This window comes from Rosa chinensis, chromosome 3, assembly GCF_002994745.2.
Source record: "Rosa chinensis cultivar Old Blush chromosome 3, RchiOBHm-V2, whole genome shotgun sequence".
In the NCBI taxonomy this organism is placed as follows: Eukaryota; Viridiplantae; Streptophyta; class Magnoliopsida; order Rosales; family Rosaceae; genus Rosa; species Rosa chinensis.
In genome coordinates, this window is record NC_037090.1 from 12,506,898 (window position 1) to 12,577,678 (window position 70,781).

At 40.1% G+C, this 70,781-nt stretch overlaps 4 protein-coding genes, 1 long non-coding RNA gene and 1 pseudogene across 9 annotated transcripts; 5 read left to right on the forward strand and 1 right to left on the reverse strand.

Moving 5' to 3' along the window:
* Window positions 1-4,236: 4,236 nt before the first annotated feature.
* Window positions 4,237-7,454, forward strand: LOC112195122 (L-type lectin-domain containing receptor kinase IV.1). The gene is made up of 2 exons (XM_024335479.2): window positions 4,237-6,154; window positions 6,540-7,454. The coding sequence occupies exons 1-2, from the start codon at window positions 4,905-4,907 to the stop codon at window positions 7,312-7,314; spliced, it is 2,025 nt and encodes a 674-aa protein (XP_024191247.1). The 5' UTR covers window positions 4,237-4,904; the 3' UTR covers window positions 7,315-7,454.
* A 428-nt stretch (window positions 7,455-7,882) lies between these two features.
* Window positions 7,883-39,799, forward strand: LOC112194134. Its single transcript, XM_040516957.1, has 6 exons — window positions 7,883-8,406; window positions 9,410-9,483; window positions 9,583-9,637; window positions 38,902-38,964; window positions 39,065-39,192; window positions 39,724-39,799. The coding sequence occupies exons 1-6, from the start codon at window positions 8,008-8,010 to the stop codon at window positions 39,797-39,799; spliced, it is 795 nt and encodes a 264-aa protein (XP_040372891.1). The 5' UTR covers window positions 7,883-8,007.
* On the forward strand, window positions 13,310-15,899 carry LOC112195121 (annotated as a pseudogene).
* LOC112195127 lies at window positions 16,067-20,068 on the reverse strand. 5 transcript variants are annotated; one of them, XR_005808310.1, is made up of 6 exons: window positions 19,768-20,065; window positions 18,122-18,175; window positions 17,853-18,030; window positions 17,056-17,732; window positions 16,539-16,881; window positions 16,067-16,372 (listed from the first exon to the last, which is right to left on the reverse strand). It is a non-coding gene; the product is annotated as an uncharacterized LOC112195127 (long non-coding RNA). The 5 variants fall into 5 exon arrangements; XR_005808308.1 differs by having other exon boundaries at window positions 16,539-17,732; window positions 19,768-19,814; window positions 19,953-20,042; XR_002934359.2 differs by having other exon boundaries at window positions 16,539-17,732; window positions 17,849-18,030; window positions 19,768-20,068.
* An 11,824-nt stretch (window positions 39,800-51,623) lies between the features above and the next one.
* LOC112195123 (L-type lectin-domain containing receptor kinase IV.1) lies at window positions 51,624-54,694 on the forward strand. The gene is made up of 2 exons (XM_024335481.2): window positions 51,624-53,066; window positions 53,502-54,694. The coding sequence occupies exons 1-2, from the start codon at window positions 51,835-51,837 to the stop codon at window positions 54,292-54,294; spliced, it is 2,025 nt and encodes a 674-aa protein (XP_024191249.1). The 5' UTR covers window positions 51,624-51,834; the 3' UTR covers window positions 54,295-54,694.
* Window positions 54,695-67,711: 13,017 nt separating this feature from the next.
* Window positions 67,712-68,456, forward strand: LOC121052267 (secreted RxLR effector protein 161-like). The gene is made up of 3 exons (XM_040516958.1): window positions 67,712-67,982; window positions 68,075-68,310; window positions 68,427-68,456. The coding sequence occupies exons 1-3, from the start codon at window positions 67,712-67,714 to the stop codon at window positions 68,454-68,456; spliced, it is 537 nt and encodes a 178-aa protein (XP_040372892.1).
* Window positions 68,457-70,781: the final 2,325 nt, after the last annotated feature.

The window sequence follows — 70,781 nt, forward strand, 5'->3', positions numbered from 1 at the left end:
CACATGATTAATTATTTAAATATTTTTATTTTTATTATTATTATTATTATTTGCAAATATAATGGATTGACTTAGATTTAAGTCATAAATCATAAGAGGGTTTATTTTGTTTTCCCTCATCAATATGCGTTCAACATATATATCATACATTTTTATGTCACATGATCTTAATCATATTTTTAATTCTTATTAAATATATGAATGCTTTAATGAGTATGTAGTGAAATTGAAAAATGAAAATAGAAAAGGAAAATAATAACGAATACGATCTAATATTATTGAATTGGAAAGTCTACATAAAATAAATATAATATTTTTTTGGTATAATTATTGTCCTTAATAGTCATTTTATAGTACGTTATATATGTTATTTAATAATTCATAATAGAGTGAGGTCAAGTGAGCAAATTTGGAGGTCCCAATAGAAACAGTCTGATAACTTTTGACATTTTAACTCCACCAACAAGGTGCCAATAAGTTTACCACGGATTAAAAGAGGAAGTATGGAACACATAATGTTTATTACGTAGTAATTGGTCAACCAATTAACAATTGGATAACTCGTAATTTGTAAGGTTTATGGCATAGCAGAAGGTTGCAACTGGCAAACAATACAACTATACAAGTTGAGTTTGCTAGGTGAATATGATGGCATCGAGCAGGACCTGAGGTTTCGGGGGCTTGAGGCGAGTCATATAATGAAGCTCGTGACGTTCATATATATAAAGCTCCATATATTTATAATGATTATTTAGTTTTCTAAGACTCATTATAAGAATAATTAAAAATTATATAGCGTAACAAAGTAACTCAATCAAAATATTTGCAAAACTTTAAATTTACACAAAATACCATTCTTTTCTTTTTCTTTTTAATTTTTTTTATCAAATACAACAACTAGTCTATTATGAGTCGAACTCACGACCTCTCACTTATAAATGAGAGACTTATGTTACTAAACCAAATGATACTGGGCACACCGAATACCATTCTAATTAAAGACAGAATAATAAGAGAAAATTATTGTTAGAAATAGGTACTATAAGTGATAGATCAATTCAAGAAACAGAACGTTGTTTGCAACCATATATATATATATATATATATATATATATATATATTTACGACTAGGATTGAAAGTAGTTAGCAATCCTAAAATATTAAAGTAAAATTAAAGGCAGATTGAAATACGACAAAGGATTGCAGTGAAGTTGCAATCCTAAAATTAAAAGGAACGAAAACAATACGTAAAGAACAAATGAAAGTATATCAAGAAAGGAGAAATCGAATTCACTGACTTGAATCTTTGAGAGAGGCTTGCTTTGGTGCAATGTCCTAAGATAGAAATACGTCCCTACACACTTGCTGTAGATCTTCTAAGACGTCTGCCCTGCAGGATTCAACTCTCAATCTAAGGTTAGCAGTGTTGCCTTGGATTCTATCGCGAACGTCAATCTGTGTTTTCTCTCAGAAGATTTTATGGAAGATATGTGAGTCTCAAAAACGATGTTTTTAAGAATTGGCCTTTTATGAGTCTTTTATAGAGTTCAGATTGAACTGGTATGAGAAGTTACAACTGTTCGATTTGAATTTCAAAATCGAATAAATGTGTCCTTTGTAATTGTAACTGCTCTCATATCTATCTGAAACAAAGAAAGACGTCAAAAGACGTTTGTTTGGACAAGACGACTGTTCGGGACCGAGATCCAAGGACCAGTCTTTGATCACCACAATGTAATTTGCACATTAGGAGTGATGTAGTTGGCGCATCCTAATTTAGGACTGCAACAATGTATCTATCCTAATATCTGATCACCACAATGTAATTTGCATATTAGGAGTGATGTAGTTGGCGCACCCTAATTTAGGATTGCAACAATGTATCGATCCTAATATGTGCAAATGAACAAAGTACCAACAAATTGCATATCCAACTCAAGATGTTAACAACGAGATTATATGTATGTAATATAGCAATACTTGCTGAGTTGGTACAAATGCTTGAAAAGTTTAGACTTCAAGACTTCAATTGCTGAGAAAAGTTCATATACTTGCTTATGGTCTGTCTGAAAGATGAGGTTGTTCAGTTTAAAACTACTAGTTGAGTTGGGTTTGTCCTTTACTTGTACATTTGTTGTTTAATTATCTCATTCAATGGAATCTGATATATGTGGTAGTACCGTAGTGCATCATTAGTTCTATCTATCAGAGTTTATATATAGAAACCTACAAATTTTGGGGACCATAGAATTGGGGGCCCTAGGCGGGAGCCTATTCAGCCTACCCCCAAGGCCGGCTCTTACTCAAGTGTGAGGTTAGGATGTGAGAGCTTTGGCTCGTCCTTTTGATTTCGTACATTTCAATTAGTGCCCTCGAATCTAAGACGGTAATAGTGTTGCTGATAGTTATAGAGCCCTAGAATTTAAGACGGTAATACACACCCTCCAGATTTTGGCATTGAATAAGTATGAGAGTTTTAACTTTGAGTGTTTCTATTGAGACCTTCAAACATACTCTCTTGACCTCATTTTATTATGAATTATTAAATGACATATATGACCTACTATAAAATGATTATTTAGGACAATAATTATACCAAAAAAATATTATATTGATTTTCTCTAGACTTTCCAATTTAATAATATTAGATTGCATTCTTTATTGTTTTTTTTTTTAGAATAAGAATCCTTTAATGAAAATAACCAAGATTACATAATATGGAAATGACCGGTGGTGGACAAGAACTTCCCACTCTTCTCCCTAAAAACCGAACTAGTTACGGGTTCGTCATCAAGAATGACATCCATGAGCCAAAAGAGCCCAACCCTTAACCACCTATTTCGCCCAACCTCACAGGCTACAGATAACCCTGAGAAACTCGATAACACCCTATAGACAACCGCCAGAGAAACCAGCGTCCTCTTCCACACCGCGTCTCAATAAAACCAGACCACGTGCAAGGATCGCTTGTTAGCACATTGACTATAAGATAAAACCGAAATTAAACCAACTCGTCCCCAGGAAAGACACCACATCCATGGCACATCAATTTGACCCAACCCTAGCAAAAAACGAGTAGGGACCAACTATTGACCAAAGTAACCTAACCAACAACCTAACTAAAAACAAGACTCTAACCAAAAGAATATAGTCACCGCCACAGTACTCCTTACCCTTGTCGTTAGGTGACCCACCGGTAGGCCACCACCGTAGCCCCATGTCTTCAAGCTCCCCAAGTCGAAGGTGCATGAACCATACAGCAAACCACAACAAATCTATCACCAAGAAATTGATGAAAGACTCACCATGCCTTACCTCTGCCATGCCCACCACCTTGAAAACCTAGATCCACCACATCTGCCATCTCCGTCTAGCGACCCACCGTAGATTAGAAGTCAGCGCCATACGATCCATGGTATACCGCCGCCATGATCTGACCTCTGACCACTTTCTCCACGCCGACCGCCACCCATCCGTCCTCCACACCGACGACGCCACCTGAGAGAAGCGAAGAAAAGTACCCAACCTTGACCAGCAAAACGAAGAGCAGAGTAGGACCCCTGAGATCCCAAGACCCCGTCCGGCAACACCTGCCACTCGTCGATGAAGTAGGGAGCCACGACCGATGCGGGGGCGCCGCCGAACAGGCTGACAACTTTCGTTAACTCTCTCCAACCCTAGTTCTGTCCTGCCTCCATGATAGAAAATGCGACCGAGGAATATATGAGATCAGATGATCGAAGAGGCAGAGGGAGAGAGAAGTGAGAGCAGGATTAGGGTTACATTCTTTATTGTTTTCCTAATGTATTTTCATTTTCCAATTTCACTACTTACTCATTAAAGCATTTATATATATATATATATATATATATATTTATATATATATAATAAGAATTAAAACTATGATTAAGATCATGTGACATAAAAATGTATAATATACATGTTGAAAGCATATTGGTGAGAGAAAACAAAATAAATCATATTATGACCTAAATCTAATTCTATCAATTATATTTGCAAATAAAAAAGTGCTAGCAATTAAAAAAAAATCTAAATAATTAATCATGTGATACAAAAAATTAGAGAAAATAAAATAAACATTAAGAAATAATTATTAATTTTCATTTTTTTTTTACACAGCTAAAACAAAAAAGCTTTTAAAAAAACGACAGAATAGTTCATGTCACTGGCCTCCCTCCAAAGCCATCTACTGATGGCTCTCCAACGCCAATCTTGTGTGGCGACCACCAAACCTAGTCCCAGCATCATTTTTGCTCCTAGTAAAAGTGTATCGAATATTGTGGGCGAGAGGAATAGATGGGCTGATCTGAGAAAACCATCTAATGGGGCGCGAGAATTCTGCGAGCTCGACTCAAACTAAATCATTGTCTCCATGACCGATTTCGGAAGGCGAGTACGGGTTCAATGCGAAGCCCGAGGAGAGGGAGGTCGTGATGTGGGCCGAGGGCCAGGCCCATTATGAGATTGGTGATGAGGTATTTGGATGGGGGGAGCTAGGTTGAGATTTAGGAGGAGCTGAGAGCGCCTAGTGGGTCGCATGTAGCCGGGTTTGATGACTTTGTGAGCTCGTTTGTGTCGTCTTCTTCGTTTGATAGGATGAGCTGCTACTGTGATAGAGAAATGGAGGCTAGTTTTGCTTCTCTTTCTACTTCTCCTCTCTATCTTCAACTAGATGGAATTCAAATTTTTTATTTCTTTCTCCGTTTTGGTGTTTGTCGTTTCTTTTATTATGAGGTTTTGTTGATGAAATACTGTTCGAGTGAAAGTTGTGAATACACTCTTCTCGGATATCGGCTAGACGCGTTGACTTTACTTCTTAGATCCATAAATACCCAAGAAGGAAGGAAGGAAGGTCCAGAAACTTGACAGACGCCTAGCCAGCCATGTTTGTCAAGCTTTCTGTTCTACTTCTACTAGTATTACTTGTCAGTCTGGTACCAGCAGAAGCCCAAGACCTCAATTTCATCTACAATTCTGGTTTCAATGGCCATTCTGGTCTTAATCTCAGTGTAGACGGCATAGCAGAGATCACACCAAACGGTCTCTTGAAGCTTACAAACCACACCAAAGAGAGAAATGATAGAAGTGGTCATGCCTTCTACCCTAACCCAGTAACCTTCAAGAACTCAGAGAACGACACCGCCTTCTCCTTCTCCACCAACTTTGTCTTTGCCATCCAATCAGAGTACACTACTTTCAGCGGCCATGGAATCGTCTTTGTCATCTCTCCGACGAGGGGCCTCCCCGGAGCTCTGGCGAACCAGTACCTGGGCCTGTTCAACATCTCCAACAATGGGAATTTCACCAATCATGTTTTTGCTGTGGAGCTTGACACGATCCTGAACGCGGAATTCAGTGACATCAATGATAACCATGTTGGGATAGACATCAATGGCTTGCAGTCTGTCGAAGCTGCTCCAGCTGGTTATTATGATGGTCGGTACTTCAAGAACCTGAGTCTTATCAGTCGACAAGAAATGAGAGTTTGGGTTGAATATGATGGTACCAACAAGCAAATTGAAGTTACTATGGCTCCAATTGCTGTTGCAACTAAACCCCTAACTCCACTTCTGTCTTTGACATATGACCTTTCCCCAATTCTCAACAGAACCATGTATGTTGGCTTTTCGTCTTCAACTGGTCCGTTCCTCACATCCCATTATGTAGTGGGTTGGAGCTTTAGGATGAATGGCCAAGCTCAAGACCTTATAGCTTCCAAACTTCCCAAGTTGCCTAGCATTGCAGGTGAAAAGAGGTCCATGCTTTTCACCTTTGGTGTGCCTCTGATTTCCGTGAGTTTGGTTTTGCTACTGGTTTCTGGGGTGCTTTATGTCATAAATAGGAAGAGGAAGTTTGCAGAACTGCTTGAAGATTGGGAGCTAGAATATGGTCCTCAGAGGTTTAAGTACAAAGAATTGTATATAGCCACCAAAGGGTTTAAGGAAAAGGAGCTTTTGGGAACTGGGGGATTTGGTAAAGTTTATAGAGGTTTATTACCCTCCTCTAAAATTGAGATTGCAGTGAAGAGGGTATCACATGAATCAGGACAGGGGATGAAGGAATTTGTAGCAGAAATTGTTAGTATTGGCCGGCTTCGTCACCGGAATATAGTACAGCTGTTGGGATATTGCAGGTATGGTCTTCAAATTTTGATAAATATATTCACCAAATTTCTCTAGTTCTTTGTTTTACTCCAATACATTTTAGTATTTTTTTTTCATACAACTCTTTTGATATTTATATTTCTGATGTTAAACTCCAGTGTTAAATAGCAATGATATATATTGTTTACTTATCCTCTAAAATCTTCAAGTCATGTTATCACAACCTTAGTCCGGAGTTTTCACGAGATGTGATCAAATTATGTATATTTAGATATGTTTGTCTCTCCATGTGCGAATTTGGGCCATATATGATAAAGTGTTAATTTGCATTCCTTGACAGTTTAAACATTTTGAGACAAGCATTTGTATACAAATATTTCCTTTAACACGGATGTTTAATGCCTTTGCTTGCAGGCGAAAAGGGGAGCTGCTTTTGGTCTATGACTACATGCCTAATGGAAGCTTGGACAAATACCTCTTTGATCAACCTGAGGTGACCCTTAATTGGAGCCAGAGGTTTAAAGTCATCAAAGGTGTGGCTTCAGGGCTGCTCTATCTTCATGAAGAATGGGAACAGGTTGTGATTCATAGAGATGTGAAGGCCAGTAATGTATTGCTAGATGGGGAATTGAATGGAAGGCTAGGAGATTTCGGGCTTGCAAGATTATACAACCATGGAACAGACCCTCAAACTACTCATATGGTTGGAACACTCGGGTACCTAGCTCCAGAGTACGCAAGAACAGGTCGGGCCACCACGAGGACCGACGTGTTTGCTTTTGGGACATTTTTGCTCGAAGTTGCTTGCGGAAAAAGACCAATTAAGCCACAGGGTCCAGAAGATGTGATTTTGGTTGATTGGGTGTTTTCTTGTTGGAATAGGAGTAACATCCTTGAGGCAAGAGATCAGAGCATTGGTAATGATTTTGTAGCCGAGGAAGTGGAGTTGGTGTTGAAGCTTGGGCTTTTGTGCTCTCATTCGGAGCCTGCGGCAAGGCCAAGCATGCGACAAGTCGTTCAGTACTTGGCTGGTGATGTTGCTTTGCCGGAACTGTCACTCCTCGGGCTTTCTTCTAGTCACCGTGAAGGTTCTGATGACTATGCTATGTCGTATCAGTCTTCTTTAGGCAATAAGTTCTCCCATTCATCATATGTTCCAGAGTCAGCACTACTTTCAGGTGGTCGTTGATTCCAAGCAATAAGTATATATTCGTTCACAAACTTGGAATCAAAAGCCATAGTACTTGCATATGTAAACACCTCTGAAAGTTTATTATTTCTTTTAGCCTTTTATAAGTAATGGGAAACCAATTGAAAATCTTCGCCGCATCTTCTCAACATTCATGTATCACCGCCGTCTTTCTTTCCCACTGAATTTCACAGAAAAGCGGTACTCTTGCTGAAATCTGGACTATTTGGTACAGTGTCTATTTCCCTAATTTGTATCCCTTTCTAAAGTTGGAATGCTTGTAATCTGTTCTTGCAAAAGTGTTCATCTCATGAAGAGTTTCCTAATCTGTATTGTAGCTTACTCATATCGGGCTAATAAACCCTATATAAACCCCATATATACCCCATATCATAGCTAATGTATATTCAGCTAACTTTATACTCCTTTATGAGTTTATGGATCCTAGCTAACGAATTTTGATTTTCTTTGCTGCGTGCATCCGCATCAATTATATCATCATACTCCTTGTTCAGAATATCATTCTGTTCAAGCTCTCTCTTAAACCAATTTGTTGTGTGCTTGCAACCTGCTTCTGAAAATGTTCAATCTTCTTGTCTTCATTAGTTTAATTCTGTTACCTGGCTCCATCACTGTGGATGATGTGGCGGTTAGTATCGATAACGGAATCAGTGTGGACTATGAGAATTCACTATGAGAAATCTTGTCTTCATTGTGTGTCGAGTACTTGCTATTGTTTGTGTGGTGTACACAATACTCTTGCTTTGTCCCAAGTGCAGACGGGAACTTACCGGCCGCAAGCTCAGAGTGATGCTGATTAAAATTAGAAGAGTGGTCAGAAAATACTACTACTACTACTCTGATTCAAAGGCAGATGAGAGGTGGTCTAATGGTCTCCCACAAGAAATCTTGCTATTGATTTTACAAAGTCTATGCATATCGGATTACCTTGGGGAACCAAGGATGTGTTTGTTGGCGAGCTGCTGTGGAGATGGGTGTTGCTACCAAGAGTTGCCTTCCTCATATTCTATATGTGCATCACTTTTGAAGGTTCAAACTCCCCCGCCCGTCACACTTTTAAGCGTCGGCCAGGTTTCTCTCTTTCTCCCTGGCTTTTGGAATTCCTATATTTCTTGATGTCTTTGTGAAATTGGAATCCCTGTGATTTTGATCAAATTGGTAATGATTATCTATTCTGGGAAATGGGGAATTGAATTGTAGCACTGCTGGTATGTTATTGTAGCATTAAGTTAATGATTCTGTTATTCTGTTTCGAGTTTGCAAAAAGATGAAACTTGGAGAGTAAATGTTCAGATACAAGGGTGTGATCTTGAGAATGGTTATCTGTGTGGAACCATGGAAGCACTTAATGTTCCCATGGCTGACACACCAGTAAGAAACTCTTTTCCTTGCTGTTTGTTGGTCCTCATGTCAATGTTTTAGCATGAGATTTGCTTCAATATATTCATTAACAACAGTCAATTCGTTAAGCAGCTGCGGAGTGTGTTATGGAACTGGTGTATACGACATCTGTTGAGATAGTGGTCTAGGAAGGCTTTATGTAAGGAGATTTGTAGTGCATTGGTGTTTCCATTTCCATAGCGCTGTGATTGTCTGGACTCTATCTTGCAATAGAATTATATGAGATGGCCAACCTCTTACTAGGTGCTGCAGCCGATTTAGTTTGCCTGATTTTGAATTTTTCAGTCTTTCACTCACTGTCCCTTTGCCTCTTCGTATCCATTTAATTGCTGAAAACTGTGTGTCTCATAGCATCGTTAGGTTTTCTTTATATTTCCTCTGGGTTTGGAATTAAGTTGGACAACATGCTTAAATATGCATACAAGTCACTCTTGCATATTAATACGAGGTACCACTTTTTTGTTGGATATTGCTATCTAGTTGTTTGTTTCTCCACCCCCAACCTCTTCGACATAAAGTGAATTGAACTTTATTCTGTTTTATCTTTTATTTCTCTATTTTATGCATTATCATCAATGTATTGACTAATGTTATCTCGATTCAAAAGAAACTGTTGTATCTTCATCATAGGAAGCCTTCATTGAGCATTTACTTTCTTTTCATTGTGTGGTAGGTCGTCACCTTTTGGGAAAGGGAGATTGTTGACACCAAGAATTATACTTTCTTCACTGAGAAGTGGGAAGCAACGTGTGGCTTTTTGTTCTTTTATCTACAATTGAGAAAGGACGCATATTTAGCTAGTTGTGATGGTGAATAACAATAAAATGTTTGTGTAACTTGTGACAGACAAGATGATGATATAAGGCACTGGACCAAATTTCCTTCTTTTTCTGCTCTATTGGTAAGCTAAGGAGTCTTAATTAATGTTGTCTCCTAGCTAATTCCACATTTTACAGAGCCAAGTGGAAGTTGGTGGCAAATCATTAGATCTCAGCAACTATCCATACATATTCATGGTAAGTTGGTAACTGGTCTAAATGCTTTATTATCACCTGTCAATCAGCAAAAATCAAACGTCAAATGAAATTGAGTTCTTTGATTTGCTGGTGCAGAGATGGAAGGAGCAATACTTTGTGAATGTTGGCACAGACTGGTTTGACTGTAGCCGGCTTTTACCATGTGTGTTTCTCATGTAGGCTCCATCAACGGCTTCTATTATGATCCTAATAGCAGGTAGCTTTCCTTCATTTTGTTGTTGGTCTATGAATATGACGTATTGTAACTCTTTGCTTTGTTCAAAATATAGAATGCTATTGATTTCTTCTATTTATGATGGGGATGTGCTTATGCTTAGGAAGTAAACTATCACTTTTAATACCATTCACTGTTTTCTGGTTTTACTTTTTCACCACACTAGATTGTATACAACCTGCAGCCCGTTCCAGAAGCTTGAGCTGAAATACACAAATGAGGGAAGATTAGGATTCAGTTTTTTGTCCTACGAACTGCAATAGTATTTGTCATACATATACTCTCTGTTGTACAAGCATGGTAGACGTTAACAATCTGTAGATTCGTTTGTGTTAGTAATGGTGCTTCATGGGCTGTGTGTTGATTACCATATACTAGTGCTTCGAGGTGATATGAAATCATGCATTTGATCGTGAATTTTTGATTGAGTGAGAAATAGTGAAATACAGGGAAGTTTAGTTCTCTCTATGATTCTTGGCATCATCTTCAGTATGTTTAGCATTTAATTTTCTCCAGTACCTACTAGGTACAGCCATAGTAGGCGGTAGTTGGGGAATGTCAAAGTCCAGAATACTGCAAGTAAAGAGAATTGGGCTTAGCCCGTGCTGCTACTATGCGTGTAAAACTACTACAGTAAGGAATACTATCGTCTTATAGGGTCTACCAGGCAGTGGTTCAAGGTTCAAGGTTCAAGGATGAACAACTCAAATCAGTAATTTCTTCTTTTTTCTTTAGCAAGCAAGGGCTTATGAATATATGCCTTAGAAAGAGAGAGAGAAATTCTTTTCATCTTCTTTTGGTCAAAAAATCGATTCGCATAAGAGTATCAGGTAATTGATTTGATACTCTTATGCGAATCAATTTTTCGACATGAATCTTCCCCTTTCAACAAACATCCGATGGAGATTTGCACGTCATGTCTAAGGTCTTGAGCCAAGCCGACATTCAGGCTTCGTCTCATGCCCATCCGACCGATTTCTTAAGGTTCATAACTTGAGATCTCTCCACTCTGTTTATTATTTAGATTTGGGTTATCATGTCCTTGTTGAGAAATGAGCTGTCTTTCCTTGAATTCAATTCATGATTTTTAAATTTATGTTATTTTTAGATTTTATATGGTCTGGGTTTTTACTCTTCGTTTTTCAATTGTTTACAGTGTGATGCTGCATATTTTGTTATTCACTTGCTTAGTGTGTGTGTGTGAGGTTCTTCTATTGAGGGATCACTTTTTTTGTCATTTTAAAGGATTGATTATTTGATCAACTTTTCGATCACTTATCTCCACTGTTTAGTTATTAGGCCTATTTGAATAGATCAATTATGCAAATTTTCAGCCAAATTGATAATCGTTAAGACATTCAAAACTGTGATTTATAATTATAAACATGAACGGTTCAGGTTTGATAGATTTTGTTCGTCTATACCTTAACAGTCACCTATTTGACAGAAAATTTGCAGAAGTGATCTATTGATGGAGTCCTATGAAGTGAACGGTAGCATTGTCGATATGTAATTGAAATGTGGGTTCCACACTTCCACAGTGGATCCCTCAAAATGACCCCAAAAAATGATCCCTTAATGGAAGAGCTCTCTCTCTACACACACACACACACACATTTACAAGTCAATATCTTCAGGAAAAGGAGAAAATGGAGTATTTCCTGGTGAGAGAGATGGAAGTGACGCAAGCAATGCCCTGTGACATTGATTGATAATAAGATTAGAGTAGAAATTTTGACAAGTTTAATCAATGAATCGAATAAATAGATTCAAAATTGTAATTACGTAGAAGACTCAAAAGATCTGATCCCATATTCCTATATTAATCCTATTTTGTTCAAACAGTCATTGCGGTCTACATCACTAACATAATGTTATCCAACGTTTGGAAATTATTCTATGCACCGACGGTGCAAGTGACCCAACCCTTATAAAATAATCTCAACTATTGATATTTATTATCAACTTTATTTTTAATAGACAAAAAGTGTATTTAATGCAATCTAACTATTTATTTGTATTGGTGCAAGTGCAAGGCGGTGCTCTGAATACTCCCTCTTCAGCATTCTAATAATCTGACATAGAATTGAGAAATAAACCAATCAAAGTTATATATTCAACTACCTAACTGAAAAAACTAGAAAAATAAAAGACAATAGTGGTGCCAATCTTTTATGGAAATTAAGATAATTATATATTTAGCTAAAGCACTTCGCATGTGTGTGAATCACAAAAAAAAAAAAAAAAATTCCTCAACTAGGTCGGTTCTTCAATCATTCTTTGGAAGCTAATTTCATGGGGAATGCATTTGATAAAAGATTAGTTTCAGTTTACCTCCCTGAGGTTTGGGGGTTATGACACCCCCTCGACTCTCAATTTTGAATTTTTACCCTCCAAGCTTTTCAATTTCAGTCAGTCATGTCCAATTTCTCAGATTCCGTCTAAATTGGATGTTAATTCTAACGATCTAACCAACTTTGAAGCCTTTTAAGGACACATATGAGTTTTTTTTTGTCTTGAAATGACCATTTTAGCCCTTAAAGTGGGTTAGATCGTCAGAATTAACATCCAATTTGGATGGAATCTGAGAAATTGGATATGACTGACTGAAATTGAAAAGTTTGAGGGGTAAAAATTTAAAATTGAGAGTCGATGAGGTGACATGATGACACCCTCAAAACCCAAGGGGGTAAACTGAAATTAATCATTTGATAAATTACTAGGACTATCTCCGGCAAACCCAAATAATTGAGTTCATTTCATTTCTTTAAATGTATTCAACCTTGAATTGCTTAACTTTAGTTAGTTTATTTATTTATTTATTTTTTAGAAGAACTTTAGTTTGTTTTGTAATTTTAGTTCTTCAAACTTCGGCAGTGAATGTTGACCATAAATGTATGAAAAAATGACCAGGAGACGGTTCTCCATATAAGACCTTTCCTTACTGATTTAAAGACTAAGACCAAGGGAGGACCCCATAGTCCCTATTTTCAGTCAGAATACCATGTGACACTGCCAAGTAGCAGTACAAACAAATGGCATCACTTAAATTTGATGAGGACCATACATAGATAAAAAACAGAAAGAAAAATTAAATTAAAAGCAAAAAAAAAACATAAAATTATGTTATAATTTCCCGTTTGCGTAGAATAGCAGGCGCTGGACCGACTATATCACAGAACCTTCTCCATGAAAACAACGTCTTTAACCCACTCTTAAGTCTCTAACAATGATGGTCCAAATTGTAATTACCCAATATACTCTTCTCGGATATCGGCTGGATGCGTTGACTTTCCTTATGTTTTTGCCGGGTTTATATCCATAAACACCCAAAATGGAAGGTCCAGACTTCACAGACGCCTAGCCAGCCATGTTTGTCAAGCTTTCTGTTCTACTAGTACTACTTGTCAGTCTGGTACCAGCAGAAGCCCAAGACCTCAATGTCATCTACAATTCTGGTTTCAATGGCCGTTCTGGTCTTAATCTCAGTCTAGACGGCGTAGCAGAGATCACACCAAAAGGTCTCCTGAAGCTTACAAACGACACCAGACAGAAAAGTGGCCATGCCTTCTACCCTAACCCAGTAACCTTCAAGAACTCAGAGAACGACACCGCCTTCTCCTTCTCCACCAACTTTGTGTTTGCCATCCGATCACTGTACGGTACTCTCAGCGGCAATGGAATCGCCTTTGTCATCGCTCCGACGAGGGGCCTCCCCGGAGCTCTGCCGAACCAGTACCTGAGCCTGTTCAATCCCTCCAACAATGGGAATTTCACCAATCATGTTTTTGCTGTGGAGCTTGACACGGTCAAGAACGCGGAATTCAGTGACATCAATGATAACCATGTTGGGATAGACATCAATGGCTTGCACTCTGTCCAAGCTGCTCCAGCTGGTTATTTTGTTGGTCAGTACTTCAAGAACCTGACTCTTAACAATGGTAAAGAAATGAGAGTCTGGGTTGAATATGATGGTACCAACAAGCAAATTGAAGTTACTATGGCTCCAATTGCTGTTGCAACTAAACCCCCAATTCCACTTTTGTCTTTGAAATATGACCTTTCCCCAATTCTCAACAAAACCATGTATGTCGGCTTTTCTTCTTCAACTGGTACGTTTCTCACATCCCATTATGTAGTGGGTTGGAGCTTTAGGATGAATGGCCAAGCTCAAGACCTTATAGCTTCCAAACTTCCCAAGTTGCCTAGCATTGCAGGTAAAAAGAGGTCCATGCTTTTCACCTTTGGTGTGCCTCTGATTTCCGTGAGTTTGGTTTTGCTAGTGGTTTCTGGGGTGCTTTATGTCATAAGAAGGAAGAGGAAGTTTGCAGAAGTGCTTGAAGATTGGGAGCTAGAGTATGGTCCTCAGAGGTTTAAGTACAAAGAACTGTATATAGCCACCAAAGGGTTTAGGGAAAAGGAGCTTTTGGGAAATGGGGGATTTGGTAAAGTGTATAGAGGTTTATTACCCTCCTCTGAAGTTGAGATTGCAGTGAAGAGGGTATCACATGAATCGAGACAGGGGATGAAGGAATTTGTAGCAGAAATTGTTAGTATTGGCCGGCTTCGTCACCGGAATATAGTACAGCTGTTGGGATATTGCAGGTATGGTCTTCAAATTTTGATAAATATATTTACCAAATTTCTCTAGTTCTCTGTTTTACTCCAGTACATTTTAGTAATTTTTTTTTTCATACAACTCTCTTAATATTTATATTTCTGATGTTTAAACTCCTGTGTTAAATAGCAATGATATATATTGTTTACTTATCCTCTAAATTCTTCAAGTTTTGGAGTACAAAGATTGCTTAACATGTTATCACAACCTTATTTGCATAAAGTCTGGAGTTTTCACATCTCTCATGTAATCAAATTATGTATATTTTGATATGTTTGTCTCTCCATCTGCAAATTTTGGCCATAAATGATAAATTGTTAATTTGATATAACATTGTTAGCTGACGGTTCAAACATTTCGAGACACAATAAGCGTTTGTGTGCAAATATTTCCTTTAAGACAGATGTTTAATGCCTTGCTTGCAGGCGAAAGGGGGAGCTGCTTTTGGTCTATGACTACATGCCTAATGGAAGCTTGGACAAATACCTCTATGATCAACCTGAAGTGACCCTTAATTGGAGCCAAAGGTTTAAAGTCATCAAAGGTGTGGCTTCAGGGCTGTTCTATCTTCATGAAGAATGGGAACAGGTTGTGATTCATAGAGATGTGAAGGCCAGTAATGTGTTGCTAGATGGGGAAATGAATGGAAGGCTAGGAGATTTCGGGCTTGCAAGATTATACGACCATGGAACAGACCCTCAAACTACTCATATAGTTGGAACACTCGGGTACCTGGCCCCAGAGCACACAAGAACAGGTCGGGCCACCACGAGCACTGACGTGTTTGCTTTTGGAGCATTTTTGCTCGAAGTTGCTTGCGGAAAAAGGCCAATTAAGACACAGGGTCCAGAAGATGTGATTTTGGTTGATTGGGTATTTTCTTGTTGGAATAGGAGTAACATCCTTGAGGCAAGAGATCAGAGCTTTGGTACGGATTTTGTAGCTGAGGAAGTGGAGTTGGTGTTGAAGCTTGGGCTTTTGTGCTCTCATTCAGAGCCAGCGGCAAGGCCAAGCATGCGACAAGTCGTTCTGTACTTGGCCGGTGATGTTGCTTTACCAGAAGTGTCACTTCTCGGGCTTTCTTCTAGTGGCTTAATGGTTGGACACCATGAAGGTTTTGATGACTATGCTATGTCGTATCAGTCTTCTTTAGGCAGTAAGTTCTCCCATTCATCATGTGTTGCAGAGTCGGCACTACTTTCGGGTGGTCGTTGATTCCAAGCAATTAGTATTATAGTATACATTCGTTCAAAAACTTGGAATCAAAAGCCATACTACTTGAAAGTTTATCTTATCTTATAGCTTTCATAAGTAATGGGAAACCAATTGAATACTAGCAAGATAGCCGGCGCGATGCCGCGGGTTTGTTAGCTTGCCCCGGCACTTCTAATCCAACATTAAATTTTCATGACCGATATTAGTTGTCAAAAAAGAATGTTTCACTTTTGAAGAATTCATTCAATCTGTGAACTACGAACTTTTAATCTCAGATCTTAAAATAGTAAGTCGGCTATATGTACAATGAAATAGGAAACCCCAGAAGAAAAAAGAAAAAAAAAAAAGGAAAAAAGATAGTGTAGAAGCCAAGAGTCCTACTAAACTAATGAACTCATTCTACTGGAAATGTATATAAAAGTAACTGTCCTTATTAAGAGCAAATTTCTTCCTCATACCAGCAGCTCTTCACGATGGCTTTTTCTCTTCACTCCATTTCCATTTACTCCCTTCCCATTTCCATTCATATTAGCATTGCCATTGGAATAAGAACTGTCACCAATCACGACAAAAAAGATCAGTATCTTTTAGTTTGCTCAAACATTCAGGTGACCAAAATTAGCAGTATGGTTGCACAACCAATTCTCTTGTTGCATCTATCCTATATTGATGAGAATACCAGAATTTGTATTGAAGAAATTAATTAATAGATACTGACCTGAACTTCAGTTGCATTGAAGCAGTCCCCATATGAAGGTTTACAGAAAGCATTGGTTACATCAGCACTACCCTCCTCTTATGCTGGACGCATGCATTTCCAGCCTCACTCTTGTTGTTCTCATCCACAGAAGCTCTCTGTGGATTTGCTCGCAAAGCCAGCTTCTGACTCTGCTTTGTGGGTTGTGCGCATAATTTTAATGGGTAAACCTGACTGGATGTATCTAAAGAAGCAGCTCCAGCCAATGTTTCTTGACCAATGATGCCGCGATATTGTTTTCTTGCTCTAGGTTTGAATGCTTGCTTTCGTATCGCAGGCACTCCTATATAGAAATCCACTCCCACTGTTCTATTACAGAACTGTCACTCAAAAGCAGAGATGGTACTTCTACTTTGACATATTAAAGAACATATGCTAGTCTGAAACCTTATACTTTAATATGCAAGTTATGCTTACACAACCAAGCAACATATTTTAAAATGCATTCATAGCTATTACTGAAAATTTGAAATTGTACCTCCAAGTAATTCTTCCCATAAAAGTAATTTATTTCAAGTGCTTGACCAAATGAGGCATGCTTTCTTTCCCACTCTGCTTAACAATCCATCAACCCTGGGGCCATAATCATCAATTCTCATGACCCAAATCATATCATACTGAGGGATGGAATTTTATGACGGAAAAAAAATATCATGTTAAAGGGAAGGGAAAAAAACAAAAAAGGAGAAGAAGAAGAGAGAGGCAGAATGGCAGTGAATCTGTTTCACCGATAAGATGTATTTCATTTTCAAGATCATTAAGAGACAGAAAGGGAGATAGAGATGATATAAGTTTCAAATTTGGATCCAGATACTTTATAAAATTCTCTAAAAAGGGAGAATATAAGTTTTCCCGTTAATAAAATTCTCCAGTAAGGGTGCATCTTCAACCAGAGAACTCATCATATAGTATAGCGCTAGACTATATGTGGTTGAACCTGGAACCTGATTTATAGAACAGATAGTTTGGTGAATTCAAAGTTTGCCTAATATATAAAATGAATTGCACATTTGTAGCTGTTTCACACTTGCCCGGCCACAAACCACATCAAGAAGGCAGACCATAAAGTGAGGGATACTGAAGCAAATACTTTAGTCCACAGCAGGATTATTGAACACTCATTCTCTCCTGCTCCGAACAACTGGGTGATGGTTCCTGCCATTTACATAAGGATAAGTGTTGTTAGGAGATGATTATAATACGACTTGTTAGCAAAGTGAGTCTGAGGCTAAAATTAGAGAAACCTTGCCAAGTGTGTTCATTAAGGTTACCTACATTCATTGCAGGTGGGAGTGCAGACTCAGAAGAACAAATAGATACAATGGATCAGAATGCACTAAGCAAAATTTAAGCACCCCTTTAATGATCAATATGCCTTTAAGAGGCAGGAACACGTAATGAACGATTATGATCCCAACAATGGTAGATTTCTATATCCTTGACCCTCTCAAACCTGAAAGAACAATGTAAACTAAGTTATACCCAATAACCTTAAGCATGAATCTGGGAAATGTAGACTTTGGTATATAATTGGCATTGCATACCCTTTAGGGAGTTTTCCTTCAATTGTCAAAGTGAGACCGGGGATAGCTCCATCTCTGCAATCATAAACAGAGGAAGTTACAAAACTAAGTAGTAATACAAACAATAGTTGTAGGTCCTTATTGATGTGAATGGACTTCCAGTAAAGTCATTATGCTAAATGAGAAGTAATCTCATTTGAATGCACAACAATAGAAGCAAATATCGTCTCTGGAATCATGTAATAGAAGTTAGGAGCTATTTGAGAGGGTAGCAGACTCCTTGTTGATGAAAAATCCCAATAAAAACCTAATCTTTCCCACTACACAAATCAACCAAGCATCAAACTTCCAAAACCCGCTATAAATCTGAAAACAGCAAATCATATCTTTTTTTTTTTTCTTTTCTTTCACTGCCTACAAAAGAAATACTCATTCAGATCAAAATATTGTAGCTGCATGTCAAGAGATCAATCAAAAGGGAAGTTTTGTTTGACTCAACAAAAAGATGGCTCATGATTTCAGATCCTTACATTCGAAAGTATAAACATGAACAAACTGGTGAGGACCCATGGTTTCAGATCTTCCCAGACATAGCTTTTCTTCTTATTTCTTTGTGTTCATATCCAATAGGGCAGCCAGAATTTGGTTATACATGCATAATACATGGAACATTAGTCCTATGTATGCAGGAAATTAAACAAAGATCCACTCTGTAATGACTAATTGTGGTTTAAAATACATGCTCTTCAAGAACTAAAGGAAACTAAGTCCTTCTAAAGATAATAATGTCTATAAACACTTGGTGCAATAGAAGAAGTGGTCAATAGACTCAGAACCAATCAATTGAAAATTTGAAGTGGCCTGTTCTCAGAATAGCCAACATCCCATGTCCCAGAAAATATGGCCCTATATATATACGCTGCAAGCTTAGAATTATGGGTTAAATTCATGAAGTATGTAATTCCATCACTTGTCTGTTTCATTCAGAAACAAAAATCCCCATCTACATACCAACTTTGTTCACTTTGGACCCTCCATGGTGTTAAATGAAATGAAATTGATGATGAATGGGTATGTATGTAATCCTTGCTTGCAGTTTCTATTTACTTGGCTCCTTTTGGTTTAGGAATCTACTAAACAATATTTTACATTCTATCACTAATCACCAGTTATGAAAAACGTCGAGGACAGTATGTATTGTCTAATTGAGAAGAAAGACATAGGGTCCAATCATATAACTCCATATGGAGGTAGAATTTTGAAGCTGAAAACCGAGAAATTTTTTTATGCCTCACAATCAATCACAAACCAAATAAACAGAGAAAACCACCTCAGAAAGAATCAAAAGGAGAAAGACCCATGCAATAATTTTGGTACCCTAAAGGTAAGCTTTTTCTTTCAAATACGTACTTTGATCAAGTAGAGAATGGACTGATTGATCACTCAAATACTTAAAATTTAATAGTTTAAGCTTTGACCCCAAAATTCCAGCCACCATTGGACCTATTTTTCTAGAAAGAGAGGTTCCCGAATATTGATCCTACTTTCTTTCTCTCTTTTTATCTTTTCCCCCACCAAATAATTTATTTTCAGGCAGATTAAGAACATGAGAGGGAATTACTTTCGACTGCAATCAAACCAATGAATCAACAAAAACATTAAATTACCTGCTAAAGAATCCTAGCGTTCCAACCAAACATTAGCGAGTAGCCAACTGCAAGACAACCATAACAAACACAAATTAGATAAACTGAAACTCAACTCTTCAGAGCCAATGAATGAAGACAGAACAGAAGAAAATCTGAATCCACGCCCAAAACTAATTATCTTTGCTGCCTGATCAAAACCCAACCTCATCAGCAGCCTACAACCAAAATCTCTCTCTCTCGCTCTCTGTTTTAGGCTACCGATCTCACCCTCTCTCTCTCTCTTCGTGGCAACAGAACAACACGACAGATGGCTAGAATCGAGGAGAACTCTAAACAGGCAGGGCAAAGTCGTCACCACACTGTTCATAAGAGCTTTAGAAGAGAGAATCTCCGCCGCACCTTCTCAACATTCATGTATCACATCCGTCTTTCTTTCCCGCCGAATTTCACAGAAAGGCGGTACTCTTGCTGAACTCTGGACTATTTGGTACAGTGTTTGCATGTTTCCCTAATTTGTATGCCTTTCTGAAGTTGGAATGCTTGTAATCTGTTCTTGCAAAAGTGTTCATCACGTGAAGAGTTTCCTAATTTGTATTGTAGCTTATAAAGAACAGAGGAAAAGAATGGAATAATCTATAATAAATTACATATAAGTTATTGACAAAAAATGACTTAACAAATACATCCTCTAAAAATTGAATTAAACATATAAGGACTAAATCTTACAAATAAGGACAATGTGCTCTCCACTTGCCACATGTCATGAGTTAATTTACTTTTTTACCCTTAACTACTTCTCTTGACTTCTAATTCCTTTATAAGGATCAAATCTTACAAATAAGGACAATCTGCTCTCCACTTGTCATGAGTTAATTTACTTTTTTACCCTTAACTACTTCTTTTTGACTTTTAATCCCCTTATGTTAATTTTTTTTTTCTGAGAATAATTCTTTATGTTACTTTTATTTTTAGAATAATCCTTTTATGTTTTTTTTTTCCTAAAAATAATCCACTTATGTTTTTTTTTTCTTGAGAATAATCCATTTATGTTACTTCACAAAACCTCACTCTCCTACTACTCTCATCTCGATCATCATCTAATCCTGCTACTGCACTCGTCCAATCCTGCTACTGCACTCAAACTCGTCCAGCTCTGCTACTGCACTCGTCATCGCCTAATCCTGCTACTGCACTCAAACTTGTCCAGCTCTGCTACTGCACTCGTCATCGCCTAATCCTGCTACTACACTCGTCCAATCCCACTACTGCACTCATACTCGTCCAGTTCTGCTACTACACTTGTACTTGTGTTCTGCTACTGCACTCGTCATCACCTAATCCTGCTACTGCACTCGTCCAATCCCGTTACCGCACTCGTTGCACTCATACTTGTCCAGTTCTGCTACGGCACTTGTACTTGTGTTCTGCTACTGCACTCGTCTAATCCCGCTACTGCACTCATACTTGTCCAGTTCTGCTACGGCACTTGTACTTGTGTTCTGCTACTGCACTCGTCATCATCCAATTTTGCTGCAACACTCGTACTCTTTTGGTTTTGTTATTACACTCGCTGCACTTATGCTCGTCTAGTTCGGCTACTGCACTTGTACTTGTTCAGTTATGCTACTGCACTTATACGCGTCCATTTTTGCTACTGCACTCGTACTTGTTCAGTTTTACTACTGCACTTGTACGCATCCAGTTCTGCTACTGCACTCGTCCAGTTATACTACTACTTGAGGATCGAGACAACATTAAAGGTTAGTTGCTACTGTTTTGAGATGGAGATGAAATGAAGATTAGTTTTGCTACTGCTACTATTGCTGCTTGAAATTGAAATAATATTGAAGGTAGCTACTACTGCTGCTACTGACTCTAAACAATCTCAATTCATCATTAATAAAGGCACATAGAGATCTTAAGCCTTTACCGAATGTTACCTGATTGAACTATTAGTGTAAAACTTCACATTGTCATGCTCTCTTGCAATTGTAAATTGGCTTGCATTAATAGAAGAAGTTATCTGCTTCATAAGTCCTCTGTTACTCACTTCCGGAATAGTATTTAGCATCATGTAGATTTGACTCTTAGGCTCTCTTACGTATGAAAAATTACCAACAGAAACTGTGAACCTCAAGGTGATGCAATTTCTTGGATGATATCTATGCAGCATCGTTCACTTGACATATAAGTATATAACTAGATAATTCCACACAATTGATTTCTCTTTGGTTTAACAGAGCACAAGGTCCAAGAGGAGTGCGGAATCATTCATGTTAGTTTGCCAATTTTGACCATTACAACACCAATAAGACTTTGCTTTATCCAATTGAAATTCTCTATACAATAATTAGGTTTTGCCTCACTGTGAATCCAACCGTATTAACTTACAGTGTGGGCTTAGCTTCAATGGTGACCATGCGAGCTCCGAACTTGACTCCAATGGTGAGGTCATGCACAGGTTAAAAGTTGGAACCACTTGTCTGTCAATTGCAGTAGCAGATTTCCCTACACTTGCGTCCACACGAAAACCTCCAATTTTGTGATCAATTCTCAATTAAATTCTCACGCTCCCGTTGAAGAACTCGTCATCGTCCCTCCGTCGGTTTTCTCGGTACTCGTTCCTCATGATCTTAGACCAGTCCGGAATGCCCACCGGCAGCGACGCCGCCATCCTTATGTTCCCGTCGCCGGCCTAAGAGCGCTTAGACGAGGCGGACTTCTTCGACGCCTTGAGGAGACGACGCGGGAGCTCATCGCCGGTTTGCGGTACTATGCTTATCAGACCTCTGTTTTTTGGGGTTATTCCATCCAACAGTGGCATCATTATAATTTCAACGAAAAATTATTCTAATTTGTAACTGTGGATGAAACATCAGGGATTAAGTTTGTTCTATTTTCTTTGGGCCCCGGCTCATTGTCCTTATTTGTATAAAACTTACACAAGTTGGGTTTTCTATTTTTTCAACTTTTGTCTGGTATTACTATGTATTTTTCTAAATAATCTATTTGTCTATTGTGATTCTTTTACAGTACAAAGCTTGGATTTATACAAGGATTGTAGGCTATCTAAGGTAAGAACTAATTGTGTGATTTACAGAATATATTGGTTTGAAAGTAGATACATGAAACAGTTAACAATAAGAAAATCAATATACTTTGATTTAGGATCTGTCATTGATTCTCAGAGTAATTGAGATTGAAGTACTGATCAATGCAATAACCTGCAAGCTGGACTATATCTTTCTTGGTTATCATTCCCCCGCAAGCTGAGAGGACGAGCACGGACCGGAAGCTTGGATGCAAGAAATTGGAAACGCTGAGTAGATAAGCCCTTGGTGAAAATGTCAGCTGTTTGGTCAGCAGTAGAAACATAGGAAACTGTAAGCTCTTGTCGAACAACCTTATCCCTCACATAATGGTAATCAACTTCTATATGCTTGGTTCTGGAATGAAATACGGGATTGGAGGCCAAAGATATAGAGCTGATATTATCACACCAGATCCGGGGACATGAGGGAAATACATTAAGATCACGAAATAGAGATCGAAGCCAAGACAACTCAGCAGCTGTGTAGGCAAGTTGCCTGTACTCAGCTTCAGCACTGGACAGGGAGACTGTTTTATGTTTCTTTGAGCTCCAAGAAATCAAGTTGGGACCAAGATAAACACAGAATCCACCAGTGGAATGACGATCATCCGGATCACCGGCATAATCGGCATCCGAATAGGCAACTAACTTGTGAGAACCTGGCTGATAAACTAACCCATGATTAAGAGTATACTTCAAATATCGTAGGATTCTCTTGACTGCCACCCAATGAACATTAGTTGGTGAGTGCATGAATTGACAAACTTGATTGACAGCATAGCAAATATCAGGACGAGTGAGAGTGAGATATTGTAAAGCCCCAACAATACTTCGATATTCAGAAGGATCCTCTAACTTGACACCATCATAGACACTAAGCTTTTTGCCAGATAAAACAGGTGTAGGATAAGGTCTAGAATCATGGAGCTTGGTCTTTTTCAACAAATCCACAATATATTTATGTTGTGTCAGATGCAAATGATCACCATTATAGATAGCCTCAATACCAAGAAAGTAATGAACAGAGCCCAAATCTTTCATAGAAAATAAGGAGTTGAGATTATGAATGAGGTGTAATATGTGAGAAGAGTTGTTACCCGTGATCAATATGTCATCCACATAAATGAGAAGAATGATATAGATGCCTCTATTATTGAATGTGAACATAGAGTAGTCAGCCCGTGATTCCAGGAAGCCAAGTTCTTCTAAGTAATCTGAAAAGCACCGAAACCAAGCCCGAGGGGCCTGTTTTAAACCATATAAAGAACGGCGGAGCTTACAGACATGTAGTGGGAATGTAGGATCGACAAAGCCAATAGGTTGCTTCATATAGACGTCCTCATTGAGATAACCATGGAGAAACTCATTTTGCACATCTAACTGTCAAATTGGCCAACAATGACTGACTGCAAGAGGAAGAACGAGGTGAATTGTGGAGTGTTTAACAACTGAACTGAATGTTTCAGTATAATCAAGGCCCTCTTGCTGATGAAAGCCATTGGCGACGAGTCTGGCCTTATATCTCTCAACACTCCCATTTGAGCGTTTCTTGATTCGGAATACCCATTTATTAGGAAGAATATTCATTGAGGAGGATGGTGGAACTAAGAACCAAGTACCTGCCTGTTGCAATGCTTTGAACTCATGATCCATTGCTTCACGCCATTCTGGATACTTTGCAGCTTGTGTATAACAAGTAGGCTCAAGAGGAAGAGCGAGGAGAGTAGAGTGCATAGCATATTTGGGATTGGGCTTGCTAATTCCATGTTTGCTGCGAGTTACGATGCCTCCATGATTTTGCACTTGTGACACCAAAGGAGAGGATAACAATGGTGGAATCGAATTGTCAGTAGGGAGGGAGGTGGATGAAAGGGGATCGGTATGGGTAATTGGTGATGCATCTGTCTGGGAAGAGGAGGGCGAAATCAATGTGGGAATACTCTGATTTGGGAGAGAAGAGGAAGTTGGAGAATGGGATTGAGAGGAATCACCAAAAGTAAGAACTGGGCGTTGTGGGTTGCGAGTATAAACTTGTAAAGACGGTGTGGGTGGTGGACGTTCATGGGCTGGAGGAGGAGCAACGTTTGCGGCAGATGGGGAAGGAGAGTGAGATTGACGTGGAGGAGCAGATATACATGCAGAAGGAGAAGGAGAAGGACTTGGAGATAGAGATGGGCTTGGGCCTGATAATGAGCCAAAAATTATTATGGATTGATCTGTTGAGGAATCAATGGAGGAGTTTGAAGTGAGAGCAGGTTCGGTAAATGGAAAGCTGGACTCATCAAATAACACATGACGAGACAAATAAACACGACCTGAAGAAGGATCAAAACAACGATATCCTTGATGATTGAGTGAATAACCCAAGAACATACAACGTTTGGACCGTAACTGTAATTTTGAAGAGTTATAGGGACGAAGATAAGGAAAACAAGCACAACCAAAGACCTTTAAAGAGTGATATTGAGGCACACGATGAAAACGTTGTTCATAGGGAGAGGCATAGTTAAGAACTCGGGATGGAAGACGATTGATGATATACACTGCCGTATTGAACGAGTCAACCCAATACGTGGATGGCATATGTGCATGGGCCAAAAGAGTGAGTCCAGTATCAACAATATGGCGATGCTTTCGTTCAGCCAAACCGTTTTGTTCAGGGTGTTTTGGACAAGAAAATCTTTGGAAGATTCCATTAGTGGATAAATAGGATTGAAAAATATGACTCTTGTACTCACCGCCTTCATCACACTGAAGTATTTTGATAGGAGGATTAAATAATTTTTCCACGTGAGTACGAAAAGTGATAAATAATTGAAAAACTTCACTCTTTTGTTTCATTGGATATATCCAAGAGTATCGGGAATAGTCATCGACAAAGAGTAAATAATATTTAAAACCTTGATGAGATAAGAGAGAGGAGCACCAAACATCCGAATGTATTAATTCTAATGGGAAATTGAAACAGAATCTGATAATTGATAGGGAAGTTTTGTACTTTTCCCTAATGGACATGATTGACAAAAAGAGAAGTTGCTTGATCCCAATACTGGAATAGCTTTATTAGATAATACTTTAGATACTATAGTAGAAGAAGCATGACCAAGGCAAGAATGCCAAGTTTCAGCGGAGACACGAGAGCCAACATAAGCCAATGAACCAGAGACTTTGGATGTTTTTGAAGGAAACCGTAATGGATAAAGGCCATTTTCACTCTTCCCGTGGTAAAGCATCTTCCCCGTCTTCAGATCCTTAACACAGAAATAATTAGGATAGAAGATAAAATAACAATGATTATCAATAGTGAATTTGTAGACTGAGAGAAGATTCGTAGATGCAAAGGGACAATGAAGAATATCATTGAGATGAAAAGAGGAAGAGGAAGAATTAAGCTTAGACGAGCCAATGTGTTTAATAGACAATCCAGAATCAGAATTAATTCCACCAAGATTATCAAGACCTTTATAAGATTTAGGAGAATCAATATTACCTAGGTTTGGTGTCACATGAGAATTTGCCCCGGTGTCTGTCAACCATGTTTCTTCAGAAGGAGAGTGATGAGCAGTCATGGAATTTAGCCGAGAAGATGGGACACGACCTTCATAAGACAAATTGAGACGGTTGAAACAGTCAATAGCAGAGTGGCTTGGGCGAGAGCAGATTTGGCATTGAATGCGACCAGTATTGAAGAAGGAGTTGCCATTGTTGGTAGTGCTACTTGGGGCTGGACCCAAGATAGAAGACCTACGAGACCCAGAGGAGCCACGAGAAAGAGAGAACGTACCACGCCCTCTAGAATGAGCAGAACTGGAACTTGTGATTCCATGAGAATGCGATCCTCCACGGTTGGAACCCCCACGTCTAGAGGTGAATGAGTTCCTACCTCGTCCCCTAGATTGAGTAGCATGAAGGGCATGGATTCCTTCGGCAGCAACAGGGTGAGCATAGTCAGAGACGCGGCGTTCCGCACTAAGGAGAAGAGCTTCAAGGGCTTCATACGTGATAAGAGAATCACGAGCTTGAGCGGAGCTGACTGTTGTTTCGTATAGGGGGCCAACATTGGTCATGACAATGTTGACAAGGTCCGTGTCAGGAACAGGAGAACCGGCAAGGGCCAAGTTGTCTGCAATTGAATTGAGTTTGTCCAGGTAATCTGAGATAGACATAGTACCTCTAGTGGTGTGAAGGAGGTCGGCTCGGAGTACTTGAAGAACACGGTGCTGTGATTGAGAAGCAAATCGGGTAGCTAATGTAGTCCACGTAGCATGAGAAGAGGTGGAGCGTGCGACAGTTGAGAGGACTTTGGGAGTGAAAGAACCATTTATCCAACTGAGGACCATTTGATCTTGGAGAATCCAAGGCTCGAAGTCCGGGTTAACTTGATCCGTGAGCTGTCCTGCTTTGTCTTTAGGAAGCAAGGGGGACACTGATTGGTACCATCAACAAAACCCCACAGTTTCCTACTTTTCAGAATGGGGGTGATCTGGGCAAGCCATAGGGGATAGTTTGTTCGGTCAAGCTTAATTGTGAGGAAGTTGGAAACAGAAAGAGTATTCTCAGTGGAGGATGAGGAGGCCATGGGATCGGAGATTGAGAAAAAAATTATAGAAATTAGGCTCTTGATACCATAAAGAACAGAGGAAAAGAATGGAATAATCTATTTGTCTATTGTGATTCTTTTACAGTACAAATCTTGGATTTATACAAGGATTGTAGGCTATCTAAGGTAAGAACTAATTGTGTGATTTACAGAATATATTGGTTTGAAAGTAGATACATGAAACGGTTAACAATCAGAAAATCAATATACTTTGATTTAGGATCTGTCATTGATTTTCAGAGTAATTGAGATTGAAGTACTGATCAATGCAATGACCTGCAAGCTGGACTATATCTTTCTTGGTTATCAGCTTACTCATATCTGGCTCCCATAGAATAGCTAATATAAATTGAGCTAGCTTTATACTCCTTTATGAGTTTATGAATCCTAGCTAACTAATTTTGATTTTATCATCATACTCCTTGTTCAGAATATCGTTCTGTTCAAGCTTTCTCTTAAACCAATTTGTTGTGTTTGCTGCTTGCAACCTGCTTCTGAAAATGTTCAATCTCGGTGTCAAGTTTAGTTTAATTATCTGTTACTTGGCTCCATCACTGTGGATGATGTGGCGGTTAATATCGATAACGGAATCAGTATGGACTATGAGAATTCTTGTCTTCATTGTGTGTCGAGTACTTGCTATTGTTTGTGTGGTGTACACAATACTCTTGCTTTGTCCCAAGCACGGACGAGAGCTTACTGGCCGCAAGCTCAGAGTGATGTTGATTAGAATTAGAAGAGTGGTCAGAAAATACTACTACTACTTCAAAGATAGAGGGGAGGTGGTCTAATGGTCTCCCACAGGAAATCTTGTTATTAATTTTTGAAAGGCTATGCATATCGGATTACCTTGTGTTTCTTGGCGAGTTGCTGTGGAGATGAGTATTGCTACCAAAAGTTGCCTTCCTGCTCCTCAACTTCCACGGGTTTTGCTCATCTCATCCTTCCCACCATTATATCATTTCCTTCCACATTAAAGATCAAACTTGCTTTGTGAGTGATGGTAATCGGAAACTTGTTTCATTGGAATCATACGCCAGTTATGTTTTATATTTCCTTAAGAAAGATCAGTCGCAGTTTTGAGGGGTTTATTGTCTTTGGTCTATTGAGGGGTGGCTGACCATGGCTAAAGGTTATCCTATTATCAACTTCTTCTTGAACCCAGTTTCTGGTGCTAGAGTCATGCTCCCATCCCTTCCAGACTACCACAGCTTCAACTTTCCAACCTACCTAGCAAAAGATTCTGCATCCAAGGAGTTGTTTATGATTTTTCATAAGATGTCTGATCCTGTTATTGCTCCAGAGGCTAATCCAGGCACTGCAGGATTTCGAGTTTTCAAGCTAGTGCCTAAGAGTAATGGTCCATGGTGGCCAGCGGAGCTTGTAGACCTTGGTGATCGGATATTGTTTCTCAGCTAAAAAAGCAGAGAGTTTATCTCTTCCTGCAGCATTAGTGGGAGACTTAGTGCTCATCATTCCCATGATCATAATAAGAATCTTGAAAGAAACTGCATCTATTTTGCGTTCATGCCTCCTGCTTTGCAACCCTACTCCAGTAGGCAAGAATGTGGGGTGTTTTCCTTGGCTAGTAGGAGCATCCAATCTCTTGCTTTTCCAAATGTTCATTCAGCTGTCAAATTTTACTATCCTTGTGTTTGGTTCGCACCAAATCCATGGTAACTTAATTAACCACTGTTCCTCCCCTTTCATGTTTGACATCATCTATATAAAAAGTAGGATATGTATTATGTATATAATATGTTTATGTTTGTGCTAGTACTGTTTTGACACCAAAAGCAGTCTCTTTGATGTCCCATTTTGTAATGAAACCTGATAAAGGTTTCAACTGCAAGTGCCTAGCTGGAGTTGTTGCTTTGGTGCACTCTGTACTGGTTTTGTTAATGATGATTTGTGATTAGTCTTTTGCCTCCTGCGATTGAATTGTCACCGAGGTATTGCCAATCAAGTTTCAACCTAAAAAATTCGACAATTGAGGTTGGAGAGTTTCTATTAGGACCTCCAAATCTGCTCACTTGACCTCACTCTATTATGAATTATTAAATGATATATATAACCTACTATAAAATGACTATTAAGGACAATAATTATACCAAAAAAATTGTTATATTTATTTTCTCTAGATTTTCCAATTCAATAATATTAGATTGCATTCTTTATTATTTTCCCTATCTATTTTCATTTTCCAATTTCACTACATGCTCATTAAAGCATTCATATATATTTAATAAGAAATAAAACTATGATAAAGATAAAAATGTATGATATGCATATTGAACGCATATTTGTCAGGGAGAACAAAATAAATTGTATTATGACCTAAATCTAAATCTATCCATTAAATTTGCAAAAAGAAGCAGAAAAAAATAGAGCTAGCAAATAAAAAAATAAAAAAATATTTAATCATGAGGTACAGAAAATAGAGAAACATTAAGTAAAAATGATTAATCTGTTTTTTTTTTTTTTTGCACAGCTAAAAAAGAAAAAGTAAATAATAAAATCACATAATAGTTCATGTTATTTTATTTTTATTAATTTTTAAAACTCAATACCTTGTGTTTGATTTTTTTTTATTGGATAAGAGATTTATGTTGTCTGATTAAGGAATGAAGATGTAATTAAGATTTATAGAGTAATTAAATCATTAAAATGACTAAGTTTTTTATTATAAAGATCTTAGTTTGTTTGTAAATTATATGAGTGAGGTTATTTGAGGAGCTTTAGTGAGGTTTAATGAGTAAACTTAGTATTTGAAAATTTGATAGGGAGGTGTAAAAAGTATAGAGGTCAAGTGAGTAAATTTGGAGGTTCTAATAGAAAAACTCTTGAGGTTGCAATACTATCTCCTTCCATCATTTTGGGTCTCTTTTAGGCCATACTCTTAGCAACCAAATCCTGTTAGTGAATGTTGTTCAAAGACAATCTTTTACATTCGAAGCCTGTACAGAGGGGTTTAATTTCAAAGATTCATTTCCTCTTGGTGACTGCAATTTGCTATTTCAAAGGAGTTGAAGGAAAATCGACTTAGTGTGCCTTATCAAACTAGGAGTACCAATATGAGAGAATGTTCTAGAATTCCTAATCATAGATGGATTAGTATTCCTTGTAACATTAGAATATGTACTTTGTAATCCCTATATATAGGGCTCCTATTCTCAATAATATGTTGGACAATTCTCTCATCAATCTCTCTCGAATCTATTAAACACGTTATCAGCACGAGCCCTAACCACAAAACAGAAAACCAAAACCCAAAATCTTCTTTCACCACCGCAGCCCCTAGCCCGAGCTAGCCGAGCCTTTGCTGCAGCCTACCTTGGCTCGCCCTGTGCTACGCGCCCGTGTGCTTACAGCGCCGTATCGCTGCCCCTGCAGCCTCACAGCAGCCCCTGCTGCCTTGCACACTGCCCCTGCAGCCTTGCCGCAAGCCTACTGCCCCTGCAATTCCGTTTCAGCCATCTGTTAATATCAGAATTGCAAACTGTTTGCAATCCTAGCTTAGGATTGAATAGCTTCTGCAATCCTAACCCCGGATTGAAGTAGTTTTCGGCCTTCATCCCTGCAATCTTTGGCAGCAACCAAAACACCTTGCTGCCATCACCACCAAGCCATCCAAAACTGCATCCATCGATCAACAAATAATCCAAGCTTCCAAAAGTTCAAGAATTCAAGTTTTCAAGGTTTCAAGCTTCAATTAACCAAGTAAATTTTATAATTAAAGTTCTAGTTTTTCGTACTTTAATTCCTCCTTCTTTTTCTTCGGGGACTTGCAACCTCCCTTCTTCTACATCCCACCTTTCTTATAACGTGGGTTCCATATTTGAGAAAAGCGGAATCGTGGGGATTCACGCAATTAACGAACTAAGAGCGTTCGTAAGACTTCGGACTAAGAGCGTCCGTAAGCATCTATTAACGACCATATAAACATCATTGTTTCGGTCTAATCCAATTATTCTTGGAAATCGATTTCTTGGTAGCATAGCTCAGAAATCTTATTATTTAGTTGTCGTGGAAGCATTGACTCCGAAACTAACTTGTTCCTGTTTCATCTCTCAGGATGTTAAACACGAACAAACTCGATTTTGTTCCATTGGATTATGCAGGCAAAGGATATTTATACTGGGCCATTGACATTGCGACCCATCTTACTGCCCAAGATTTATTGCATACAATCCAAGAGCTTTGTCCTATAAAAACAGCTTCAGACCCTCAAACTGAGAAAGATAATTCCAAGGCACTTGCCTTCATGAAACGTCACATGGATAGTGACTTCCAGTTTGAGTTCATAAATGAGGATAGCACTATAAAGCTTTGGAAAGCACTTCGCGAACGATATGGCAATGTTCGTGACTCCATCCTTCCGAATACAGAGGCAGAATGGAACAATCTTCGCTTCTCTATATTTGACACTGTCATGCAATTTTATTCGAAAGCTCTCAGCATCAAAGCAATGATGCGTCTCTGTGGAAAAACAATCACAGAAGACCAATTGATTGAGAAAACCCTCAATACCTTCCCCGTCTATGCTATGAGGTCCTTTGACTTATTCCGAACTCATGTAAATGCAAGACGGATCACAAGTTTCCAACGGCTTATTGCAGCTATGGCCACTGCTGAAAGACATGGCAATGAACTTGTGAAAAGATAAATTGATAGGCTTCAAGATAGCTATCAAGAGCATCGTCCTATGGCTAGAGAAAGTCGCCATCGACGTCATGATCCATACTATCGAAATGCTCAAGAAGGTAATCTCTCAAGGCGACAATCACACGACCGTTGGAGGCGTGATTTCGAGGGAGATAGGGTTGGAAACCATGGAGCCAACGTTGGCCATGGGCACCACTTTCCAACGCCACCAGTCTTAGGGACTATGCATATTGCGCCAATGCGCCTCAATCAAGGGAGAATCCTCTTTATGGTGTCTATTTCTGATATGGAACGTCTGATCAATGGACCTGAATTTGCAATGTACCTACGAAGGTAGTGGCATTATGGTGATCCAGACATCAAGTTCACAAAGACTTTAAATCTAGCGATGAAGACAACATGCCGCAGATTTTTATTTAGAGTAGTCTTTTATATTTTCAAGAATTATGTAATGGCAATATGCCTTAATCAATAAATGACATTTTGTATTAATTCTATCTTATGTGGCGCATCGAATTAAGTATGATGTCTAGGAAAGTAATTGAGATTAGTGGTACTTAAGAGAGCCTTGCTCCACCGACATCTCTCTCTACTTCCCTGGTCATATTTGATTGGAGTTACCAAACGGATAGAGTGACTACGATTTGTCTACGATGTGATTTTTATTTTGGATTAGATAAATGGTCACGAAACTTTGATGTAATCATTGACTATTATTAATAAAGTATCGATTTATTTTATCTCATGTCATTGACATATTTTTCTAACTTTATTACTTCAAAGATATAAGAGCCAATGGTTTTCATGCGGAAACGCATTGTGAGAATGGACAAGAGTTCCTTTGCATCACCTCTAATGACTACGGACATAAACGAGTATTAGAGAAACTTATGTGTCGCTCTAGTGGGTTGTATGCAACCATTATTCGAGTCATTGAATCCAACCATGTCATCAGAGATGATTTATGGGATTCTGACACATATAGGCTTTGGCACGACCGTTTGGGACATCCAGGTCGTGATATGATGATCCGTATATTAAAGACTTCGCACGGACATCCATTTTTCAGAACGAAAAGAAGTAAAAATCAGTTTTTGGACAACGAAGGAGCCCCTGCGCCTCACGGCGCAGTTCAACCCCAAATCCGGCCATCCTTGGCCGGCGCCGCCATTCCCCTGCGGCCTCAGGGTGGCATTGATGCCACCAAGACTCATTTGTCTCCAAATTTTACTTCCAAAGTCCATTGTGACTTCGTGGCTCAACCAAAATCCTCATTGGTTGTTTCTAAAGCCCACCATTTGTTCTGCAAAGCCTTCTCTTTAGCAAAATTAGGATTGAGACCATCCTATGCAAAGGACACTAAAGAAAATATACCATTCTTGCAAAGAATCCAAGGTGATATTTATGGACTTATTCAACCACCATGCGGACCATTTAGATATTTTATGGTGTTGGTTGATGCATCGACACACTGGTCACATGTCATGCTATTGTCCACTAGGAATGCTGCATTTGCTAAACTCCTAGCCCAGATTATTAAGTTAAGGGCTCACCACCCTAATCATCCTATTAAGTCTATAAGGTTAGACAATGCTAGAGAGTTTACATCAAAAACTTTTGATGATTATTGCATGTCTATTGGGATTGAAGTTGAACATCCAGTTCCTCATGTTCACACCCAAAATGGTCTCGCAGAAGCCGCCATTAAACGACTACAAATGGTCGCTAGGGCATTGGTAATACGCACCAATCTCCCTATTTCTGCTTGGGGCTATGCAATATTGCATGCAGCTGTGCTTATTCGTCTGAGGCCCACTGCCACTTAACCCTTCTCTATGTCCCAGATGGTGACTGGGTATGAGCCTAATGTCTCACACTTACGCATATTTGGGTATGCAGTTTATGTGCCTATTGCACCGCCACAGCGTACCAAAATGGGTCCTCAACGACGATTAGGCGTTTATGTTGGATATGATCCTCCAACGATTATCCGCTACTTAGAACCCTTGATAGGCGATCTCTTTACCACAAGATTTGCGGATTGTCACGTCGATGAGACAGTCTTCCCGTCGTTAGGGGGAGATAAGAACATCAATGTTCAACAGGAACGACAGGAATTGTCGTGGTCTGTCCCCACTATGTCTCATCTTGATCCCCGAACCGCACAGTCTGAAATTGAAGTGCGGAGAATTCTCGATCTTCAGAACGTAGCAGAATCGATGCCTGATGCATTTTCTGATATCGCTAAAGTGACGAGATCACACATATCTGCTGCAAACGTGTCTGCAAGAATTGATGTCCCTAGAATTAGAGGACATGACGCCATCTCAAGGTTACCAGAGCATGGTGCCAACGTCCCCACTCACAGTGATGGTGACGTTGTGGCTAGGCCCATGGCTCATGCCAGGAAGCGCGGGAGACCTATAGGTTCGATGGATTCTCGCCCAAGAAAGAAAGCGAGTTTGGCACAAAATAATCCATTAATCATCGATGTAAATAATCCATCTCATGAGAATATTCCGGATTATGGTTATGTCCAAGAGACATCATTGGGGGATGCTCCAATGTCAGAACCAACTCCAGAGAATAGAGAGATCTCCATAAATTACACTAGGGTACATGAGATGATGGATAGAAATTCTATGGCGATTGATGATGCATTTGCATATCATATTGCAAAAGGAATTATAGAATATGATGATATCGAACCTCGCTCTGTTGAAGAATGTCAACGAAGAGTAGATTGGCCTAAATGGAAAGATGCGATCCAGGCTGAATTGGATTCACTAGCAAAGAGACAGGTATTTGGGCCTATAACGCAGACACCCCCAGATATAAAACCTGTTGACGATAAATGGGTCTTTGTTAGAAAGCGTAATGAGAAAAATGAGGTTGTTAGATATAAAGCCCGCCTCGTGGCGCAAGGTTTCTCACAACGCCCTGGAATCGATTACGAGGAGACGTATTCTCCCATAATGGATGTTATAACGTTCCGCTACCTTGTGAGTTTGGTAGTTTCCGAAAAACTTGACATGCAGCTTATGGATGTGGTTACAGCATATCTCTATGGGGATCTAGATTTAGAGATATATATGAAGGTTCCTGATGGACTTCAATTACCCAAATCAAGTGGCTCTAAACCACGGAGCGCATTTTCAATAAGATTAAAACGCTCACTATATGGATTAAAACAATCCGGACGGATGTGGTATAACCGTCTAAGTAACTACTTGATTGGGAAGGGATATATTAATAATGAAATATGCCCATGCGTCTTCATTAAAAGAACAAGTTTCGGATTTGCAATCATAGCAGTTTATATCGATGACATGAACCTAATTGGAACTCTAGATGAGTTAAAGGAAACTGCTAAATATTTGAAATCCGAATTTGAGATGAAAGATCTTGGGAAAACACGGTTTTGTCTCGGTTTAGAACTCGAGCACCGTAGTGATGGGATTTTGATCCATCAGTCTGCATATACTCAGAAAATCTTAAGGCGCTTTAATGAAGATAAAGCAAAGTCTGTGAGTACTCCCATGATCGGTCGTAGTCTTGAGCCCGGAAAAGATCCGTTTCATCTAAAGGATGAGGACGAAGAACCATTAGAGGCCGAAGTGCCCTATTTAAGTGCAATAGGCGCATTATTATACTTAGCTCAATGCACAAGACCAAACATCTCATTCGCAGTGAACTTGTTAGCTCGACATAGCTATGCGCCAACACGCCGCCATTGGATTGGTGTAAAGACAATCTTTCGATACCTAAGAGGTACGATTGATATGAGCCTATTTTATCCCTACAAAGAGAAGAGGAATGACAGAAGAATGGGATCGGACCCCATTAGGCATGGAGCCGATGTCCACCATAACATAGTGGCCGACCATGTTGCCGCCAATGCCGCTACCACCACCGAGGGTGGCTGGCCTCACCCTATCCCTCTCCATCAAAATGACAATGATGTTTTGATGGGTTTTGCTGATGCAGGGTACCTCTCTGACCCTCACAAAGGTCGCTCCCAAACGGGTTATGTTTTTACCATGGGAAACACTGTGATATCTTGGAGGTCTACAAAACAGACCATTGTTGCTACTTCCTCAAATCATGCAGAGATTATTTCTATACATGAAGCTGTGCGTGAATGCATATGGCTAAGGTCTATAATTAGACATATTCAAGGAAGTTGTGGTTTGAAGTCTACCACAGATAAACCTACATGCATTTATGAGGATAATGCAGCTTGTATTGAACAAATGAAGTTAGGTTTCATCAAGGGCGACAACACCAAGCATTTTTTGCCTAAGTTCTTTTATAATCAGCAAACAACAATCACTTCAAAGATTGAAGTGAATCAAATCTGATTAGAGGATAATGTAGCGGACTTATTCACTAAGTCGTTACCTAAATCCACCTTCGAGAAACATGTGAAGAGCATCGGATTGAGAAAGTTATCCGATCTCCCACGTTTGTAGCAATCAGGGGGAGATATCGACATCAGGGGGAGTTATGATGTCTACATGTTCGATCTCGAAGAGTGAAGGACGTGTTGTGCTATTTTTGTCCTTCGACCAGGGTTATTTTTGTCCCACGGGGTTTTTGTTACCTGGCAAGGTTTTTAACGAGGCAACAGATGAAGAGTCACCACCAAGTTTGAGCGGCACAAGGGGGAGTGTTGAAGGAAAATCGACTTAGTGTGCCTTATCAAACTAGGAGCAGCAATAGGAAAGAAGGTTCTAGAATTCCTAATCATAGATGGATTAGTATTCCTTGTAACATTAGAATATGTACTTTGTAATCCCTATATATAGGGCTCCTATTCTCAATAATATGTTGGACAATTCTCTTATCAATCTCTCTCAAATCTATTTAACTTAACAAAAGGTTCTTTCAACTAGCAATTGAGACTTGAGAGTGATGATACAAGCTCTATGGCAATTGGAATTTCTGTGATTTTGATCAAATTGGTAATGATTATCTATTCTGGGAAATGGGGAATTGAATTGTAGCACTGCTGGTATGTTATTGTAGCATTAAGTTAATGATTCTGTGGTAGGGCTTCTCCGGTACTCAAAATGTTTCGAGTCTGCAGAAAGATGAAGCTTGGAGAGTAAATGTTCGGATACAAGGGTGTGATCTTGAGAATGGTTATCTATGTGGAACCATGGAAGCAAATAATGTTCCCATGGCTGACACACCGGTAAGAAATTGCTCTTCCTTGCTAATCGTTGGTCCTCATGTCAATGTTTTAGTATAAGATTTGCTTCAATATATTCATTAACAACAGTCAATTAGTTAAGCAGCCGTGGAATGTGTTATGGAACTGGTGTATACGACATCTGTTGAGATAGTGGTCTAGCAAGGCTTTATATAAGGAGATTTGCAATAGAATTATATTAGATGGCCAGCCTCATACAGTTAAATCAAAGCATGCATTCTTTGTGTTTGTTGGGTGCTGCAGCTGATTTAGTTAGCCTGATTATCAATTCTTCAGTCTTTACTTCCCATTTGCCTCTTCGTATCCATTTAATCGCTGAAAACCCCGCGTCGCATAGCATAGATAGGTTTTCTTTATATTTGATGTAGGACGAGAATGGACCCAGTTTAGCAGAAAAACCATAAAAGTAAAGAAGCGGTGTAGAATCAACAAGAGTGATTGGAAAATAGGTAACTCACGCGTAATCAGGTTACTAGCCGCTGGAATATTCAAGAAGATTTGGTTTTGGACTTTTCGGGTTTCTCGTGCGAAAAGTCAGGTTTTGATTTTGAATCAGATTTGACTAACTTTTGGCCAGAATGTCCGTTTGAAACGCATGATACCTTTCTAGAATGGGAACGACGAGATCTTCAAGACTCACTTTAGTGAGCCCTATTATATTTAAGCCAAAATGTATCGTCTTAATTATCCGATTCGTGATTTAATATTTTTATGTTAGTTTTACATTCTTTTTATTTTATGTTTTCTAGTTTATTTTGGATTTGTTTTGTTTTAATCCGTGGGCTTTAGGGTTTCATTGTTAGTCGCCATAGGGTTTCTTTTCCCATATATAAGCAACCTTAAACGGCTGCAGAACTAACTTTTATCATATTATCAATCAAAATTGAGAGTTTTCTCTTTTATCTCTGGTGGACTCCAGAATCTTTGTTTTAGGTTTATTGCTTGTAAACCTAGGGTTACTTCCGCCCGCGTCAATATTTCCTTGGAGTTTGGAACTAAGTTAGACAACATGCTTAAATATGCATGCAACTCACTGTTGCACATTAATTTGAGGTACCACTTTTTTGCTGGACATTGGCATCTAGTTGTTTGTTTCTCCACCCCCAACCTCTTCGACATGAAGTGAATTGAACTTTACTCTATTTTATCTTTTATTTCTCTATTTTCTGCATTATCATCAATGTATTGACTAATGTTATCTCGATTCAAAAGAAACTGTTGTATCTTCATCAAAGGAAGCCTTCATTGAGCATTCACTTTCTTTTCATTGTGTGGTAGGTCGTCACCTTTTGGGAAGGGGAGATTGTTGACACCAAGAATTATACTTTTTTCACTAAGAAGTGGGAAGCAACGTATGTCTTTTTGTTCTTTTATCTACAATTGTGAAAGGACCCATATTTAGCTAGTTGTGATGGTGAATAACAATCAAATGTTTATGTAACTTGTGACAGACGAGACGATGATATAAGGCACTGGACCAAATTTCCTTCTTTTTCTGCTCTATTGGTAAGCTAAGGAGTCTTAATGTTGTCTTTCATATATGAGGTTCTGTTGTCTCCTAGCTAATTCCACATTTTACAGAGCCTAGTGGAAGTTGATGGTGGCAAATCATTAGATCTCAGCAACTATCCATACATATTCATGGTAATTAAGTTGGTAACTGGTCTAAATGCTTTATTATCACCTGTCAATCAGCAAAAATCAAACGTCAAATAAAATTGAGTTCTTTGATTTGCTGGTGCAGAGATGGAAGGAGCAATACTTAGTGCATGTTGGCACAGACTGTGGTTTGACTATAGCCGGCTTTTACTATGTGTGTTTCTCATGTAGTGATGGCTCCATTAACAGCTTCTATTATGATCCTAATAGCAGGTAGCTTTCCTTCATTTTGTTGTTGGTCTATGAATTTGACGTATTGTAACTCTTTGCTTTGTTCAAAGCTATTGATTTCTTCTATTTATGATGGGGATATGCTTATGCTTAGGTAGTAAACTATCACTTTTAATACAATTCACCGTTTTCTAGGTTTACTTTTTCACCTCATTAGTACATTGCAACTTATTGACTGAAATGCTATTTGAACCAACCTGCAAGCCCGTTCCAGAAGCTTGAGCTGAAATCCACAAATGGGGGAAGATGAGGATTCAGTTTTTCGTCCTACGAACTGCATGCAACAATTTGTAGATTCGTTTGTGTTAGTAATGGTACTTCACGAGCTGTGTGGTGATTACCATCGCTACTACAATAAGTTAATCAGACGACATACATTTTGTGTTGTGTGATGACCAGCCTCACTGTGGTCTAAACAAGTGTTGTGTGATTTTTCACAACGGTGATTTCACCGTTGTGTGACAATACTTTGCTAAACAGAATACCTGTTTCCGTTGTGTGAAATTTGCGCAGGCATGCGTCTGCCATGGCATGCGGGGATGTGTCGACATATTCAGACAACAGAAGAAGGAATTCGTTGTTGTCTTAGATTCATAACACATAACAGATATTACTCCTTTGTTGTCTGAGATTCATAACACACAACAGCTATATTGTTTATTTGTTGTCTCAGATAAGTATTAGACAACTACAATGAAATTATATCTCTTGTCTGTTGATTGATTCAGACAACAGGGATAATTTTATTTCTGTTGTGTGTTATGAACCTCACACAACATAATTTTGTTATTTTCTGTTGTTGGTTGTTAGTTCACATAACAACTATATTGTCTTAACTGTGGTGTGAATGTTGTAATCGAATTGGCTAATATCTAGTAACTGTTGTATGAGAAGCCTTAATTTTGAATCCTTTTACAGTCAGACAACATATTATATTATTCTGCACTGTGTTGTATGAGATCAATGCTAGGTGAATTGTACAAATCTATTAGGGATTATTACCAATGAACAATAATTTTATATTAATGCTAAAAGTAGCTTTGATACATCAAACAAACTCTAATTTATTCACCATATACAACTTTATAAGCATTTAAACATTTCATTGAGCTATGCCTTCCAATTTCATAAGCTATACAAGATTGTGTTCGATCCTCACCCATAAGTAATGCTGCAATACGAGCAATCCAATTTCCATCTTGTGCTTGAGGATTTTGATGGGCAAGTTCATTATCTTGTGCAGCATTAGCTCTAGATTCATCTTCGACATGGAATCTTAGACCTGAATCCATAGCCAACTTAGATGCCAAGGATAGTTGCAGCAGCTGCCTTTGTTGCTGGGTCAGCATCAATGTACACAACCTTTCCATTCCCTCCATGCATGTTAGTAGGAAGTTGAAAAGTAGCAAATAAGCTCAGTCAGCAAGGCTTGATGCCTTGATGTATATAATGTGATATTTGAATCAAACTGCATGTTCAAGTATGGAAATCTTAGGTAGCTACTAGTTTATTGTCAAAAGCCCTATACATAAGGGTATAGCAAACATAGCTAGGTTGTGAAAATCCACATTTATCACTTTTTCAGTAACATGCTTCTTAATGGTGTATAATTCTCCGTTAATCAAATTGAATGATATGCAAGATGAAAATCACAGTTAATGTAAACTTAACATTTCACTACTCAAATGCCAGACTTTTAGTGAAAGACCACCACAGAATTTTGCACAATGATGGCATGATTTCCAGTATGCTAAGACAGTCACAACTTAAGGAGAGAGACAAACCTGATGTGTTACCTATCTCGCAGCCAAAACTAATTAAAAAATAAATGCACATTGATTTGGGAATTTGCAGCAATGATAGATATATATGCATGCACCCAAGCTTCTCCAAATTCTAATAGAATGATGAAGCAGAGGTGTAAACTGGATCATCAATTATACCCAGCTCATATATGCTTCATGGAACCACTCAAGCATATCATGCTAGGCACAAAGTATGTGTAGAGGTCATGTCTGGAAAAAGCCATTAGACATGTTGTGCCATGTATTTTGAAACCTGTTTGAAAGATGGTTTGTACAGCACTAGCGCCATCTTAACTTGTTTTCCATCTCTATTACCTTAGTTTGTTCTTCTTTTTTCCGTGTACATAATACTTATAAGTCATTATAACTGAATGTATAACATTAACTTCTTTTAGGCACTGCCAGTACACTACTGTTTGTACTCTTTCAGTTTTTAATATATATATATATATATATATATATATAGTGTCAGGTAAAAACCGTAAAATGAAAAATATATTCTACTGAAGGAAAACTGAAATTTAATAAAACAAAAAAAGAGAATGTACACGAGTTGATAAGAGATCCACTTCACTAGTTTGTTGTCCACAGAAAAGTATGATACTAAATGACTAGACAATAAAACTTACTGATAAAAGAAGAGACTCTTCTCTTTCTGTCATAGGTCCAAGAAGTGTTTGAACATCTGCTTGAACATTTGCTTGTATTTGTCCTTTTCCTTCTGATTTCAATTTTTGAACTCTAAAACCAAGAAAATGATTAAAAGCAGCTAATGCACATCCACGGTGTAAATGGTGTTCAAGCCCGAGTGCATTTCCCTATAATCACACTGTAGGTTTTAGCAATAGGCAAGCAGAGCTATTTGAGCTTCTTTTTTTCTTTTTTCTTTTTTATCGTTTCTTTTTTAGCGAATAGTTATTTGAACAATTCTCTAGTGTGATATTAATAACTGTCTCAATAGAAAGTAAACAGATACCTCAAGTGCAGAATTGTAGAGTTCCTCCTCAATGTGTTTTTGGATAGTTATTTGAACAAAATATTAGACGTCATCAAATATTGCTTGAGTTTTGGCCCCGGATACCTCTACGCTTATCTGATTACAAATGTGTGATTGTTATGTGGTATAAATCAATTAACATCTACAGAAGTTATGACCATTTAAATTAAAAATTTGTTTATCATATATAAAGCTTCCAGTGCCATGTATGGAATAAAGTAGTGACCTCCCATTATAATAAATAGAAGCTTCCATATAGAACTAAAACTTTTACTTGTCGTCATCATACCTTTAATTCTCCAACCTCGGTACCTGAAGTAGTAGAAGTAATAGACAAGTCTTCAGATTGAGTAGAGGATACTTTGTGCCTACATTGAAGAAAACTACGGTTTACAAAAGTACTTGCAGATTGCAGTAAGCAGAAATCTAAAACCACAAATCATGTAAGAACGAAGCAGAAAATGGTAAAGCAACTATATGTACCTGACAATACAGCACATATAGCAGGAAGATACTTGAGACTTTTCCTATAAAATAAAATCAAAAAAATTTAGGAAAATCAAATACTGCAAGATAAACAACTCCACCTAGTTATCAAAACCAGTAAAAACCCAGGAAACCCTAAATCTAGTTGCAATCATTAGACAAACAAACCACATATTCCTTTGTCATGGCACTGTTTCACACCAAGATTGATCATAAGCTGCAGCCACACCAGATCACTACTCATGAAAGAAAAGAAAACGTGAATCACAGCTCCAGCCATTCTGTTACAGTCTCTTCTAGAAACCCATAGCTATTCTGTTATATCTTCTAGAATTATGTAAATGATTCTCTCCTAGTTTCCAGGAATTAAGTTATAGATCTCTATATATAAATACGATTAGTTGTAACAGATTAGAAAAGAAAATAATGAAAATATCTCTTTGAGTTTTCTCTCTCTTTACAATTCTCTCTGTTTTTCATCATGGTATCACAAGCCTTTTGCTTCACAGCTTCCCTTACTCTCTGAATCTTCATCTTCAACCTCTAGACCTCACCTGCAACTCTTTTCTCTGCCATGGCCTCCTCTGCTTCTTCACCTGCTACCAATCCTAGCCCGATCTTTCCTCTCACTGCGGCTTCCTCATCGACGATGCAGGTTCAGAATCTCGGTCCGGTCATCCCCGTTCGACTCACCGAGACCAATTACTTACTCTGGAAATCTGTGTTTCTTCCAGTACTCCACAAGTACCGCCTTCTCTCAATCGTCGACGGATCTGAACCATGTCCCCCGGAGAAGGTTCTCTCTTCCTCCGGTGAGCTTGTCCCTAACGATGCCTTCCTTTCCTGGTTTGAGCGCGATCAACAGCTTCTCATCTGGATCAATTCCACGCTCTCTGAGTCTGTTTTTCCCTACATCATCGGCTATACTCATGCTCGTGATCTCTGGCTCAATCTTGAAGCTCGCTTTGCCGGACTCTCTCAAGCTCACCTTCTTCATCTCCGATCTCGCCTTCAAACGGCCAAGAAAGGTACTCTTTCCATGACCGCCTATCTTCAATTACTCAAAGGTTACGCCGATAGTCTTGCGGCTCTCGGAGCTCCGGTGAGCGACTCCGATCTTGTTGCTTATTGCCTTCAAGGCCTCTCCAACGAGTACTCCTCCTTTGCCACCGCCCTACGCACCAGAATGAGAGTTCTTCCGGTCACTTCTGCGGAGCTTCACAACTTACTTCTCTTAGAAGAAATCATTCTCGAGGATCGTAAGCAGCTCAACCTCGAGTTGTCTGCTCCTGCTTCTGCCTTCGCTGCCACATCTACTGCTCCTTCCACCTCTCGCGGCGGCGCTCGCGGCGTTTCTCCTTTTCGTGGCCGTGGCCGGAACTCGTCCTTCCGAGGTACCTCTCGTGGCTCCTTTACTTCTCCTTCCTCTCGCCCTCACATCCAGTGCCAGATCTGTGACCGTCAAGGTCACTCTGCTATCGATTGTTACAACCGCATGAACCATGCCTACGTTGGCCGCATCCCTCCGGCAAAGCTCACAGCTCTTTTTGCTGCTCCGACTGCCCCAACCGAGTCTCCTGTTGCCTTCGCTGCTCAGCCTACAGCTCCGACTTTTCCTACACAGTCTTTTTCCCAAGCACCTGCTGTGCATCCACCATACTCTCCTTCTTCACCAGGCTTCAACTTCTCTGCTGCTCCGATTGCTAACTCTACTTGGTTAGCTGACTCCGGTGCTAGTCAGCATGTCACGCCTGACCTCTCTCATCTCTCTGAAGTCACTCCATACACTGGTAACGCTAAACTAACAGTTGGTAATGGAAACAATTTACAGATTGCTCATATTGGATCATCACTTATGCATACGCCCTCTGCCTCTTTTAAATTGACGAATGTTCTACATGTTCCTGAAATCACACATAATCTACTCTCTGTAAATCGATTTGTTACTGATAATGATTGTGCATTTGTTCTCACTCCTACTGGTTCAATGATCAAGGATTTGGGACTCAGGAGAACTCTTTCTCAAGGGCCAGTGCATGATGGGGTCTATCCCATCCAATTCACCTCATCTCCACCTTCAGCTCGTTCCGCAGCATCACACTCTTCTCCTCAGGCTCATTCTACCTCTTTACTTTCTGGTAATCTGTGGCATGCTCGCTTTGGTCAAGCCAATTCTACTATTGTCAATAAGGTACTGCAGGCTCTCAATGTTCCAGCTCCATCATCCACACACTCTCTTTGTGTTCACTGTATGCAAGGCAAAGCTCACAGGCTTCCCTTCTCCACATCAAGCAACTCCAGCTCTGGTCCACTTCAGCTTCTTCATGCCGATATTTGGGGGCCTGCCTCGATTTCATCTGTATTAGGGTATAGATTCTTTCTCAGCCTAGTTGATGACTGGTCTAGGCATTGCTGGATTATACCATTGTACAAGAAATCTGATGTACCTGCTGCATTTCATATATTCAAACTTCGTCTTGAGAATTTGCTATCTACTTCTATTCAAACTTTGCGTTGTGATAATGGTGGTGAATTTACTAGCTCTGTCTTCAAAAGTTATCTTGCTAAGCACGGCATATCTCATCAATTTAGCTGCCCTCACACTCCTCAACAAAACGGTGTTGTCGAGCGTAAACATCGACACATCGTTGAGATGGCCAGAACCATCCTTGCACAATCCCAATTACCTTTCTGTTATTGGCTTGACGCTTGTCAAACTGCTTGTTTTATCATCAACAGGCTCCCTACATTGCATTCCAAGTCTCCTTTTGAAATGCTTTTTCAAAAGTCTCCGGATTATTATCTTCTTAAACCTTTTGGTTGCCTCTGCTTTCCTTGGCTGCGGCCTTACACCACACACAAGTTTGAACCTAGGAGTAGTCCATGCATATTCATTGGGTACAGCCATGATCACAAGGGTTATAATTGTCTCGATCCCTCTTCTGGTCGCGTTTACACATCTCGGCATGTTCAATTTGATGAACTCTCTTTTCCTTATAAGGATCTCATTTCAAAATCACAACCACCCACAAACTCGTGTCCACCTGTTTTCTTACAACCTTTTTCACCTCCTTTCACTAAATCTTCTTCCCCGTTCCTGTCTCATATTCCTTCTCCACCTTCACCTCCAGTCCATCATAACTCAACCTCCTCTCCATTACCTTCCCCTCCTTTACCTTCATTACTGTCACCTTCAGTACATCAAAACACAAATCCACCTCCGTTACCTTCACCTCCACCTGATGTTTCATGTTCACAACCTCACCCATCATCATCTTCTCTCCCAATTGTACCTGCTCCTCGAAAGCGAGTTAGAGGCACTTCAAACACTCACAACTTGTTCACTCGTTCCAAGACTGGCCACAACAAGCCTAAAGCTCTCTTGGCTACCAAACATACTATTTCCCCAGCCCCTGCTCTATTTGCTTCATGTCCTATTACCCCCACTTCCTACTCCCAAGCCTGTAAGTATCCCGAGTGGAATAATGCTATGCAAGAAGAAATTAATGCCCTTACTCAAACTGCAACCTGGTCCTTGGTTCCTCTAGTTCCTGGCATGAATGTGGTGGGTTGCAAATGGGTTTATCGGATCAAGCATAAGCCTGATGGTTCTGTTGATCGGTTCAAAGCTCGTCTGGTAGCAAAGGGTTACCATCAGCAACAAGGAATCGATTATCTTGAAACATTCTCTCCTGTGGCTAAACCAAGCACTATCCGCCTCCTATTCACCTTTGCTGTTCAGTACTCTTGGCCTATCCTCCAAATTGATGTCAACAATGCCTTTTTGCATGGTCATCTCAAAGAGGAGGTCTACATGGAACAGCCCCCTGGCTTCCGGGTCTCTTCTCCTACACCAATGGTGTGTAAACTTCAACGTTCTCTCTATGGCCTTAAACAGGCCCCTCGAGCATGGTATGATGAGCTTTTCCACTCCTTACTTGACATTGGCTTCACACCTTCTCTTAATGATACTTCACTCTTTTATTACGTTGCTGGAAATCATATTGCTGTCATGCTTGTTTACGTTGATGATATTCTGCTCACTGCTTCCTCGACCTCTCTTTGTGATTCCATTATCAGTCACCTCCAATCCAAGTTTCCTATTAAACCACCTACTCCAGTCTACTATTTTTTAGGCCTTGAGGTCCATAGAACCAGTGACAAGCTCTACCTCTCTCAAACCAAATATACCTTTGACCTCCTTACCAAATATCACATGCTCGGCGCTAAACATTGCACCACTCCTTCATCTTCTCTTCGCCTTGATACCTCGGGCACTCCCTTGGCTAATCCTACTGAGTACAGGTCTTTGGTTGGTGCTCTACAATATCTCACATGGACTCGGCCCGATGTCTCCTTTGTTGTTGGCCAATTGTGCCAATTCATGCATTCCCCTCAAGACATTCATCTCCAAGCATCTAAACGGGTTCTTCAGTACCTCAAAGGCACTATTCATCATGGCCTACTGTTCTCTAAGGGTGACTTACTCTTGCATGGTTACTCTGACGCTGATTGGGCTGGTTGCCCCGTTGATCGTCGCTCTATCAGTGGCTATTGCATCTTTCTTGGTTCTAACCTCATTTCCTGGTCCTCCAAGAAACAACACTCTGTTTCTCGCTCTTCCACTGAATCGGAGTATCGTGCTTTAGCTCAATCTGCTGCTGAAATCATATGGCTTTGCAAATTACTTCGGGACTTTCATTTTGCTCTTCCTACACCTCCCTGTATCTGGTGTGACAATGTCAGCGCTCTTGCTCTAGCCTCTAATCCTGTCAATCACACTCGGACCAAACACATCGATATGGATTATCATTATATCCGTGAATTGGTCCTCCGTAAGTTCCTTCAGGTTTCCTACATCTCTACAATTCATCAACCTGCTGATATCTTCACCAAGTCCCTCACCAAGGATCGTTTCAGTTTCTTATGTGGCAAGCTTCCAGTTCGTGCCACTCCCTTCAGCTTGAGGGGGGATATTGATCATAAGCTGCAGCCACACCAGATCACTACTCATGAAAGCAAAGAAAACGTGAATCACAGCTCCAGCCATTCTGTTACAGTCTCTTCTAGAAACCCATAGCTATTCTGTTATATCTTCTAGAATTATGTAAATGATTCTCTCCTAGTTTCCAGGAATTAAGTTATAGATCTCTATATATAAATACGATTAGTTGTAACAGATTAGAAAAGAAAATAATGAAAATATCTCTTTGAGTTTTCTCTCTCTTTACAATTCTCTCTGTTTTTCATCAGAAGTAACTGCACAACCACCATAATAAATTTGCCAAGAGGAGCAATAGATGGTAAAACAACTGAAACTTACTGGGGATTGAGAGAGAAAGAGATACCTGAAAAGCCAACCGTTTCTTTTCGATAAGAATGAGAAGCACACACAATATACATAGATACAGCCCCTCCAAATAATTCCAAAGCCCTTATTATGACAATTGAAACATTCATCATCCACTCATAGCAAGGCCAATGTAACAAATAGATCAGCTGTGCACTGCCAAGATAAGTTTTTAATAAGGGGACACAAAAAATGCAGATAACCAAGTTAGATATAGAGCTAATGGGGCCTTAAAAATGCAGCCTTTTTGCAAAGAATCTATCGTGTTTCCATAGTACTTGTACTAAATCAGGACTTCCACAATTCTAAGGGCAATTCTATCAGTTCACAGATTACCCATATAGCTCTGTTCACTCATTAGACCAAAATTTTCAAGTAAAATTAACATCTTGAATTCTTAAAAAAAAGCAACCTGAACCTGAATCACAATATGTGCAAACCCAATCAAAATCCTACATTCAATTAGTTTAAGCTAATTGCAGAAACTGGAAACCAATATTGGAAATCGATGCCAAACATAAACCCCAACCCTAAAGCTGAATTTATCATCCATTAGATCAAAGCAAAGAGAAACCAATCATCTGCATTAGAGAGAGAGAGAGAGAGAGAGAGAGAGAGAGAGAGAGAGAGGCGAAAAGGAACATGGAGTCCTAAAGCTTGGCGGTAGACTTCTTCTCAACGCCGAGAATGATGGTGTCGGTGCCACGGACGCCGATGGCAGCGTTACCCTTTCGCACGGCTTCGAGGACGTGCTTGACCTAGAAGAGCTGGCCGTCAGGAGAAAAAACTGTAATGGCCCTATTGTACCTCACCATCTTTCTTCTTCTACTCTATTGCTTTCTTCTTCTTCCTCATGTAGATTATTCAACAAGTATTGTCTCACAAGATAAGCTGCTTTATCTGTCTCTTGCCAAAACTGCAGGAAAACTCAATTAGAATTTCAATGTTGAGCCCCGTTCAATGAAATTGGAATGAACCTGGAAGGGCCAAAGGTGAGGGTGATCGATGGAGTCACCGCGCTTGAAATAAACCTTGACTGAAGAAGTGTCAGAGACCTAAAACCTCTTCTGCATCTTAGACGAGGAGGAGAGAGAAAGTGGATCTGGGACACTCTATCTCCTCCATCATTGAAGAGGATTTGGATTTCAGGGGATAAAGAATAGAAGCAAGGAGATCGAGAGACTAAGAGAGGTTTCCGGAAAGAGGGGTTTCGCGGGGAAGAGAGAGATAGAGAAGGGAGGGCCCGAATCCGCGATTGAGAAAGCTCGAGAGGGGTTATGTTTCATTTTGTTTTGTTTTTCTTCTTCTTCAGACACGATGTGGCAAGGACTGGGTGAGGGCACAATTAAACTAGAATTTCTAAAGTCGCTCACACAACAGAAACTTCACCAACTGTCGTATGAGTGCACTACATAAAAATTAAAATGCCAAAACATGGCGCCTACAATATTTTGAGCCAAAATGTTGCCGCTCAGTTCTAACTTCACACAACAGAAAAAATTTAAATATGTTGTCTGATGACCAAAGCTTACACTAGGCCTATATAGGGGAAGACATTCAAGCAAGCTTACTCAAATAATGGTGCTTAGTTTTTCAATCACACAATGGAAATAATGAAACCCGTTGTACCTAATAGCCCAATTTTTAGTGTTTCAAGAGCCAACCAAGACTCCAAAGTGGAGGGAAATTTGCCGCTAAATTTTTTAACACTCAGACGACATACAATACTTAATTCTGTTGTGTAATGTAGTTTTGATAAAAAAAAGTTATCATTTTGTTGACATTCACACAACAGAATATTTCTAATACCGTTGTACAATCGAGTTTACTTAAACACACAACAGATGATTTCTATTCTGTTGTGTGATTAGTGTTGTGTGATTAACTTTTTGTAGTAGTGTGCATATACTAGTGACTTCGAGGTGACATGAAATCATGCATTTGATCGTGAATTTTTGATTAAGTACTGAGAAATTTAGTTCTTTCTCTATGATTCTTGGCATTATCTTCCGTATGTTTAGCATTTAATTTTCTCCAGTACGTACAAGGCACAACCAACTAAGCGGTACTTGGGGATGTGAAGCCCAGGATACTATAAGTAAAGAGGATTGGGCTTAGCCCGTGCTGCCACTATGCGTGTAAAACTACTACGGGAAGGAATACTATCGTCTTATAGGCTCTACTAGGCAGTAGTTCAAGGTTCAAGGATGAACAACTCAATCAGTAATTTCTTCCTTTTCTTTAGCAAGATAGTTGGACGTTGTGGTTAACCTGATTCAAGGGCTATGAATATATGCCTTAGAAATAGAAACACATCGATTGGAAGGGCTGCTGAACAAGAAGATGGTTCAACACCATACCTCCTGCAGCATCATCTGCAAATAGTGAATTGCAACCTATTGCTTTAAACTCGTTTCCTTATCAAACATTTTATTTATTGGCATTCTTTTATGAATATTTCCAAAAACATGATACCAAAACTAAATACTTAGAAAAATAAAAGTTCGAAAGTGTAAAGTGTTCCGGTGTAATTAACATGCAACAACAAGTGAAAGTTTTACATTTTCGAGTTTGAAATTGACATTGGCAATAATGACATATTAAAAGGGGGTTATAATTTACAAGTTGCATCGTTCGATGGAAATTCAGTTAAAATGGCAGTTTTTGTTAGCAGGCAATCCTCCGATCACCAAGGCCTCATGATCGATCATTCATGAGTTAAAACGATCACATACGACGTGGACCCAACTCAACCAGAAGAGAGCCCCACTATCTCCCACGTTCAGTCATCTCATTCTCAACTTTAATGCAAACAACGTTGATGTTATATAACTGTATAGACGTACTGCTTAATATATAACCCTACATTGAAGGCGATGGATGATGATGATGATGGAAGCCATTAATTCGCATAAATAGCTCACAGAGCCATCCTCGTATAAGCCACAGAAGAGCAAGCATTGGAAGCCTCCTATGCACAACAAGCTAAAATTAAATGTTGATGGCGCTTTCTTGCCATCGTCAACATCTGGGGTGCTGGAGGCTAGGTGTTCTAAGGAATGCAGCTGGTGAGTTTATAGCTGGTTTTTCACATCATTGTAATCGTGTTGCCTCTGCACAGTATGTGAGCTGTTGGCAATCAAGATGGGACTCATGGGAGTAGTGCTACTTCAGTATGCAAGTTACTAATGTTGATCTGCAAAGTGATTGTTTGCTAGCAGTACAAGCTATTTCAGCCACTGAGTTGGACATTTCTAAACACAAAAACTTGATCTGTGATTTTTAAGCTTGTTTGAAAACCATTCTAGGACTAACAGTTAATTGCTCATACTTCTTTAGCTACAAAGTGTGTTGCCCACATATTAGTTAGTTTAGCTTATGAGTCCATGCCAGTACGAGCAATGTTTGGCATAACAATGCTCCGGCTACGCAGTGTTGGATGCAGTTATCTATGATTGTAATCATCTTGATTGATCCATACAATTCATTTTTTACTAAAGAAAAAAATTAAAATTTGAAAATAACACCTGAGGATTATTTTCTACCAATTATATTGGTATTAAATGAGGATTTCCTACTTAGGAGCGACAATCAAACAAATGAAACAATCCAAATGCTTCGAACTTTACTTTTCTGTAATTATGTGTCCCTTTCTTTGCTCTCACGTCTTTACTATGAACCTTCGATTATAACTTTTGAAATTTTATATAACTCCACCAACAAGGTGCCTTAATCCAAACTGTTGGGACCATGTTATAATTTCCCGTTGCGTACGATAGCAGGCGCTGGATCGTCTATATCACATGACCTTCTCCATGAAAACAACATCTTTAACCCACTCTAACAGTCCAAATTGTAAAGAATTACCCAATATACTCTTCTCGGATATCGGCAAGATGCCTTGATTTTCCTTATTTTTTGGCGGGTTTAGATCCATAAATACCCAAGAAGGAAGGTCCAGAAACTTCACAGACGCCTAGCCAGCCATGTTTGTCAAGGTTTCTGTTCTCCTAGTACTACTAGTACTTCTGGCACCAGCAGAAGCCCAAGACCTCAATTTCATCTACAATGATGGTTTCACTGGCCGTTCTGGTCTTAATCTCAGTTTAGACGGCATAGCAGAGATCACACCAACAGGTCTCTTGAAGCTTACAAACGACACCAAACTGAAAAGTGGTCATGCCTTCTACCCTAACCCAGTAACCTTCAAGAACTCAGAGAACGACACCGCTTTCTCCTTCTCCACCAACTTTGTTTTTGCAATCCGATCAGAGTACACTACTCTCAGCGCCCATGGAATCGCCTTTGTCATCGCTCCGACGAGAGGCCTCCCCGGAGCTCTGCCGAGCCAGTACTTGAGCCTGTTCAACGGGTCCAACAATGGGAATTTCTCCAATCATGTTTTTGCTGTGGAGCTTGACACGATCCAGAACACGGAATTCAGTGACATCAATGAAAACCATGTTGGGATCGACATCAATGGCTTGCACTCTGTCCAAGCTGCTCCAGCTGGTTATTTTGATGGTCAGTTCAAGAACCTGAGTCTTATCAGTGGTAAAGAAATGAGAGTTTGGGTTGAATATGATGGTACCAAGAAGCAAATTGAAGTTACTATTGCTCCAATTGCTGTTGCAACGAAACCCACAACTCCACTTTTGTCTTTGAAATATGACCTTTCCCCAATTCTCAACAAAACCATGTATGTTGGCTTTTCTTCTTCAACTGGTTCATTATTCACATCCCATTATGTAGTGGGTTGGAGCTTTAGGATGAATGGCCAAGCTCAAGATCTTATAGCTTCCAAACTTCCCAAGTTGCCTAGCATTGCAGGTAAAAAGAGGTCCATGCTTTTCACCTTTGGTGTGCCTCTGATTTCAGTGAATTTGTTTTTGCTGGTGGTTTCTGGGGTGCTTTATGTCATAAGAAGGAAGAGGAAGTTTGCAGAAGTGCTTGAAGATTGGGAGCTAGAGTATGGTCCTCAGAGGTTTAAGTACAAAGAACTGTATATAGCCACCAAAGGGTTTCGGGAAAAGGGGCTTTTGGGAACTGGGGGATTTGGTAAAGTTTATAGAGGTTTATTACCCTCCTCTAAAATTGAGATTGCAGTGAAGAGGGTATCACATGAATCAAGACAGGGGATGAAGGAATTTGTAGCAGAAATTGCTAGTATTGGCAGGCTTCGTCACCGGAATTTAGTACAACTGTTAGGATATTGTAGGTATGGTCTTCAAATTTTGATAATATATTTACCAAATTTCTCTAGTTCTCTGTTTTACTCCAGTACATTTTAGTAATTTTATTTCATACAACTCTCTTGATATTTATATTTCTGATGTTAAACTCTGGTGTTAAATAGTAATGATATATATTGTTTACTTATTCTCTAAAATCTTCAACTTTTGGAGTACAAAGATTGCTTAACATGTTATCACAACCTTATATGCATAAAGTCTGGAGTTTTCACATCTCTCATGTAATCAAATTATATATTTTGATTTGTTTGTCTCACCATGTGCAAATTTTGACTGTATATGATTGTTAATTTGATATACGTCATTAGCTCATTCCTTGACAGTTTAAATATTCTAAGACACAATAAGCATTTGTATACAAATATTTCCTTTAACACGGATGTGTAATGCCTTGCTTGCAGGCGAAAAGGGGAGCTGCTTTTGGTCTATGACTACATGCCTAATGGAAGCTTGGACAAATACCTCTATGATCAACCTCAGGTGACCCTTAATTGGAGCCAGAGGTTTAAAGTCATCAAAGGTGTGGCTTCTGGACTGTTATATCTTCATGAAGAATGGGAACAGGTTGTGATTCATAGAGATGTGAAGGCCAGTAATGTGTTGCTAGATGGGGAAATGAATGGAAGGCTAGGAGATTTCGGGCTTGCAAGATTATACGACCATGGAACAGACCCTCAAACTACTCATATAGTTGGAACACTTGGGTACCTAGCCCCAGAGCACACAAGAACAGGTCGGGCCACCACGAGCACCGACGTGTTTGCTTTTGGGGCATTTTTGCTCGAAGTTGCTTGTGGAAAAAGGCCAATTAAGACACAGGGTCCAGAAGATGTGATTTTGGTTGATTGGGTGTTTTCTTGTTGGAATAGGAGTAACATCCTTGAGGCAAGAGATCAGAGCATTGGTATGGATTTTGTAGCCGAGGAAGTGGAGTTGGTGTTGAAGCTTGGGCTTTTGTGCTCTCATTCGGAGCCAGCGGCAAGGCCTAGCATGCGACAAGTCGTTCAGTACTTGGCCAGTGATGCTGCTTTGCCGGAAGTGTCACTTCTTGGGCTTTCTTCTAGTGGCTTAACAGGTGGACACCGTGATGGTTTTGATGACTATACTTTGTCGTATCAATCTTCCTTAGGCAATAAGTTCTCGCATCATTCATCATATGTTGCAGAGTCGGCACTACTTTCAGGTGGTCGTTGATTCCAAGCACTGAGTATATATTCGTTCAAAAACTTGGAATCAAAAGCCATACTACTTGCATATATATACACCTCTGGAAGTTTATTATTTCTTATAGCTTTTATAAGTAATGGGAAACCAATTGAAAATCTCCGCCGCACCTTCTCAACATTCATGTATCACCACCGTCTTTCTTTCCCGCCGAATTTCAAAGAAAAGCAGTACTCTTTCTGAAATCTGGACTAAATGGTAGTGTCTATTTCCCTAATTTGTATGCCTTTCTGAAGTTGGAATGCTTGTAATCTGTTATTGAAAAAGTGTTCATCACATTAAGAGTTTCCTAATTTGTATTGTAGCTTACTCATATTTGGCTAATAAACCCTATATAAAATTATAAACCCCATATAATAGCTAATGTAAATTCAGTTAACTTTATACTCCTTTATGAGTTTATGAATCCTAGCTAACTAATTTTGATTTTATGTTCATACTCCCTGTTCAGAATATCATTCTGTTCAAGATCTCTCTTGAACCAATTTGTTGTGTTTGCTGCTTGCAACCTGCTTCTGAAAATGTTAAATCTTGGTGTCAAGTTTAGTTTAATTATCTGTTACCTGGATCCATCACTATGGATGATGTGGCTGTAAGAACCCAATTGGACATATCATCTAATAATAAAGTTTACACAATAATAATATGTGATGTCTTTTCAATTAAATCAAAGGATCATATATGCAGTAAATCAGTGGCTATAATGTTGTGATTGATGCTATAGATTATGAGCCTAATAATATGTCTTAAAGGATATGAAATCAAGTGACTTAACCACTAAGGAGGTGCATATGGTAAGTGATAAATTCTCTTTGATGGGTGGGTTCTATCACATGGCACCTATATAAGTCAAGGTCCATGTTCTCTCAATTCTACTGGTTCACAAGTAATCTCGCCCCATTGAGAGATAGAACAAATCACTGTTGGAGATAACAGAAGACTTTGTCTTACCGAATCCTTGCTTGAAGACGATGGACTCCATAGGTATTCATTCTATTTATGAACATTTATAGTCATTCAAAATGTTTTGTACTTGTATCTCTATCTCTATGCAGATTATGACATGTTCATATTTATTTTTATGATCTGACAAGTGGTATCAGAGTCACTCTGCATATATAGAGATCGGTTGAAGTTTTGGTTGTTCCTTAAAAAGAAAAATGATATCTCTCATTTGGGTCTTTTGTATAAACAAAACAATAGGGAAATTTAATTTGCCTTGAAAACTAGATAGAAATAGGAATAAAGAAAAAAGGGATGAGAGCTCTCACTCTCTCCTCTGTTCGGCGGCTAACCCTAGGGTTTTTCCGTCCGATATTCTTGGATTGCGACGTTGGCGTCCGTGGTCCTTGGCTGCCGAGTCTCTTGGACTCGAGAATCTCTCCTCTTCAACCTTCGGGTTGCTGCAACCTGCTCTCGTCGTTTTGGCGATGGGATTCAACCCCTTCGGGTTTTGCTCGTGTTCTTAGGGCTGCAATCGGTTTCAATGATGGTGGTGGAGGGCAGCGCCATGATCTGGCGGATCCTAATCAAACCTGGGATCCGGGTTCTATCAGCACTGCGTTCGGATCCTCTCCGTTTGGGGCGATCCATGATCTGGGTGCCGCTATAGTGCTTCGGCAGTGGAAGGAGACGGCGCCCTCGGATCTCTGGCGGCGTTTGCCTGATGCCCGGAGGATCGGCCTTTGGGATTCTAGATCCAGTGTAGGCCTAGCCTTGTTAGCAGCGTGGGGGTGCGGCTCAGGGGAACTGTCGACGGTGGGATCGATCAGAGTGGGCTTTCTCCGGCCAGATCACCTGACGATGCTACTACCAGATTGTGGGTCCGCGGCTTGTGACGTCGACTTCTTCTTGCCAGTTGATGGCCTTCGTCGATGGAGTGGTCCGGCTGTTGGATCGGCGGCGCAACGGTTGGGGTTGAGGACAAGGCCGGTCTGGGTGCCCAAAGAGATTCTGGGTGCCCACCTGTGGATATGGACCTGGGCTTCTTTTTGTTTGGGTTATTCAAGAAGGGCCTTTGTTTGGGTTCTGTCTTCTGTTTGGATTCGTATTTGGGATCCAGGAGACTCTTTACGGATTCCTTTTTCTGCTATACTCTGGATTTGGAATTTTGGCTATCTAGGTAGAAGATTGCTCTCTACTCGACGTATTAATTTGTGTGGAGTGGGTAAGGTCGGTCACACTACCGCCGGTTACCTTGATAGAAGGTTACCCTCTATTCGACGTATATCTTTGCGTGGAAGTATGGTCGGCCATACTATTGGTACCGTTTTACATAGCCTGGATTATGTTCGGTGCTTCATCAAATGCTTAATTGCATCCCTTAATGCCCTTGTTAGATTTTATTTCCGATGTATTGTTGCATCTAGTATTGTTCTTGTTATTTTATATTTTGATGTAGTTTCTACATGTATAAGTTGTAATTTTTCTTATGATTATTATTAATAAAGTGGTTGACAGTTTCCCTAAAAAAAAAAAACAATAGGGAAATTTGGAATAAAGTAAATTACAATAAAATAAAATGGGGCCTGGTTTTTTTTTTTTTTTTTTTTTTATATTTCAAACGGTGCGTTTTGTTTTATTGGAATCAACATGATTCATCCCATTCATCCCCATTCTTCCGCTGCACATTTTGGGTTTTCAGAAATTCAGTTTTGGGGGTTTTTTCTTTCTGTGTTTATGCTTCTTATTTACTCAAATCAAGCAATGGGTTATTCACACTCTATCGCTGGGAGCCCATAACATGTCCCTTTTGCTGTTTCCATGCTTATACCCATCCATACTTCATGCTTCTATCATTAAATTTAAGGATCGAAATTCATTGAGGTTAGCATTTATTTTCTTTCCAATGTCTCGATTGTGTGGTTGGATATAATCAGAAATTGTATGTATGTATTATACTGCAATTCATAGGAACAAAATGCTCAGGTATTGGTATATAGTTTGGCAATTTTTGCTAAGCTAATTAAGTTTCATTCTTGCATATCAGAGTATATGAATGCGTAGAACATATACTTGCAGAATTATTCATTATGAGTATTTTTCTGGGCTAGATGGCAATTCAGCATCCAACATATGTTTATATATATATATATATATATTTTCAATATATGTTTTTTGTTTGAGGTCTTATTTAAGTTAAAGTTTTTAATCGAAACCTTCACGCTTAAATATACACTTCATAAGACTCAAACAAAACATTGGTCTAGTTCTGAGATACCCCATAATGATTTTTTCTTGCCATACAGGTGTTAAAATTGTTCAGGTTTTTCTCAGTTCATGGTTATAATATTAGACCAAAATTGTGACCTTAAAATATGATATATGGATATTATCTTGCCATACATGTGTTAATTAAGTATATCGTAGTTTAACTCAGCACATCAAAGGAATTTAGAGCACATAAAGAAATCTTATCATCTTGCTCACATGCATTGATAAAATTTATCAAGTTTCGTGTTCTATAAAGCTTGTGGTGTGTAGATACCTCTACTAGTGACACTAGTTTGCTATCTCACCAAGCATAATTAACACCCTATTTGGGACACCCACAAGCCATGGTGAAGCCCAACCACTACTTGCATCTTGTAGCCCTATGTTCAAGCTACGCTACGGTATCCGGAAGTCACAAATCCGTCGCCGGGAAGCCACCTTTCCGGCCTTGCCAACATGCCCTCACAACTAGGCTTCAAGACTAGAATAGTGGGTTCTTGTCCCACATCTAAGAAAATGTAAAGGAGATGGCTTCCTTCACCTATAAAAGGAATGCCTCCTCCCACTTAAACACGATCCCATTACATCTCTTGTAATCTTGTTAGGCCGCAAGGCTCGACACACACACATTCAAATGGACGTAGTTTCCCGCTAAGGCGGGAGACGAACCACTATACATCTAGTGTCACTCTTTCTCTCTCTCTCTCTAAAGCTAACTAGAGATCCCACGGATCACTAACGTTAACATTGGCGCCGTCTGTGGGAAGCCAATACAAAGGCTTCGTCACCTAACACGAACTTTGACCCGAAAATGTCGAGTCGACGCTCATTCAACATCAAATTGGGGACGGTCAACGCCCGGCGGAGTCGGTCAACGCCCATCAGGGGGCCGGTCAACGTTTGGTCAACGCTGACCAAGGTTAGTCAACGCTGAACCTAAAAAAAAAAAAAAAAAAATCAGGGCGGCAAAAATTTCTCTGGGCACCCAGACATTTTTTCTGGACACCCATCTTCTTCGCTACATTGTCTCCTTCCTCCGCTGGCTCAGGCAGACCTCCGCTCCGCCACACTCGAAGCTGCAACTCCGCCCAACTCGCAGCTCCGCCAGCCGCAACTCCGAGGCTCTGCCCAACCTGCAGCTCCAAGGCTCCGCCCAGCTTCGCCGCTGGGAGTTCCTCCGCCCAACTTGCATCCCCGCCGAACTGTAGCTCCGTCCACCTTCGACCGAGCTCGTGGTCTCCGTCAGGCTCCGCTCCGCCAAACTGGTGCTCCGCCGAACTGGTCCTCCGCTTAACTCGCCGTCTCCGCCACACTTTGAGCATCCGCCAAACTTTCGGACCACCACTAGCGGCAGAAGCTCCATCTTCACCGGCTATCCTCCGCCACTGCTACACTGCTGATTGGGCTGCACCGCTGGGCACCCTCCAACTACAGCTCCGCCCTCCTAGCTTCGGTCCTCCCATGGAAAAAGCCGCTGGGCACCGAGTCAACAATGGTCAACGCTGAACTCAAGCTCGGAGCCTCAGCTCTACTTTGCAGCTCCGCCGAACTCCAGGTCTGCCATCTCCGCTGAGCTCTGAGTTCCGCCGACCTTCGATCCTCCGCCAGACTACATCCGCCGGACTGTACACCGCTGACCCCCAAACTCAGCCATCGCAAATTCCAGTCCGGTCACGAGGTCCCCTGCACCCCAGCTCCGCCGAACTCATGCCTCCGCCAAGCTTCTCTTCCGCTGACAAGCTCCACCTCAGCTGACAAGCTCTTCCGCTAACAAGCTTCTCTTCCGCCAACGAGCAAAGCCCAGTGCTCCGTCAGCGACAACCCAGTCCACCAACGGGCCTTCCGCTAGCTATCCTCAGCGGCAGCGCACCGCTGCACCCCAGTTCAGCCGGCCAACCTCGGCCAAGCCTCCTCCGCCGGCCAAAGCTCCGCTGAGCTTCACCACTGGGCAGCCTCCACTTGATCTGGAAACCCATGGAGAGGATCTGGACACCAAACGATCTTCACATCCGGCCACCGACACAGCTTCTATCAAGCAATCTCCAAATCCAGATAAGTGTCTTCAATTGACATTTGGCTCCAGTTAATAAAAACTCAACGCTTTGAATGTCTCTGTGGTTACTGCTCTTCGAACATATCTGCAGTATGAGATAGCATAATTGTTCATACGGATATAAATATCATGCTATTCTTAATTACTGCTTTACATTGAGTCGTTGACTGCGCGACTACTTGTTCGAAGTCTGGGGTGTACTGGCATGTGCACACTGTCGGCTACGCTTTTGTTAAAAAAAACCCACAACCACACACCTATTATGCTTGCCTTTATACACGTGATCTGCTATGCTCTAATTCATGACACGAAACCATGCACTTGTGCAAGAGCTATACCACACGTGTAATTGATTTGACTTGCTATGCCACTTGCATGGTCTCTCTGCCATGTTACTTAATTAGGCATATTCATCAGTCAACTCACATACACACATAAGGCTACTCCGCACTTCACTTATTTGCTGGTGCCACATATTCTATTATAATTGCAATTAAGCATTAGTGCAGAGCTTGTCTTGACTAATGACTATCTCAGAAGCCCAGAATTTGCATTTAATGCTTGCACTACATTGTCTCACATATAGGCTCCAGGGCCTATCGAAAATTTTTCTATAACATTTCATTGCCCTACTAGGACTATCTCTACTAGCCCATGCACTGTCACGTGTAGCTATTTCAAAGAGACACTGAGCCCTAGATATTTGAATGCATGCATGGTTCCTTTACGTAAACTAAAGGCATGCTTATTAGTCAAACAATGCTATATGACACATATATTGCCACCATGATCTATTAAGTTAATGCCACTTTTTGTCCTCTTCTGGAAACTAGCTGCTGACTATATGATAGAGACTAGCTCATGATCCATGCTTAAATTATCATTATATATGCATCTGAGCTATACATCATGCCTTCAATTTTTACAATTGAATTCCAATGTATTTCCTATTCTCCCAGCAAGAACAACTGATAGATCTCCCACAATGAACCTCACATGCCTAAATGGTCTTGTTATATCTATCAATTTCACGTTCAAAATAGATGCACATATACATTTGTCGTCAAACTACCATATTTGCTTATACACTTTGCTTAAAATTTTATCAAAGTACATATGCAAATTATTTATGTCGATTTTACAAATCCACATATTAATCATCTATTTTGTTTCAAGGAAATTCAACTATTTCTATTGAGCATTCAACCTCAACTACTAGTTGACGTGTATTATCGGAGTACTTTATCCGCCACAAGCAATGGACCGTCATGCTCGACAACTCCGCTAACCTCCAAATCGGCATAAGATAAGTCACTATATCTTACATTTTACGCTCTTTCAATTTGAGCTACCGCCATGCCAATACCATGCTTTTACTACTTCTAAGCATGCTTATAGAATATCACACTTGATATATCTTTACATGCTTCCATGACCCTTAAGCATGCCTACAAAATGTTATTAGCAACTTTACTACAAGTACATGCTATACACATATGCCATGCTTCTATTTTAATTGCAAAATTAAAAAAGTATGGGACACTCAAACAAAATTTTATTACTTGCTCTATGTGTTTATCATTTTTCATAAGACCAACCGCCAAGCGGTAAGGCAACGCCTCATAATGACAATGACCGCTACGCGGCATTGCAGTCAAGCTTTTCTCCTCCGAGAAAACAGCAAGGGACTAGTTAACACAGCCCACGGCAGCCATTGATCCGGCAGTTAACCCCGACGCTCGAGTACCAAAGATTGGGCTCGCTACCCAACACCCTCTGCTCCGCGCAGCTCCCCTCATCAAACAATTTTCCGACCATCCGGAGGTCTATAGCCAGGAGTGGGGGACTCCTCGCAGGGCCTAGCAGAGGCCCACCCGAAAAGGCAAAAGCGTTCGCTCTAACAATTCTAGATGGACGACGCACTCGCACTAATTATGCTTGATATACGGCACAAAGCTACGCTTTGGTATCGACCCGCAAGAACACCCTCCTTGACTGGGGACTTCGGGGACTTGTACATACAGCCCAACATAATTAGCAACGGTCACGCTCATGCCTCAGGGCATCACCTTCGAGCTACCCGTTAATGCCTTCCTGGCACCCCGAGCTTCCCGCTCATGCCTTCGCGGCACCCCGAGCTTCCGCTCATGCCTCCCTGGCAACCCACGAGCTTCCGCTCATGCCTTCTCGGCAACCCACGAGCTTCCGCTCATGCCTTCCCGGCAACCCTTGAGCTTCCGCTCACGAGCTTCCCGCTCATGCCTTCCCGGCACCCCGAGCTTCCCGCTCATGCCTTCCCGACACCCCGAGCTTACCGCTCATGCCTTCGCGGCACCCCGAGCTTCCGCTCATGCCTTCCCGGCAACCCTTGAGCTTCCGCTCACGAGCTTCCCGCTCATGCCTTCCCGGCACCCCGAGCTTCCCGCTCATGCCTTCTCGGCACCCCGAGCTTACCGCTCATGCCTTCGCGGCACCCCGAGCTTCCGCTCATGCCTCCCCGGCAACCCACAAGCTTTCGCTCATGCCTTCTCGGCAACCCACGAGCTTCCGCTCATGCCTTCCCGGCAACCCAAGAGCTTCCGCTCATGCCTTCCCGGCAACCCAAGAGCTTCCGCTCATGCCTTCCCGGCAACCCTTGAGCTTCCGCTCACGAGCTTCCCGCTCATGCCTTCCCGGCACCCCGAGCTTCCCGCTCATGCCTTCCCGACACCCCGAGCTTACCGCTCATGCCTTCGCGGCACCCCGAGCTTCCGCTCATGCCTTCCCGGCAACCCTTGAGCTTCCGCTCACGAGCTTCCCGCTCATGCCTTCCCGGCACCCCGAGCTTCCCGCTCATGCCTTCCCGGCACCCCGAGCTTCCCGCTCATGCCTTCCCGGCACCCCGAGCTTCCCGCTCATGCCTTCCCGGCACCCCGAGCTTACCGCTCATGCCTTCGCGGTACCCCGAGCTTCCGTTCATGCCTTCCCGGCAACCCACGAGCTTCCGCTCATGCCTTCCCGGCACCCCGAGTTTCCCGCTCATGCCTTCCCGGCACCCCGAGCTTCCCGCTCATGCCTTCCCGGCACCCCGAGCTTCCTGCTCATGCCTTCGCGGCACCACGAGCTTCCGCTCATGCCTTCCCGGCAACCCACGAGCTTCCGCTCATGTCTTCCCGGCAACCCTTGAGCTTCCGCTCACGAGCTTCCCGCTCATGCTTTCCCGGCACCCCGAGCTTCCGCTCATGCTTTCCCGGCACCCCGAGCTTCCGCTCATGCCTTCCCGGCACCCCGAGCTTCCGCTCATGCCTTCCCGGCACCCCGAGCTTCCGCTCATGCCTTCCCGGCACCCACGAGCTTCCGCTCACGAGCTTTCCACTCATGCCTTCCCGGCAACCCCGAGTTTCCCGCTCACAAGCTTTCCGCTCATGCCTTCCCGGCAATCCTCGAGCTTTACGCTCATGTCTACTCGACACACCACACGTTAATGGAACATTGAATTCTTCTACCATTTGTCGCTTGCGACAAATTGAATTCTTTTCTCGTTCCATTAATACGAGAGACAACCAAACAAACACAACCGTACTCGCGATCATCGTTCATGAGTTACAAATGCATACCTCCACGGCGCTCATGCAACTTGCATCTCGCGAGCATAACCCCGTCAAAATCAACCTCGTTCGTCTCCTTGCACGCGTCACGCATTTATCATATGCAATTCATTTTCTCACACGACCATATGAGCACTATTACGCTCATATATGCCAACGCATATCAATGCAACTCACATTTGTTGCCCAATGCAACGAGCATTCTACATATGCCTGTTTTTTGTCTTTGCTGTGCAGGTTTACGAGTCCCTTCTTGCTTACGGAGTTCGGGGACTTGTAGGGGCTCCGTACCGCCCGGTTACTTATGCTTGGTGACATCATGTGTATAACTCCCCAACCAAGAAGCTCCTCTTACTTGGGGACTTCGGGGACTTGTAGATACCTCTACTAGTGACACTAGTTTGCTATCTCACCAAGCATAATTAACACCCTATTTGGGACATCCACAAGACATGGTGAAGCCCAACCGCTACTTGCATCTTGTAGCCCTATGTTCAAGCTACGCTACGGTATCCGGAAGTCACAAATCCGTCGCCGGGAAGCCACCTTTCCGGCCTTGCCAACATGCCCTCACAACTAGGCTTCAAGACTAGAATAGTGGGTTCTTGTCCCACATCTAAGAAAATGTAAAGGAGATGGCTTCCTTCACCTATAAAAGGAATGCCTCCTCCCACTTAAACACGATCCCATTACATCTATTGTAATCTTGTTAGGCCGCAAGGCTCGACACACACACATTCAAGTGGACGTAGTTTCCCGCTAAGGCGGGGGACGAACCACTATACATCTCGTGTCACTCTTTCTCTCTCTCTCTCTAAAGCTAACTAGAGATCCCACGGATCACTAACGTTAACATGGTGTGATAAAGAACTCAAGGCACTAATAAATTTCTTGCTCACATGTGTTATTTAATAGTGCAACTAAAGAATGGGGTTATTTGAACAATTTTTTTTGTGCTCTCTGAATTGTTCTTTTTTTCATTGTATGACATGTTTAGGATAATTTTCTTAAGGCCTGTTACATGTTTTACTTTACAGTTTCTTCTGAGCTTATGACACCCATAGAAATTTTGAGTGCAACCAACTTTAAGTGCTAGAAGCATGACGTAATGATAAACCTAGGAATTATGGATCTTGATTTAGCCTTAAGGGAGGATCAGCCTGTGATTACTCCAACCAGTACTAATGCTCAGAAGGAGAAAGCTAAAAAATGGGAGAGATCCAACAGGGTGGCGTTGTTGTTCATGAAAAAGTATATGAATGAGACTGTTCGAGGTAGCATTGCAGAAACTAATGATGCTAAAGCTTATCTGGCAGCCATAGGACAGAAGTTTCAGGAATCCTCAAAGGCAGAAACACGAAACCTGATGATGGCACTGTCTAAGAAGAAGTTTGAAGGAGAAGGAAGCATTAGGGCGCATATTATGAAGCTGATTAACCTGAGCAAGAAACTTTCAGCCCTAGCAATTCCTATTCCTGATCCTTTCCTTGTCCATTTTGCTCTTGAATCCCTTATAGATGCCTATAGCCAACTAAAGGTCAGCTATAATACTCAGAAAGAGAAGTGGAACGTAGATGAGCTTATTGCCCACTCTATGCAAGAAGAAGCTAGGCTGAAAAATGAAAAGGATAAATTTGTCCTTTTGGTTACCCAGTCAAGGATGAATAAAGGGAAGGCTGTTGGATCCTACAAACGCCCACCTCATCATGCCAAGAGTGCTTCTCCAAAGCAGAACTCCTCTTCATCCAAAGGATCTCAGAACCTTAAGCCAAAACAAACAACAGTTTTCAAATGCTTCTTTTGCAAAAATTTTGGTCACATGAAGAAAAATTGTGCTAAGTATAAGTTGTGGCTAGAAAAGAAGGGTATGTATCGTGTTTTTACTATCCTAGGTCCTTGTCTAGGTTTAGCTTATGTTTTTACAATAATTGAGTCAAATCTTGTTTCTGTTCCTTCAAATTCTTGGTGGTATGACACCGGTTCTCCTATTCACATCTCAAATTCCTTGCAGGGCTTCGTAAACCGAAGAACTCTAAGGAGAGATGAAGTCAAAGTTTTCGTAGGGAATGGAGTCAAAGTTGCTGTTGAAGCCATAGGAACTATTCACCTTAAGTGAGAATCTGGTTTTGTGTTGATTTTAAAGGATGTTTTGTTTATTCCTTCGATGAGAAGGAATTTAATTTCCCCTATCAAACTTGTTAAGGATGGTTTCAATTTTACTGTTTTTAAAGAAATAAAGTTTTTCCATAATTCAAATTGTGTTGGTAGTGCTTATCTTCAAGATGACATGTGCAGTCTGAGGTGTTCTTATTCTATTGATTCTTATCTCATAGAGCAATCTATAGGTTCCAAAAGAGTCTTAATTAATGAAAATTCCTCTTTTGTATGGCATAAACGTATTGGACACATATCCAAAAGACGTCTTCAACAGCTTGTTAAGTCTGGAATACTTCCAGCCTTAGATTTTTCTGATATGGCAATCTGTGTTGATTGCATAAAAGGAAAAATGACAAACTCTATGAAGTTAGGTTCCACACGTAGTTCTAATCTTCTAGAACTTGTCCATTCAGATATTTGTGGTCCTTTTAATGTCAATACCATCTGTGGCAAAAATTATTTTATAACCTTTATTGATGATTTTTCACGGTATTGCCATATCTACCTACTTTCTGAAAAATCTCAAAGTCTCGATGCGTTTAAAATTTACAAACTTGAAGTTGAAAAACAGTTGGAGAAATCCATTAAAGTGGTTCGATCTGACAGAGGAGGAGAATACTATGGCAAATATGATAAGGCAGGACAACATAAGAGTCCGTTTGTGAAATATTTGGAGGAATGTGGAATCATTGCACAATACACAACACCAGGTACACCAGAACAGAATGGGGTTGCAAAACGTAGAAATAGTACGTTGTTAAACATGGTCCGAAGCATGATCAGTAGAAGCAGTTTACCAATTTTTTTGTGGGGTGAAGCACTCAAGACTGCAAATTATATTTCTAACTGTGTACCTAGCTAAGCCGTTGATAAAACACCATTTGAAATCTAGAATAGTCGAAAACCGAGTCTTATGCATTTTCGTACCTGGGGATGTCCAGCAGAGGCTCGTCCTTACAATCCAGAAGAGAAAAAGCTAGATCCAAGAACCATTACTTGCCATTTTATTGGTTATCCTGATAAATCTAAAGGTTTTAAGTTTTATTGTCCTAGTCACTCCACTAGGATAATTGAAACTAATAAAGCCAAGTTTCTTGAGACTAATATGTCATCTACTGTTCAAGATTTTATTTTGGAGGAAGAGGGTGAAGAAGCTGTTCAAAATCTAGTAGCAAATGCTCCAGCCATTCCAGCCATAGTATACCCTTTAGTACCAGAAGATCCTCCTGTTCTTGATAATCAGATTGTTGAGAATCCCATTGATTTCGAACACCAAGATCTTCCTCCTAATCAAGCAGCCATAGCACAACTAGAAGTTGTTCCAATAAGGAGGTCTGAAAGAGTTCGTAAGTCTGCAATTTCATATGATTATGTGATATTTCTTCAAGAAGTAGAACTTGAAAAGTTTAGTACCTTTCTTCAAGAGGTCGATTTTGATATCAGCGAACAGAATTATCCAATCACTTATAACCAAGCCATCAATAGTTCCCAATCAGCTTTATGGACAGAAGCAATACATACAAAGTTAGAGTCTATGAGAGATAATCAAGTGTGGGAGCTAGTTGAATCAGCCCCAAATGTCAAGCCAATTGGGTGCAAGTGGGTCTTCAAAACAAAGAAGAACTCAGATGGAAGAATAGAAAGGTATAAAGTCAGGTTGGTGGCAAAGGGTTTTACTCAAAGAGAAGGAGTAGACTACCATGAAACTTTTTCACCGGTTTCAACCAAAGATGCATTTCGGATGATTATGGCATTAGTAGCTCATTATGATATGGAGCTACATCAGATGGATGTTAAGACAGCTTTCCTTAACAGAGAGTTGGAAGAAGAAATCTATATGAAGCAGCCACAAGGTTTTGAGGAACAAGGAAGTAAGCACATGGTTTGTAGGCTCAAAAGGTCAATTTATGGCTTAAAGCAAGCTTCAAGGTAGTGGTACTTGAAGTTTGATTCGGTTGTAACTGAAAATGGTTTTGTGGAGAATCCTCTAGATGAATGTATTTATTTTAAGGTTTGTGGGAGCAGGTTCATTGTCTTGATACTGTATGTTGACGACATTTTATTGGCTAGTACAGATATGAAATTGCTTTTAGAGACTAAAGCATTCTTATCCAAGTCTTTTGAGATGAAGGACTTAGGGGAAGCATCTTTTGTGTTAGGAATCAAAATCATAAGAGATAGAAAACGGGGCCTGCTGGGAATTTCTCAAGAGAGTTACATAGACAAAGTGCTGAGGCGTTTTTCTATGGAAAATTGTGTTGGTGGAGATTTACCTATGAGCAAAGGTGACAAATTCAATAAGTCACAGTGTCCGAAGAATGATTTTGAGAAGAATGCCATGAAGAACTAGCCGTATGCTTCACTCGTAGGAAGTTTGATGTATGCTCAGGTTTGTACTTGCCCGGATATAGCTTTTGCCGTTAGTATGCTTGGTAGGTATCAAGTTAATCCAGGAGAGATTCAATGGACAGCGGGCAAGAAAGTTTTGAGATACCTGAAGAAAACTAGAGACTACAAGTTAGTGTACAGGAAAGGTGAATCATTAGATGTGGTTGGGTATTCTGACTTAGATCATGCAGGTGATAAGGATGACTTGAAGTCTACTTCTGGTTTTGTTTTCCTCATGGCTGGTGGAGCAATATCATGGGGTAGTTCAAAGCAAACTAAGGCTACCTTATCTACCATGCAATCTAAATGTATTGCATTGAGTCATGCCACTACTCATGCAATTTGGTTAAAGATCTTATTCGTTGCACTCAGGTTGTTCCAACTATAGAAAGACCGATGCCTATCTATTGCGACAATTCTGCTACAGTTTTCTTTACAAAGAATAACAAGAGGTCTTCTAGCTCAAAACAAATAGAATTGGAATTTCTTCATGTAAGGAAGAAAATTGAAGAGCTAAAGGTGGCTGTTGAAGACATCAGGACAACAGAAATGATTGCTGATCCCCTCACCAAACCTGTGTCAGTTTCAGTATTTAACAAGCATGTTAAAAATATGGGATTAGTTAATAGCTTTAATTCCATAGGATAGTGGGAGCATATCTCCAAATGTTTGTCTGTTTGTTTCCTTTTGTCTTTTGTCTGCAGATTTGGTTTATATTGATTGCTGCAATTTGATACAATTGGTTGTTTCTTATTAATATTGGAATGTATTGTCAATTCTGCAATTGTTAAAAGATTATTCGATTGCTAGTATATGACAATTTATTGCTGCAACTCAAGTCTTGAATAGCTATTTGAAAGATCATTGTCTTCAAGTATTTGATCACAATGAATTGAAATGTGTTTTTCATTCTGGAAACACTTTAGCTTTTTGGAAGCATAAAGGGCTTTTCTACAAAGCCATAAGGTGAGACCATGATATGAGACGTTAAGTAATCACATTCAGTTGCTCTATATCAAATATTTTCATATCTTGTGGTGGCTCATGTGAATACAAGTGCTGATGCTATGGACATAAGGTGCTATGAAAATTGTTGCATCAGATTTCTTATGATCTGGTTTGAGTGGTTGTATTTGACAGAGTCTTGAAGTTAGGTTATACTGTATGTATTGTCCATGTCGACTAAAGATTGGTTTAATTTGGTTTTGGATTGATATCTTTATTGTGTATTATATGATAGTCCAAGTGGGAGAATGTAAGAACCCAATTGGACATATCATCTAATAATAAAGTTTACACAATAATAATATGTGATGTCTTTTCAATTAAATCAAAGGATCATATATGCAGTAAATCAGTAGCTTTAATGTTGTGATTGATGTTATAGATTATGAGCCTAATAATATGTCTTAAAGGATATGAAATCAAGTGGCTTAACCACTAAGAAGGTGCATATGGTAAGTGATAAATTCTCTTTGATGGGTGGGTTCTATCACATGGTACCTATATAAGTCAAGGTCCCTGTTCTCCTAATTCTACCAGTTCACAAGTAATCTCGCCCCATTAAGAGATAGAACAAATCACTGTTGGAGAGAACAGAAGACTTTGTCTTACTGAATCCTTGCTTGAAGACGATGGACTCCATAGGTATTCATTCTATATATGAACATTTATAGTCATTCAAAATGTTTTGTACTTGTATCTCTATCTCTATGCAGATTATGACATGTTCATGTTTATTTTTATGATCCGACAGTGGCGGTTAATATCGATAATGGAATCGCTGTGGACTATGAGAATTCTTGCCTTCATTGTGTGTCGAGTACTTGCTATTGTTTGTGTGGTGTACACAATACTCTTGCCTTGTCCCAAGCGCAGACGGGAACTTACTGGCCGCAAGCTTAGAGCGATGTTGATTAGAAATAGAAGAGTGGTCAGAAAATACTACTACTACTACTACTACCCTGATTCAAAGACAGAGGAGAGGTGGTCTAATGGTCTCCCACAAAAAATCTTTCTATTGATTTTGCAAAGGCTATGCATATCGGATTACCTTGTGTTTCCAAACGTATGTGTTTGTTGGCGTGCTGCTGTGGAGATGGGTATTGCCGCCAAGAGTTGCCTTCCTGCTCCTCAACTTCCACTGCTTTTGCTCATCTCTCCTGCCCACCATTATATCATCAATTCCTTCCACATTAAATATCAAACTTGCTTTGTGAGTGATGGTAATCGGAAACTCGCGCGTTTCATTGGAATCATATGCCAGTGATATTTTATATTTCCTTAACAAAGATCAGTCACGGTTTTGGGGGATTTATTGTCTTGGTTTTATTGAGAGGTGGCTGATTATGGCTGAAGGGTATCCTATTGTCAACTTCTTCCTGAACCCAGTATCAGGTGCTAGAGTCATGCTCCCATCCCTTCTAGACTGCCACAACTTCAAGAAAGTAGTAGCTTCTTCAGTACCAATAAGGCTGCAACATTGTTTTGTGGCTAGCATTACATCAGAAAGTCGTTTGGCTTTTTGCAAGCCTACTGATATAGTCAAATATAACAAAATTTAGAGAAATAATTGTCTAATACTCTATTCGTCTCACAGTGGAGGTATATAAAGAAGATTACAGACTTACGTCTCTATTATCTACCACACATAGAATAAGTCAATATATACTAACTACGTAAAACTACAATATATTACATTCCTAATCTTATGCCATAACTCACGCTAACACTCCTCCTCAAGTTGATGCATACATATCAACCATGCCCAACTTGCTTACTGAGTCATAAAACACCTTCCTAGAAACTCCTTTGGTAGGTATATCTGCAAGTTACTTTTCAGTAGGAACAAAAGGGAAACTAATAAGTTTGGCATCTAGCTTTTCTTTCATAAAGTGACAATCAAATTCTACATGCTTAGTACAATCATGCTGTACTGGATTCTATGATATATATATATATATATATATATAGTACTTTTGAGTTTGAAACCCAAATCACGTAACAGATTTCTCAGCCACAGCAATTCACACACCCCATGAGCCATACCTCTATACTCA

Bases quoted from the DNA above. Each gene is read 5' to 3' on its own strand.
- LOC112195122 (XM_024335479.2), top strand. From the start codon at position 4,905: ATGTTTGTCAAGCTTTCTGTTCTACTTCTACTAGTATTACTTGTCAGT. The intron at 6,155-6,539 runs GTATGGTCTTCA...CTTTGCTTGCAG, and splicing joins CAGCTGTTGGGATATTGCAG to GCGAAAAGGGGAGCTGCTTT.
- LOC112195123 (XM_024335481.2), top strand. From the start codon at position 51,835: ATGTTTGTCAAGGTTTCTGTTCTCCTAGTACTACTAGTACTTCTGGCA. The intron at 53,067-53,501 runs GTATGGTCTTCA...CCTTGCTTGCAG, and splicing joins CAACTGTTAGGATATTGTAG to GCGAAAAGGGGAGCTGCTTT.
- LOC112194134 (XM_040516957.1), top strand. From the start codon at position 8,008: ATGAGAAATCTTGTCTTCATTGTGTGTCGAGTACTTGCTATTGTTTGT. The intron at 8,407-9,409 runs GTTTCTCTCTTT...ATTGTGTGGTAG, and splicing joins CACTTTTAAGCGTCGGCCAG to GTCGTCACCTTTTGGGAAAG. The intron at 38,965-39,064 runs GTAATTAAGTTG...TTGCTGGTGCAG, and splicing joins ACTATCCATACATATTCATG to AGATGGAAGGAGCAATACTT.
- LOC121052267 (XM_040516958.1), top strand. From the start codon at position 67,712: ATGTATGCTCAGGTTTGTACTTGCCCGGATATAGCTTTTGCCGTTAGT. The intron at 67,983-68,074 runs GTAGTTCAAAGC...ATTTGGTTAAAG, and splicing joins TGGTGGAGCAATATCATGGG to ATCTTATTCGTTGCACTCAG. The intron at 68,311-68,426 runs GTATTTAACAAG...TTTTGTCTGCAG, and splicing joins CCAAACCTGTGTCAGTTTCA to ATTTGGTTTATATTGATTGC.